At 41.0% G+C, this 64,125-nt stretch overlaps 2 protein-coding genes, 1 long non-coding RNA gene, 1 other non-coding gene and 1 pseudogene across 6 annotated transcripts; 4 read left to right on the top strand and 1 right to left on the bottom strand.

The window, feature by feature from the left end:
• Nucleotides 1-7,395: 7,395 nt before the first annotated feature.
• On the top strand, nt 7,396-8,193 carry LOC116545838 (annotated as a pseudogene).
• A 19,324-nt stretch (nt 8,194-27,517) lies between these two features.
• Nucleotides 27,518-27,625, top strand: LOC116545841. The gene has a single exon (XR_004266474.1). It is a non-coding gene; the product is annotated as a U6 spliceosomal RNA (small nuclear RNA).
• A 4,470-nt stretch (nt 27,626-32,095) lies between these two features.
• LOC116545839 (baculoviral IAP repeat-containing protein 3) lies at nt 32,096-51,906 on the top strand. 3 transcript variants are annotated; one of them, XM_032272279.1, is made up of 9 exons: nt 32,096-32,223; nt 36,239-39,790; nt 39,893-39,992; nt 42,419-42,497; nt 43,610-43,658; nt 45,568-45,810; nt 48,238-48,492; nt 49,349-49,390; nt 49,498-51,906. In XM_032272279.1, exons 2-9 carry the CDS (start codon nt 38,938-38,940, stop codon nt 49,689-49,691), a joined length of 1,815 nt encoding a protein of 604 aa, XP_032128170.1. In that variant the 5' UTR covers nt 32,096-32,223; nt 36,239-38,937; the 3' UTR covers nt 49,692-51,906. The 3 variants fall into 3 exon arrangements, with proteins under 3 accessions (XP_032128170.1, XP_032128172.1, XP_032128171.1); XM_032272280.1 differs by lacking the exon at nt 32,096-32,223 and adding an exon at nt 32,225-32,242 and having other exon boundaries at nt 49,498-51,904; XM_032272281.1 differs by lacking the exon at nt 48,238-48,492.
• A 5,394-nt stretch (nt 51,907-57,300) lies between these two features.
• On the bottom strand, nt 57,301-59,166 carry LOC116545840. The gene is made up of 2 exons (XR_004266473.1): nt 58,386-59,166; nt 57,301-58,001 (listed from the first exon to the last, which is right to left on the bottom strand). It is a non-coding gene; the product is annotated as an uncharacterized LOC116545840 (long non-coding RNA).
• A 2,937-nt stretch (nt 59,167-62,103) lies between these two features.
• LOC116545837 lies at nt 62,104-64,119 on the top strand. Its single transcript, XM_032272276.1, has 3 exons — nt 62,104-62,188; nt 62,309-62,943; nt 63,795-64,119. The coding sequence occupies exons 1-3, from the start codon at nt 62,104-62,106 to the stop codon at nt 63,861-63,863; spliced, it is 789 nt and encodes a 262-aa protein (XP_032128167.1). The 3' UTR covers nt 63,864-64,119.
• Nucleotides 64,120-64,125: the final 6 nt, after the last annotated feature.

The following is a 64,125-nucleotide window of genomic DNA, read 5'->3' as shown; positions in this document are numbered from 1 at the left end:
TCTGTGTGTGTGTGTGTGTGTGTGTGTGTGTATAAAAAATATATATATTCTATATATATTTGCATACATATTTATATATTCTATATATCTCTATATATTCTATATGTAGAGAGAGAGTGTCTCTCTGTCGCCCAGGCTGGAGCACAGTGACACACTCTCGGCTCACTGCAACCTCTGCCTCCCGGGTTCAAGCGATTTTCCTGCCTCAGTCTGCTGAGTAGCTGGGGCTACAGGCAAGCACCACAACGCCCGGGTAATTTTTGGACTTTCAGTAGAGATGGGGTTCCCTCATATTGGCCTGGCTGGTGTCAAACTCCTGATCTCATGATCCGCCCGCTTCGGCCTCCCAAAGTGCTGGGATTACAGCGTGAGCCACTGCACCCGGCCCCTGTTACAAACACTGAGTGGATAAATGGATGGATGAGTTCAAGTGAGTTGCCACTAGATGGCACTGTTTATTCGGATCTGTGTGCACATTTTCGCAAGCATCTGATCAGTCCAGGGGAAGGTGGCGGCTTCACATCAGGATCACATCAGCCGCGTATGCCCGAACTCCCCTGATCCAGCCCCGTTATGGCTGCTCCTTCATCCCCTGCCAGCCCTCTAAGGGACTGAGAATCATGAACATTTCTCCTTGGAAATAATCTCACATATTATCTGTTCTATTGCAACTCCCCAGATTTTCATGCCAACAAAATGGAGGACAAGCCATGAAGCATTGCAGTGGGAGTGTAGCTGTCAGCAATTTAGTTCAGATGTCTCAAACTTGGGAGCCAAAAATAACGATAATATGCTAAGCTATTTGTTCCTTCAGAAAAGACAAAAACCAAAAAACAAGAATTTCCTGCAGCAGACTTAACACCTGCACCCTGCACCCACCACGAGCCAGCCCCTGCAGTTACCACGCCCCCCCCCCCCCCAACTCCCCCCACCCCCCTCTGTTGTAGCAGACCCAGAATCTCCTTCCCTAGACTTACATCTAACATTTACGTTTCACCCCGAGAAGCTGTAAGGATCCCTCGCTTTCTGCAAATCAACTAGGTCTGCCGTTTTCATTCTTAAACCTGATCTCCTTCCCCATTTGGCCTCAGGCCTAGCTGACCTGGCCTTGTTTTCCTCATCATAAGTGACAGGTTTTTAAAATCTGAAACATCCTAGCTGCAAATCCCATTATTGCCTCCACAGAATCCAGTGGTTTTAATTTTATCTAATCCCAGCATTGAATAGCAACTGGGTAGCTCTGCTCTATCTGGGCCTGTGGTTGTCTCATTATTATGCATTTTAGCAATTATTCAAAATGCACCTTTTCACACAGAAGAAGAGTAAGTCCAATCCAGCCACAATTCGTTCATTCATATGGTAAGCATTTACTAAATGTATATGACATAGAACCAGGTTCTATTATTATTTATAAAAACAAGTAGGGCGTTTCCATTCCCTAAAACTAGACATGCAATCAGATAAAGTGCAATCAAGTACATTAAATGCTTAGTAGTATAATGAAATTAAATATCCTGGTCCTTTGTCAGACTGAAATGAAATGTTATTCTGGAATACAGGCCACTGCAACTCTGAATTTTTATCTACAAAATAAGAATGCTAAGCCTTATCTCCCAGGCTAGTAAGAAAACTCGGAGTGAATGTAGATACATAAACATGAAATTTTCTCAGTACAACTCTTGGCCTAAAACAGGTGTTCCATAAATACTGTTCCCTTCTGCTTCTTTGTATTACAGATATAAACAAAATTTTGTGGGAACACAGAGGAGGAAGCATGTAATTGTAAGAGGTTCCTGAAAACTCTGCAAAGAAAGTAACATTGGAGTTGAAACTAGGAGGATGAACAGGAATCTGGAAACACAGAAGGAGAAGAAAGATGCCAGCAGAGGGCAAAGTAAATAGAGAGAGGCATCAGTTGGGTCCTCTGGGAAGCAGATCTGAGACAGAGTTAGTGCAAGAGGATTAGTGGGAAGTAATGCCCATGAAAAGTGAATGAGACTGGAGAAGCAGTATTGGGTGGGAAAGCTCAGACAGCATTGCAGATCTGAGTCTCCACCCACCCAGCAGAGAGCTCTGGAGCAATATTGCCTGTTAGAGGGAGTCTTGCATTTGGCAGAAATATCTAGGCCCTGGTGCCCCTCCAGGAAGAACACGACTTTAGCCAAAATGTGGCAGATTCTGGAGGTGGTAACAGCTGGAAGCTGTCAGCTCAATGCATTCTTGGCAGCTGAGCAGCAAAATTTTTTCTTGAAAGGAGATCTGAGGGGCACACCTCTGTGTCTGCCACAAGAGGTATTTTGTTCTATTTCCTTCTAAGATTTATAGAATGCCATTATGTCCAGATGCTGTGCCAGGCACTTATTTTTCACTTATTCTTGCAACAGCTCTTTGAGACAGATAAGATACCCATATTTCAGAGAAGCAAAGTGTGTTTCAGTCCATACCCTTCCCCAGTTGCCTGCTTAAAACAACATCAGTGGTGGTGGTTGTCTGAACCAGCAGAAGTTACTCCAGGGAATGAACCTAGCACAAGATTTGGATGTAGGAGACACAAGCTGAGGCTAAACTGGAAGTGGCAGGTTCAAAATTGTAGTGACCATGGTGGTTCAATAGTCTTGAAAGGGAACTTTCAAAGATAGTAATACAAGGTTCAATTACCTATGGTGTAATTGTGATCAAGTATTTCTCTTACTTGGAATTGTTCATGGCTTTCTATTTGTCTCAGTCGCATCAGATTGCTCTAAAACTTACCATAGATTGGGAGGCTTAAACAACGAATATCTGTTTCTCACAGCTTTGCAGGCCGGGAAGTCCAAGATTGAGGTGCTGGTAGGTCTGGAACCTGGTGAGGGCCAGCTTTCTGATTTACAGATGTCTATCTGATTGCATCCTCACATTGCAGAAAAGCAAACTCTCTCCTGTCTTTTCTTATTGGGGCACTAATTCCCATTCATGAGGGCTCCACCCTCAAGACCTAATCACCCCCCAGAGGCCCCACCTCCTAATACCATCACACTGGGGTTTAGGCCTTCAACATAGGAATTTTGGGGAGTATAACATTATCACACCACTGGACTCAGAAAGAATAAAGTGACTTATCATGGCCTTCAAGGCTGTGCTTAACCTGGCCTTGCCTGAGCCTCCAGCTCAGTGCTTCTCTTGCCTCCCAGGGGACATCTGGTGATGTCTGGGACCTTTTTTGGTAGTCACAGGTTGGGGTGGAGCAGAGGAAGGTGTTGCTGGCATCTAGTGTGGTACAGGCCAGGGATGCTGCTTAACATCCTGCAAGGCACAGGTCAGCCCTCAACAAAGAATTGACCAGCCCAAAATGTCAGGAAACCTGACTCTCTCCTCTCCTACTGCCTGTCTCTCCTCATTCACTTCATTCCAGCTGCACTTGCTCAGCGGAGGCCTTGGCACATGTTCCCTCTCTCTAGAAGCTTGTCTTCCCGCTGCATCTCTCGTGCTCACTCAGGTCTCAGCTGAGATGCGACTTCCCCAGTCAGGAGGCTGGCAACCTGTTCAAGGCATGTTCCTCCCAATCTCTCCTGTTCTCTTTGCTCCCATCCCCCTGTTATCTTTCTCCATGACACTCATCAATGGTTCACAAAGCCAGATTTAATGGAACTTTGTTGTGCTTCTTTCTTGCTATACTATGAACTCTAAACACTGTACTCCCATTCACTAGTAGGTCCTAAGCATATTCTGTGTGCTCAAAACATACTTGAGTGAACTAATAATGTTTTCCAGATTATGCCTTGGTTTGGGGAAGCTAAATCCCAGATGCATTTTTTCATTGCAGTTTAGTTACAGTGTGGCATTTGTCATTTATTTTGTTACTGATTGTCCAGATTTTTGGCCAGCAACATTTTTTCAGAGACTGTCTTACAATATTTGCTTTGTGGTGGAGAACACCTCATTATTTTGATGGCCTTTCTTGCCCACCTGCCCACCGGCCTCCTGTACTCCCCCGGCTATCTTGGAAGTCCTCCTCCTGGTCCTCACGAGTACTAAGCTCCGTCCCCTCCAGGGCTCTGCATTTGCTATTCTCTCTGCCCCTCGACCTTCCCACATGGCTCACTTATTTCAGGTCTCGGCTGAAATACAAAATCTCCCCAGATGGGCTTTCCTGAGCATCTCTGTAGAATCATCACTTCCTATCCCACTGTCTTTGCTTTTGGAGAATAGTCACTACTCACTTGTGTACCATCTCCCCAATGTCCGCTTACTGAAACTTTGCCTGTCTTGTTCATGGCCTTCCCAGCCCCTAGAATTGGACCTCTGGTAAAGACTGTTGAGTGAAGGGTGAAATAGACGAGCTCTGAAGCACACAGAAAGGCACACAGCAACAGTAATAAGGATGAGCAACCTCTGTGCAGCAATAACTGTCTACCCTCTAAAAAACTGCCTTCCAGAAAGGAAGGGGCAGACTGTCCAATTTTCTCCAGTAAATGCTGCTACCATCTTCTCTATTAGGAAGAGCGTATTTATTTATTTATTTTTATTTATTTATTTTTTTGAGATGGAGTCTTGCTCTGTCGCCCAGGCTGGAGTGCAGTGGCAAGATCTCAGTTCATTGCAGCCTCTCTCCCAGGTTCAAGTGATTCTTCTGCCTCAGCTTCACGAGTAGCTGGGATTACAGGCACATGCCACCATGCCTGGCTAATTATTATATTTTTAGTAGAGATAGGGTTTCATCGTGATGGCCAGGCTGGTCCCAAACTCTTGATCTCACGTGATCTGCCTGCCTCAGCCTCCAAAAGTGCTGGGATTGCAAGTGTGAGCCACCACGCAAGGCCAGGAAGGGCTTATTTTGGGCCCAACTTGGATGAACTTCTCACGTGTCCGCTAGTATCTCACTGCCTCCCCAGCACACCACCTAGTTATTCTTACAGAAGATGTGGTGCCAACAGCAGTGAGTGAGGCTACCCGAGCTTCCCGAGGGGAGGAATATTCTGGAAACAGAAGGACACAGCTAGAAGAAGTTATAACTGATCTTATACTCAAATCCCCTCTTGGTCATAATCCGATTATAGTCTTAGGTCTAAGTCTCAGAACTATGAAATACTCTCAGGGCATTCTTAGGGTCCTAAGTGACTAGAAGATTTGTCATACAAGGGAAGAGACAAATTAATGATGTTCACAGTTCTGAATCATGCCAAACAGATACTCTTCGTAGTGGCATTTTAAATTATCTCACCATAATATGAGGCCAGAGATCAGCTGTTTCAGTGCAGGGAATGTCATTGACAGAAACGGGAGGATAATTCTTCTTCAGTACTCTCTGGTCTGAATAGGGCCACATTTTCTTTCTTTTGTTACTAAATATCTAATGTCACATCTTCTATTCTTGTTGCCAGATGAATGCGATTTAGCACAATACCATCCTGTTAGCATTTCTGTATAACTGCAAGTCAGTGGTAGTATGCTGAGCTGGAGGTTATATAAAAAGTAATTAACTGCATGGTGGTTCATGTCTGTCATCCCAGGACTTTGGGAGGACACCGTGTCTCACACCTGTAATCCCAGCACTTTGGGAGGCCGAGGTGAGTGGATCACCTGAGATCAGGAGTTTGAGACCAGCCTGGCCAACATGGCGAAACCCTGTTTCTACTAAAAACAGAAAAATTAGCAGGGTGTGGTGGGCTAATCTCTGCTACTCAGAAGGCTAAGGCAAGAGAATTTTGAACCCAGGAGGCGGAGGCTGCAGTGAGGCAGAGGTTAAAGTGAGCCAAGATCGGGCCACCGTACTCCAGCCTGGGTGGCAGAGTGAGACTTTGTCTCAAAAAAAAAAAAATCTTAATTAACCACAAAGACAAATACAGTTTAAGTAGGTGTTTACAAGTCTGAGACAGTGGGAAAGGTTGACCTTTTTTTTTTTTTTTAAAAAAAACACCTAACATTCCTTGAATGTTTTAGAGCTGACCTTTTAGAGCTTTTAGAGCTGAACTACATTCCCTGATCTTTTAGAGTTGAACTACAATACCTGGTTTCATACTTAAGATGAAATTATGCTCATATTAACATCAAAATATCTGGTTTATTTTTTGGAGTTTCCTAGTCCTTGTGGTTGTATTACCAAAACAAAAGAAAAAATATGATTAAGCTATGCTATGTTTGGATTTTTTTTGTTGTTGTTTGCATTTTTTTTTAATTTTGCTTCAAGTTCTGGGATACATGAGCAGAACGTGCAGGTTTATTACATAGGTTTACATGTGCCATGGTGGTTTGCTGTACCCGTCAACCCTCATCTAGGTTTTAATCCCTGCATGGACTAGGTATTTGTCCTAATGCTCTCCCTCCCCTAGCTCCCCATGTCCCGACAGGCCCCGGTGTGTGATGCTCCCCTCCCTGTGTCCATGTGTTTTCATTGTTCAACTTCCACTTATGAATGAGGACATGTGGCATTTGGTTTTCTGTTCTTGTTTGGGGTTTTTACTTTAAAACAACCCCTACAAACCTGAACCATCATGGTCAGATTTTGCTTTCTTACCGCTGGAAGGTGCTAACAGCACCATCAAACAAAAGTTCACTGTCTACTGTTTCAAATGTGACGAACTATGAGAAGCCCAGTGAGCTCATGGGGAATTATATTCGTCTGCTTATTTTTGCCAAATTTACTGATAGTAGTTTGATTTGAAAAAATAACACATAGCGGCCTGTTTCCTCTGTAATGGGAAGGCACCTAATTATCCATTTTGTTGTTAATATTCAATCTAGAAAAGTGATGAAAAGAAACAATGCTTACAAAAAATACAATTATCTCTAGTCTCAAGTATGTAAAATAAACTGATGTGTTCTCTTGGATTTAATATCAATGCTTCCTGAAATTTGTATCCAGATAAAATATCAGACAGGTGAACAAAAAAATGAATGGATAAGATATTAATCTCAACATTATTTAAAGTACTGTAAAATGGCTATATTACATATCTCCGTATAGTGGAACACTGTGGCCATAAAAATGATGGTGAAGATTATGTTTATTGGCATGGAAAGCTATCCATGCAATATTATCATTATTATTATTTTAAATAGAGATGTGATCTTGCTCTGTTGCCCAGGCTAGAGCATAGCAATGTGATCATAGCTCACTACAGCCTTTAACTCCTGGGCTCAAGCAATCCCCTACCTCAGCCTCCTGAGTAGCTGGGACTACAGGCATGCCCCACCATGCCCTGATAATTACAAAAATTGTTTAGTGACAGGATCTCACTGTGTTGCCCAGGCTGGTCTCAAACTCCTGGGCTCAAGTGACCCTCCTGCCTCAGCCTCCTGGGTAGCTGAGACTACAGGAGTGTGCTACCACATCTGGCTGATGCAATATTATTAGGTTATAAATGCAGGGTTACAGCTGTTTTTCGTGGTGCCTCAGAGGCGATCAGCTGCTTCAAGATGAAGCTGAACATCTTCCCAGCCACTGGCTGCCAGAAACTCATTAAAGCAGACAATGAACACAAGCTTCATACTTTTTATGAGAAGTGTATGGCCACAGAAGTTGCTGCTGATGCTATAGATAAAGAATGGAAGGGTTACATGTTCTGAATCAGCAATGGGATTGACAAGCGAGGTTTCCCCATGAAGCAGGGTGTCTTGACCCATGGCCGTGTCCATCTGCTACTGTGTAAAAGGCATTCCTGTTATAGGACTGGAAAAAGATAAGCAAAAATCTGCTTGTGGTTGCATTGTGGATGCCAACCTGAGCATTCTCAACTTGGTTATTGTAAAAAAAAAAAAACGGAGAGAAGGATATTTCTGGACTGACTGACACTACCGTGCCTCATCACTTGGGGCCCAAAAGAGCTAGCAGAACCTGCATGCGTTTCAGTCTCTCTAAAGAAGGGGATGTCTACCAGTATGTTGTAAGAAAGCCCTTAAACAAAGAAGGTGAGACACCTAGGACGAAAGCACCCAAGATTCAGTATTTTGTTCCTCCACGTGTCCTACAGCACAAATGGCAGCTTATTGCTCTGAAGAAACAGAACACTAAGAAAAATAAGGAGGAGGCTGCAGAATATGCTAAACTTTTGGCAAGAGGATGAAGGAAGCTAAAGAAAAGCATCAAGAACAGATTACCAAGAGACACAGACTGTCCTGTCTGTGAGTTTCTACTTCTAAGTCTGAATCCATTCAAAAAGAAGATTTTTTTGAGTAACAAATAAGACAGACTAAAAAAAATAAATGCAGGTTACAAAATTGTCATTTAACATCTCATTTAAATAAAGATATGATAAAGAAAAGCATGGAAAATAGTCACTGAAATGATGATTGTCTCTAGATAATGTGATTATTTGTGATCCTTATTTTCTGGTTGTTTGACCTTGAGGAAAAAACTTACCCTCCCTGTACCTCTCAGTTTTATCATGGGCAAAATGGAGGCAATAATATTTCCTACCTCATGGGCAATCTGAGGAATTCAACATATTTGTATATGTAAAGCATAACCATTTAGAAGAGTGCTGAACATATACATACTAAAAGCTATTAGCTATCATACTGATCATCCTAATTGTCTGTATTTTCTAATCTTATGATTGTGTTTGTGTTAATTTCATAACCAGAAAAGACAATAAACTACTTTTTTTTCAAAAAGATAGTTCTCATGGAGGAGGAGGGAATTAAATTCATTCCTATCTATAAGAATAGTAAGTAGCTTAATTCCCATTTACCCCAAAAGTTAAAATAGATGTTTTTAATGTCTAATTTTCTAACTATTCTAAATGAGAATTCACTTAACATGTATGTTAGTCCATTCTTGCATTGCTATAAAGAAATACCTGAGGCTAGGTGATTCATAAAGAAAAGAGATTTAATTGTCTCATGGTTTGGCAGGTTTTAAGGAAGAATAGTGCTGGCATCCGCTTCTGGTGAGGCCTCAGGAAGGTTACAATCATGTTGGAAGGCATTTGGGATCCACAATGTCACATGGAGAGCACAGGAGCAAGACAGAGAGGGAGGAAATGCTGCACTCTTTTAAAAATAACCAGATGTCAGGTGAACTAACAGAGTGAGACCCACTCATCATGAAGGTGATGGTGCTGAGTCATTCAGGAAAGATCTGCCCCCCCATGATTTAATATCGCCCACTGGGCCCCACCTTTATGATTGAAGATTATATTTCAACATGAGACTAGGAGGAGTCAAACACATAAGCCATATCATTCCGTTTCTGGCCTCTCAAATCTCATGTCCTTCTCACATTATAAAATACAGTCATCCCTTCCCAACAGTTTCCCACAGTCTTAACTCATTCCAGCATTAATCCAATCAAAAGTCCAAAGTCTCATCTGAGACTTGAGTCAAGCTCCTTCTACCTAGAAGCCTGTGAAATCAAAACAAGTTTCTTACGCTCAAGATACACTGGTAGTACAGGCATTGGGTAGACGTTCCATTCCAAAAGGGAGAAATCAGCCAGAAGAAAGAGGCAGTTGGCCCCACGGAAGTCTGCAACCCAACAGGCTAGGCATTAAACTTTAAATTCTAAAATAATTTCCCTTGCCTCCATGTCCTGTATCCTGGGCACACTGGTGCAAGAAGTGGGTTCCCAAAGCCTTGGGCAGCTTTGACTTTATGGCTTTGCAGAATGCAATCCCCGTGGGTGCTCTAGTGAGCTGCCGTTAACTTCCTGTGGCTTTTCCATGCTCAGATTGCAAGCTGCGGGTGGCTTTTCCATTCTCGGGCTTGGAGGGTAGTGGCCCTCTTCCCACATCTTCACTAGGCAGTTTCCTGCTGGGGACTCTGTGGGGTCTCAAACCCCACATTTCCTCTCAGCACTGCCTGGTAGTGTTTCTCTGCAGGGACTCTGTCCCTACTGCAGGCTTCTGCCTGGGCATGCAGGCTTTCCCATGTATCCTCTGGAATCTAGGTGGGAGTTGCCAAGCCTCCTTACTCTTGCATTCTGTACACCTGCAGGCTTAACACCATGTGGAAGCTGCCAAGGCTTACGGTGGTTTGCACTTTTCAAAGAGACAGCTTGAGCTGTACTTACAGCCCTTTGAGCCGTGGATGGAGCGCAGTGCTGGGATGCAGAGAACAGTGTCCTAAGGCTGAGCAGGGCAGCAATGCCCTGCACCTGGCCCCTGAAATAATTCTTTCCTCCTAGGCCTTTGGCCTTTTGTTGAGAGGGACTGCCTCAAAGATTTCTGAAATGTCTTTAAGGCCTTCTTCCCATTGTCATGTATATTAGCACCTGGCTCCCTTGTAGTTATGCTAGTTTCTTTAGCAAGTGGTTGCTCCACAGCCTGCTTGGATTCTTTCTCCACCACAGAGCCAGGCTGAAAAATCTCCAAACTTTTACGCTCTGCTTCCCTTTTACATATAAGTTCCAACTTATATTTAAGTCTTTTCTTTGCTCCCACATCTGATATAGGCTGTTAGAAGCAGCCATGTTACATCTTGAATAATCTGCTACTTAGAAATTTCTTCTGCCAGATACCCTAGGTCATCATTCTTAAGTTCAAACTTCCACAATTCCCTAGAGTATGGACACAATATAGCCAAGTTTTTTGCTAGGGTTTAACAAGGGTGCCCTTTACCCCAGTTCCCAATAACTTCCTCATTTCCATCTGAGACCTTGTCAGCCTTGCCCTCACTGTCCATATTTCTATCAGCATTTTGGTTACAACCATTTAACCCGTCTCTAAGAAGTTCCAAACTTTCTCTCATCTTCCTGCCTTCTGACTCCTCCAAATTCTTTCAGCCTCTGTTTGTTACCTAGTTGCAAAGCCAGTTTCACGTCTTCAGGTATCTTTATAGCAATGCCTTACTCCTAGGTACCAATTTTCTGTGTTAGTCCATTCTTGCGTTGCTATGTAGAAATACCAGAGGCTGGGTAACTTATAAAGAAAAAAAGTTTTGTGGCTGGGCACGGTGGCTCATGCCTATAATCCCAGCATTTTAGGAGAACGAGGTGGCTGGATCACAAGGTCAGGAGATCAGCTAACACGGTGAAACCCCATCTCTACTAAAAATAAAAAAAAAAAAAAAAGACATTAGCCAGGCATGGTGGTACGCACCTGTAGTTTCAGCTGCTCGGGAGGCTGAGGCAGGAGAATCACTTGAACCTGGGAAACGAAGGTTGTGGTAAGCCCAGATCGCACAATTGCACTCTAGCCTGGGTGACAGAGTGAGACTCCATCTCCAAAAAAGAAGGTTTAATTGGCTTACAATTCTGCAGGCTTTACCAGGAGCATGGTGCTGGCATCTGCTTCTGATGAGGATTCAGGAAGCTTTCGATCATGGCAGAAGTTGATGGGGAGCCAGCATGCCACATGGAGAGAACAGGGGCAAGAGAGAGAGGGAGGAAGTGCCACACTCTTTAACAACCAGATCTCAGGTGAACTGACAGAGTGAGAACTCATGCATTACGAAGGAGATGGTGCTAAGCCATTCATGAAGGATCTGCCCTGTGATCCAATACCTCCCATTAGGTTCCACCTCCAACACTGGGGATTACATTTCAGCATAAGATTTGGAGGCAATGAACATCTAAACCATATCACCATATATGGAATAATTCCAGCATTATGTTCCTTAGTGTTACTTCAGGCTAAAGAGTAAAAATTAAACAAGAGTAAAGACTGGCATATATGTACTGGGCTCAAAATGTGTTGATGTAACAAATGGCAATTGAAAATCATACTGATACTTTACACCACAGTTGTTTGTGGGTAAAGAATAATCTTTGTTTGGAACAGAGGCATTTGATAGGTAAATGTCAGATAAATGGTGGATACCAAAGCCTGGTGTAGATTGGAATAGTGCTTTACAGAGGAAAAAAAAATTGGTGTTCTTCAATGTGAGGGAAAAGATGAGAAGAGAGAGCTGAGGGATGGGAAGGGGAGGAGAAGATGAGAGAGAAAAAGAGGTGGAGGGGATAAAAGGGGACAGCAGAGGAGGTGGGAAGCGGGGGGAAGAGGCAGGAGAAAGAAGTTGGGTGGTGCACTGGAGGAAGAGAGTCTACAAAGGACTTCCTAGAAATGTGCAAGTCATTGTGGGCAGCAAGTGATATGATTGACCCCACTGATTCTGAAGAGTCGACATACCTTAGTTGGTGGAAAATTATGCAAAGGCTGGATTTCACATCTGTCTTGGTGGTGGTTGGTCAGTGATAGCATAGATGAAGATTCTTGAAGCCCAGGGGATTATGGGCCACATAAATTTTCGGTAATTCATAGAAATCTTGGGCATTCCACATCATGCAACTTGAGCTCAAGTCAATCAAGATCTCAAGGGTCAGGATAGCTACCAAGTAGCAGCATCCAGGTTACATAAAGATGTGTGTGTGTGTTGGGGAGAGAGAGAACACATAAGGGGAAGAGAAAGAATTGGAGGATGCAGAGAGACATTAGTTATGCTTATGAAAAATTCAACTACATTTGTACATTTAATCCTATAATAGTCACATTTCATGCAAATAAAATAATATAATCTCTTTTCGTTTCCTCCCTGCTTCTGGTCAGTAGTTGCATGTATTGCTCAATATCCCTGGCAAGTAACATTCAGTCATAGGAAGCTCCGTGCCACTGAGGGAAAGTTTTTTCCAATTGTGAACACCTCTGTGGTTAGAAAAGTCTTCATATTGAACTAAAATTTTCATTAAATATGTATTAAGTGTCTACTAAGTGGCAGGCACTATTCTATGTTCTGAGGATACAAAGTCCTTGCTCTCATCAGACTTATCTTCTAGTGGGTACAAATTCTAGATGAATAAAAGATAACTATGAAGCCAGGTGGTTACACTGAAATACGCCTAGATATACTATACCAGCAGATACTAAAAAAGCAAATAAATAAATCTCAGTGTAGAAATATAGACTATAGATATAAATTTATAAGCATTCAGCTTACAATTTTCTTCAGATGATGAGTGTAAGTGGCAGTGAGAAAAACCCCAGCGCCTCCACTATCAATATTTGGGGCAATGTGGAGGGACTAGAAAAGAGGCCATACAGCTGCAAATTCCAGCTTCATTTTCCGTCCTCTCGAGTAGAAATGCTTCGTCAGCAAAAAATCAGTTTTCAACTTTGAAGATCACCATTCTGCATTGCATAGTGGAAAATGAACACTTCTTAACTGTGGTGGGATCAGTTAAGCACTTCCTTCTCACCATCTAAGTGTGGTAAAGTGGCAGCGGAACCGAGGATTGGCTGGAGCTTGCCCAGGTAGAAGTGGCAGCAACAGCAACAACCTGCACCCACTGTCAGGACAGAGGCTACAAGGCAGCAAGGCCAGATCAGTGCTAGCAGCACATGAGACCAGAAACACACACCTCATTGCTGTCACAAATACTGTCATGCGGTACTAGTTACTGGGGCTAGTTTCTATATCGCTGTGTGGATATAAACGGCAACAGAAGTTGGAAGAGAATGGTACCTGCCACCTGTTGGCTCAGTCCCACCCCAAATGAATTGTGAGATTAGTAATCATCCCAGCTGGTGTAATACTGAATTGTTTGAATGCTGAAACAATTGTTTCAATACCACAATTGTTTCAAAACCAACTCAAACTGTTCACTGAGAGCCATTCAGTGTGCTGTTGGTGGGTGGGGTGAGCCGGGAGGGCAGGGGGAAAAGGTAGATGGCCAGTAATTATAGTAATCATGGGGCTAGATGTCTAGTAACCATGAGCTAGTAACCATGGAGCTAAATGTGCAGTAATTATAGTAATCAGAGACTACTGACATCATGACCCACAATTCACTTTCCCACTTTCCTGGAACTGTATGTACATACTCCCCACCCCACCCCACCCCAAGCTGGTATAACTTCAGGTAAACACAAATTATACTAAGAATCACATCTCTGCAATTTTATTCTTGAGCTATTTGATGCCCTGGTGAGATACATTTAAACCACAAATTACAACTCTTGAGAGCTGCTTGAATTCTGAGACTATTATCCAATTTACCAGTTATCAAGCCTAGATTTCTACTAGCTATAAATATGATGCCCAGTGTCCTCAGCCGATCTATTATTAATCATGTTCACTAACTATTAAGGACAGATTTGATATGAGATCCTGAGGCATCATCTCTCTAGAGACTGTCCAAATCTTCTGCAGGGAGAAAAGAGTCTGTTTAACAAATATCAAGTTGGATTGAACATCAGATACAATGTGATACTATCATTCAACCTGTTCGTGTCCATTTTGCTACAAAAATATTGTGAGAAACTTGCCAAGTGTTTTAATGAAATTCAGGCATCTGCAGCCTTACCGCCAGTTTCATCGACTTATCAAAACAGGAAGTGGGTGTATTGGGCCCAGATCCTTTCATATGCATGGAGGTTATCACCTGGCAATCACTGCTTCGTTACCTAAAAGTTCACATGCCAATTTTTGACAAATTCATACTAGGATCTTGCTTAAGATGGTTATTAAATGCATTCAGTCTGAATTGTCTGCAGAATCTTCTTCTCCTTTTTGAAAATTAGAATGTTGGCTAATTTTCAGTTCTTCCACTATTTTGTGTGATTTTCAAAAATAATTACATCTGTGCTTAAGTAACATCTTCTGCAATTTTTTTGAAAGCTTTTGTCCAAGATAAGAAAGAAGAATTATTTAGGGCTGCCGTTTGCTTTGTAATAGCCTCCTCCTTCATCTTGACCTGTTTCCTTCTTACTGTTTGCCCCATCCTACTCCCCCAACCTTGCAGAGGAGTCAGGCTGGTCCAGGAGAAGCCCTAACCAAGCAGGTGCTGCTAGAGGAAGGGACCAAAAAAGCTGAAACTAGAACACCATAGTCTGATTTAATTAAGAACAGTGAGGGGCAATGAGTGAGTCCATCAGAAGGGTTAAGAGTCCAATGCACAGCAAACAGTGAGAAGATCAAAGTCAGGATTCAAAAGCAAGCCAGGAACAGTCATATATGGTACAAAGCTGTCATGTTAAATATGATGGCTACTAGCCACGTGGGTGTTTGAGCACTTGAAATGTGGCTAGCACCACTGAGGAAATAAATGTTTAATTTCAGTTTTTTTTTTTTTGAGAGAGTAATTTTTATTTATAATTAAAATTGAACCAATGTAAGATATTTTTGCATTAATACAACTCCATTGGTTTGATAGGGCTACATTTCACTTTAACTGTTGCATCATGTAAGATGTCATTGTGACATTGTTTGGTGCACTGTGCACATGTGTATCATGTTATATGAACACATTACCAGTCTAGTTGGTGTCCACAAAATTATTTAAGTGATTTTTCCTATATACCCATGTAACATTGTAACATGATTATTTGAATGTTTTATGCAGGTTGCACAAGTTAAAGTGATATCTATATAAATTGTAATTGGTAATTAAATGAAAATGCTTATTATTATAACAGAATAATATTTTTGTTCTAATTTTTTTTTTTTTTTTTGAGATGGAATCTTGCTCCCTCACCAGGCTGGAGTGCAGTGGCGTAATCTCAGCTCACTGTAACCTCCGCCTCCCTCATTCAAGCAATTCTCCTGCCTCAGTCTCCCAAGTGGCTGGGACTACAGGCACATGCCACCACGCCCAGCTAATTTTTTGTATTTTTAGTAGAGACAGAGTTTCGTCACATTGGCCAGGATGGTCTCAATCACCTGACTTTTGATCTGCCTACCTCGGCCTCCCAAAGTGCTGGGATTACAGGCATAAGCCACTGCACCCAGCCTGTTCTAATTTTAAAAGCAAGTATGGGAAAAAATTTAAGTTTAAAGCTAAGACATACTACTGATGTAGAATCAAATGGTGGTAGCCTACCAGTACTACAACCAGAACAATAAAGAAAAAAAAGCCTGGAAGAAGTTATATCTTAAAGTTCACAATGAATGGCAATTGCAATTTGTTGAGGCAGGGCAAAACAAAAAAGCTGTTTTCTTGTTGTATACAAATATATATATATATATATATATATATATATATATATATATATATATATATATATATATATATATATCTCACTTTAAGTTCTGGAGTACATGTGCAGAACGTGCAGGTTTGTTACGTAGGAATACAAAACTTGCCCTGGTGGTTTGCTGTATCCATCACCCCGTCATCTACATTAGGTATTTCCCCTAATGCTATCCCTCCCCTATCCTCCACCCCCTGTTATCCCTCCCCTAGCCCCCCACCGCCCGATAGGCCCCAGTGTGTAATGTTGCCCTCCCTGTGTCCATGTGTTCTCATTGTTTAACATCCATTTATGAGTGAGAACATGCGGTGTTTGGTTTTCTGTTCTTGTGTCAGTTTGCTGAGAATGATGGTTTCCAGCTTCATCCATAACCCTGCAAAGGACACAAACTCATCCTTTTTTATGGCTGCATAGCATTCCTTGTTGTATATGTGTCACATTTTCTTTGTCCAGGCTATCACTGATGAGCATTTGGGTTGGTTCCAAGTTCTTGCTATTGTGAACAGTGCCGCAATAAACATACGTGTGCATGTGTCTTTATAATAGAATGATTTATAATACTTTGAATATATACCCAGTAATGGGATTGCTGGGTCAAATGCTATTTCCATTTCTAGATCCTTAAGGAATGGCCACACTGTCTTCCACAATGTTTGAACTAATTTACACTCCCACCAAGAGTGTAAAAGCATGCCTATTTCTCCACATCCTCTCCAGCATCTGTTGTCTCCAGATTTTTTAATGATTGCCATTCTTACTGGCATGAGATAATATTTCAATGTGGTTTTGATTTGCATTTCTGTAATGACCAATAATGATGAGCTTTTTTTCATGTTTGTTGGCTGCATAAATGTCTTCTTTTGAAAAGTGTCTGCTCATATGCTTCACACACTTTTGGATGGGGTTGTTTGTTTTTTTCTTGTAAATTTATTTAAGTTCTTTGTAGATTCTAGATATTGGCCCTTTGTCAGATGGGTAGATTGCAAAAATTTCTTCACATTCTGTTGGTTGCCAGTTCACTCTAATGATTGTTTCTTTTGCTGTGCAGAAGCTCTTAAGTTTAATTAGATCCCATTTGTCAATTTTGGCTTCTGTTGCCATTGCTTTAGGTGTTTTAGTCATGAAGTCCTTGCCCATGCCTGTGTCCTGAATGGTATTGCCTGGGTTTTCTTCTAGGGTTTTATGGTGTTAGGTCTTATGTTTAAATTTTTAATCCATCTGGAGTTAATTTTTGTATAAGGTGTAAGGAAGGGATCCAGTTTCAGCTTTCTGCACATGGCTAGCCAGTTTTCCCAACACCATATATTAAATAGGGAATCCTTTCCCCATTGCTTGTTTTTGTCAGGTTTGTCAAATATCTAATGGCTGTAGATGTGTGGTGTTATTTCTGAGGCCTCTGTTCTGTTCCATTGGTCTATCTCTCTGTTTTGGTACCAGTACCATGCTGTTTTAATTACTGTAGCCTTGTAGTATAGTTTGAGGTCAGGTAGTGTGATGCCTCCAGTTTTTTTTTTTTTTTTTTTTCGCTTAGGATTATCTTGGCTATGTGGGCTATTTTTTGGTTCCATATGAAGTTTAAAGTTTTTTTTTTTTTCTCCAATTCTGTGAGGAATTGTTGGCTGCATAAATATCTTCTTTTGAAAAGTGTCTGCTCATATCCTTCACACACTTTTGGATGGGGTTGTTTGTTTTTTTCTTGTAAATTTATTTAAGTTCTTTGTAGATTCTAGATATAGAATAGGTAATATATAATATATAATATAGGTAGCTTGATGAAGATGGCATTGAATCTATAAATTACTTCAGGCAATATGGCCATTTTCACAATATTGATTCTTCCTAACCATGGACATGGAATCCTTTTCCATATATTTGTGTCCTCTCTTATTTCCTTGAGCAGTGGTTTGTAGTTCTCCTACAAGAGGTCCTTCACATTCCTTGTTAGTTGTATTCCTAGGTATTTTATTCTCTTTGTAGCAATTGTGAATGGGAGTTCACTCATGATTTGGCTCTCTGTTTGTCTGTTACTTGTGTATAGGAATGCTTGTGATTTTTGCACATTGATTTTGTATCCTGAGACTTTGCCAAAGTTGCTTATCAGCTTAAGAAGATTTTGGGCTGAGATGATGGGGTGTTCTAAATGTACAATCATGTCATCTGCAAATAGAGACATTTGACTTCCTCTTTTCCAAATTGAATACCATTTATTTCTTTTTCTTGCCTGATTGCCCTGGCCAGAACTTCCAATAGTATGATGAATAGGAGGAGTGAGAGAGGGCTTCCTTTCTTGTGCCAGTTTTCAAAGGGAATGCTTCCTGTTTTTGCCCATTCAGTATGACATTGGCTGTGAGTTTGTCATAAATAGCTCTTATTTTGAAATATGTTCCATTAATATCTAGTTTATTGAGAGTTTTAGCATAAAGGGCTGTTGAATTTTGTCGAAGGCCTTCTCTGCATCTATTGAGATAATCATGTGGTTTTTGTCTTTGATTCTGTTTATGTGATGGATTACATTTATAAATTTGCATATGTTGAACCAGCCTTGCATCCCAGGGATGAAGCTGATTTGATCGTGATGGGTAAGCTTTTTGATATGATGTTGGATTTGGTTTGCCAGTATTTTATTATTTTTGCATCAATGTTCATCATGGATATTGGCCTGAAATTTTCTTTTTCACTTGTCTCTCTGACAGGTTTTGGTATCAGGATGACAGTGGTCTCAGAAAATGAGTTAGTGAGGATTCCTTCTTTTTGTATTGTTTGGAATAGTTTCAGAATGAATGGTACCAGCTCCTCTTTGTACCTCTGGTAGAACTCAGCTGTGAACCTGTCTGGTCCTAGACTTTTTTCAGTTGGTAAGCTATTAATTGCTGCCTCAATTTCAGACCGTGTTATTGGTCTATTCAGGAATTCAGCTTCTTCCTGGTTTAGTCTTGGGAAGGTGTAAGGTGGTTCATTGGTAGAATTCTCATCTGCCATGTGGGAGGCCCAGGTTTGTTTCCCAGTCAATGCACCAACTTTTAAAAGATATTAAAGTAATATTAGAGATATTTTCAGATACTACATAGCAAATTTGACGTTTTCTCTCAACAGTCAAAAAATAATTGAAAAGAATAGGTTAAGTTAGTCACCTGAAATCTAAAGTAAATATGTAACAAAAAATATTTTTTAAGGTTTCAAATATACTTTATTTTTTCGATACTGCCATATTTTAATGGGTTCACAGTGTTTTTACCTCGCATCAATTATAAGTTGGTTTTGAAACAATTCAGTATTATACCAGCAGGGATGATTACTTATCTCCCTATTCATTTGGGGTGAGATTCTGCCAACAGAGGGCAGGTTCCATTGTCTTCCAATTTATGTTGCTGTTATGTTCACATAGTAATACAGAAATTAGCTCCACTAGCTAACACAGCAATGCCATATTTATCATGGCAATCAGGTGTATGTTTCTGGTGGCTCTGCTTTGCTATTATTTGCTAAATGCTTCAAACTTGAAAATGACTTAGTGTGGTTTTGGCCAAGGGAAACATCGTGAAACTGAAGCTAGAACAGTAGCAATGGCAGTTGCGGGTCTGCTGCAACTTCGCTTCACATACCCTTGTTTCAAAAAAAATTTTTTCCCCTTGAGACAGAGTCTTGCTCTATGGCCCAGGCTGAAGAGCAGTGGTACGATCTCGGCTCACTGCAACCTCCGCCTCCTCAGTTAAAGCGATTCTCCTGCCTCAGCCTCTCGAGTAGCTGGGATTCCAGGCACATGCCACCACACCTGGCTAATTTTTGTATTTTTAGTAGAGATGGGGTTTCACCATGTTGGCCAGGCTGGTCTCGAATGCCTGACATCATGATGCACATGCTTTGGCCTCCCAAAGTGCTGGGAGCCACTGTGCCCATCTCCCCAGAATTTTTCAAACATTATGCTTAACAGGATCTGGGCTTGTAACTTTAGGCAGTGATTAAACGTCTTGGATTCTGGCATAAAAAAGAAAACCATTTTTAGATGGTGACATGGCAAAATACACTATTATTATAGTTATGAAAATTTAGTTAGAAAACTATTAGGAAAAGAGTAAAAATGATTATTTTACAAAAAGTAAAATATTTTAAATTATGCCACCAAACAATTGCCCATAGCCTACAAGCCCTTTTTAAGAATATCAAAGATAATTGATTAAAATTTTGAAAAATTGCAAGTACTTTCCTTTACCTTTAGATAAGTCATGCCCAGTTAATATTTCAGGTATGTTTCACCTCAAAGAACTTCCAAATATATGAAATGTTGCCAACTTGTAAACTAAAAGGTTGAACTCATGGTATAGAAATATTTGAAACTTTAATATTATCAAAGAAGAATTTCTTCTAGATATGAATTTATGAAAGTTTAAAACAAGAGGTTACTGTGTCCCTTTATTTCTGTCTTTCATCATAAATACATACTGAAAGTATTTGTGCTCAGTGTTCTGAATCAGGCTCATGGAAAGCTTAGTGGATACAGTTATGTAAGTTGTGTGATACATACATGCAAATGCTACAAATCGGTGCCAGCTTACGGAATTGTGGAAAGAAGTGGAAGACATTGACTCGAATGATCTTGTGTTTTCCAATGTTCATTGGTTGAGTTGTAAAAAAGCCTTACTCTTTTGTTAACTCCAATTTAAGATTTTCTTGAAGCAAAAGAATATTTGCAGAATTTTCACTAATCAAAAACGAAAGCTGGCAGCATAATTTATGTTTTCTCACTCGTATCACTTTTTTTTTTTTTGAAACGGAATTTTGATCTGTTATCCAGGCTAGAGTGCAGTGGCACAATCTTGCCTCACTGCAACCTCTGCCTCCCAGGTTCAAGAAAGTCTCCCTGCCTGAGCCTCCCGAGTAGCTGGGACTACAGGCACCTGTTACCATGCCCAGCTTTGTATTTTTAGTAGAGATGGGGTTTCACCATATTGGCCAGGGCCAGGCTGGTCTCGAACTCCTAACCTCAGGTGATCCACCCGCTTCAGCCTCCCAAAGTGCTGGGATTACAGGCGTGAGCCACCATGCCCTATTGTGCCCAGCCTCACTCATATCACAATTATAACCCCAGCTGCTGGGAGTGTTGGCTGTGATGGCTCTCAGCTGACACTATCCTAAGGCATCATACTGAGCTTAAAGCAGCTGCTTCACATACGGTTTCTCAAGCAGCATCCTAAGATGCTAACCAACAGTTCGATATGGGAGTATAAAGCCCGGCCACTTCAATTACACATTTTTCAAGTGCCATCCCAGTTTCAGAGTTTCCCATCAGAACTGCTGAGACCTCTGTTGCAACTGTGTTATGATTTAACTTATACCTCTGCTCAAATTTGCTTTCTACATTCTTTTACAGATGTTGTCTCTAAAAGCACCCCACTATAATCCAGGTCATGCTTGCAATCTTCTGTGTTCCTTTTTCCCTTTCTTTCTTTCTCTCTTCTTTTTTTGAGACATAGTCTTCACATTGTCACCCAGGCTGGGATGTAATGGCACAATCTCGGCTCACTGCAGCCTCCACCTCCCAGGTTCAAGAAATTCTCCTGCCTTGGCCTCCAAGTAGTTGGAATTATAGGCACCTGCTAAGTTTTGTAATTTATGGCTAATTTTTGTATTTTTATTAAAGATGGGGTTTCATCATGTTGGTCAGGCTGGTCTCAAGCTCCTGACCTCAGGTGATCTGCCCGCCTCAGCCTCTCATAGTACTGGGATTACAGGCATGAACCACCATGCCCAGCCAATCTCCCATGTTTCTGAGTCCCTGTACCAATTTCTGCTTCTAGAGAGCCTACCACAGTGGTGACTTGGCAAGTTATCCATTGTGCAGCAATTTGGACCTCAGCTGTAAAATGAGGTTAATAATAATGGTACACATCTTTTAAGAATGTTGTGAGGATTAAATGAGTTAATATTTCTGAGGTACTTAGAAAAGTGTCCGATGTATGGAAAGTTTAGTTCTTATTCTGAGATATTGATGCCATCTGAGATAAAGATTATGGCAGTTCTTTATGTTTAGACCATCAAACATTTTGTAGCTATTTTAAAAAATTAACTTGATTAGTTAAGAAGTGATTGAGTAAATTGTATGTTTAGACTATGGAACATTTTGCAGCTATTTTTAAAAATTAGCTTGCTTGACAGAAGCAAATTCAATTTCTCTCTGGAGGAATGCATCCGAAAATTGGGTCTCAAAAATCCACTGGTAGAGACCCAATGACTATGAGCTTTCACATAAAGTCACAACGCATACTAGAATCATAATAAAATGTAAGAGAAGTACCTTTATTATGTTTAAAAAAATAAAAGCAGATTTGTTTGTTGTTTTTTCCCCTACTGAAACAGGATCTCACTTTGTTGTCCAGTCTGGGGTGCAGTGGCACAATCATAATGCACTGTAGCCTCAAATTCCTGGGCTCAAGCCATCCTTCTGCCTCAGCCTCCTGAGTATATTTGTCTAATTTGAGATCCAGAAAGCAGAAATAAAAAGACTGGGGAAAATCTAATATAAGGACACAGTGGCTGAGACTTTCCAGAAATATTGAAAGACACCAAGCCCACATTCAACAATTTAAGGTGACAATTGCTTTATTAAGCTATAACCAACCAGGAATTGCCAGAGAATATTCACGAACAGATTGTCACTTAGATATATTTGAAAAGTCATTTACAACTACTAATAAAGAGAACTTTGATTTTTCTAGAAGCATATTATGAAATGAGAGTAAATGTCAGATTTTAAGCTATTTTGTTGATAAAATGAGTTTATGGAGAACATTTTGACATATTTTACTCAACTGTATTTTCATACCCTCTATTTATGAGTAGAATAAAAAACTCATAGCAAACTAGGAATAGAAAAAAATTCCTTAATTGATAAATTAATTTGATAAAGAGTAAGAGAAAGTACAATTAAGATCACTTTTCCCCTCAGGTAAGGATATCGATTCTAATCACATCTATTTAACATTGTATTTGAGGTCCTAATCCTAACTAGTGCAATAAAGCAAGGAAAAGAAACAGAATACAGATGTGAAAGGAGGAATATAATTGTTTTTATCTCTAGATGACATCATCATTCACCTAGAACACCCAGAAGAATCCAAGAAACAAGTACAATAAGTGAATTTACCAAGGTAACAGAATACAAGGTCCTTTTACAAAAGATCAATTTTATTACTACACACTAGCTGTAAATATCTGAGAATATACTGTAAAATATTATCAACCGCTGAAAAGCTAAATTTTTAAAAAGTATTTATAAATAGCATAAAAAGAATGAAATACTTAGGAATAAACCTAACAAAAATTGTGAAAGATCTTTGCACTGAAAAGAAAGAAATTAGAGATAAAGTGTTCGGGGATAAAAGAAGTTAAAGAGAACAAACAGGGTAGACATACACTATGTATATGGATTAGAAGATTCAATAACATTAAAATGTCAAAACTTCTGAAATTCCCAGGAGAAAAATAAATCTTTTTTAAAAAGATATTTACAATTCTGAGATACATGAAAAATTAGAGGACCCCAAATAGCCAAGACGATTTTAAAAAACAAAGTTAGAGAATGTACACCCTCTGATATCAATATTTACTATAAAGATACAGTAATCAATACATTATGATATTAGCATAAGGATAGACAAATAGATTAACAAGACAGAGTCCACAAACAGACCTTCATGTATATATTCAGTTGATTTTTGAGAAAGTCACTAAAGCAATTCAAGGGGAAATGAATCTTTTTAATAAATTGTGTTAGGACAATTTTAGAGAAAAAATAAACTTTGACCCTCATCTGATACCACATGCAAAAAATTAATTTGAGATACATGATAGTGAAGTGGAAGGGAAGTGCTAGGGAGGGCATGATCCCTGGCCAGGGCTCCATCCCCTGGCCTGTGCCCACAGACCTAGGTGAGGACAGGCATTTTTGTTTTTCTGCCCAAATGTTGCATTTCCCAAGACCACCCTGGCCTGCCATGTCCCCATCCTGTGCCTATAAAACGGCCGCCCTCCCCTACCAAGACTCTAGCAGGCAGACATACAGGTGGCTGGACATGGAGAGGGGCACAGAGGAGCGCACTGGCATAGGAGCACACCAGCAGGCTGTCAGGCCACTGACCACAGAACAACGCAAAGTTTGGCTGGGGCAGTCAGAGGAAAGCCCAGGCTGGCGCGGGGCTGTCTGACTCCAGGGGAAAACCATCTCCCTTCTGGCTCCCCCATCTGCTGACAGCTACTTCTACTCAATAAAACCTTGCACTCATTCTCCAAGCCCATGTGTGATCCGATTGTTTTGGTACACCAAGGCAAGAATCCTTGGGGTACAGAAAGCCCTCTTTCCTGGAGATAAGGCAGGGGTCTAATTGAGCTAACACAAGCTGCCTACAGACAGCTAAATTAAAAGAGCACCCTGTAACACACACTCATTGGGGCTTCAGCTGTAAACATTCACCCCTAGACACGCTGTGGGATCAAAGCCCCACAACCTGCCTATCTGTATGCTCCCCAAGAGGTTGGAGCAGGGGACACTGAAGAAGTGAGCCATTCCCCCATTGCATGCCCTGCGAGACGGACAAGGGAACTTTTCCAGTTCAATAGTCCTAAATATAAAAGTCAGTATCACAAAGCTACAAGAAAATATAGAAGAAAATATTTGTGATCTTAGGGTAGGCAAAGGGTTCTTAAACAGGATATAAAACACACTGTGCATAAAAAATTATAAGTTGGACTTCATAGAATTAAAATATTCTACTCATCAAAAGAAACTTAATAAAGGGTAGGCAAGCCACAAATGGGGAGAAAATATTCACAATGCACGTGTCAATGACAAGACTCATATCCAGAGTATATAAAGAATTCCCTTAAGTCCAGCAATTCAATTTAAAAATTGAAGGAAGATTTGGACAGGCACCGCACAAAAGATGATATCTAAATTGTTAAGAAACATATGAAATATAGTCAACATCATTAATCACTAGGGACAGAAAAATTAAAAACATAATGGGGTGCTACCATATATCCAAAAGAAGAGCTAAACTTAAAAAGGCTCATATTTCCTTGGGAAAGATGTGTAGCAGCTAGAACTCTTATACACGGCTGGTGGGAGTGTAAAATGGCGCAAAGACTTTGTAAAACTTTTGGCAGTTTCTAATAAATTAAAACATACACTTACCCAATGGCAATTCCATATCCAGGTATTTATCCAACAGAAATGAATTCATAGGTTCACCAAAAAAAAAAAAAAAAAAAAAAGGAGAAAGAAAAAAAGAAAGGAACTAAAATGGGCTGGGCACAGTGACTCATACCTGTAATCCCAGCACTTTGGGAGGCTGAGGTGGGAGGACCACTTGAAGGCGAGCTCGGATGTTTGAGACCAGCCTGGAAAACATAGTGAGACCTCATCTACATCATTAAAGAAAAAAAAAACCTAAAATGTTTATAGGTTCTGGGCTGGGCATGGTGGCTCATGTCTGTCATCCTAGCATATTGGGAGACCAAGGTGGGCAGATCACTTGAGCTCAGAATTTCAAGACCAGCCTGGGCAACATGGTGAAACCCCATCTCTACTAAAAATACAAAAAATTAGCTGGGCGTGGTGGCATGTGCCTGTACTCCCAGATACTCAGGAGGCTCAGGCAGGAGAATCACTTGAACCTGGGAGGTGGAGGTTACAGTGAGCTGAAATGGCGCCACTGCACTCCACCCTGGGCAACAAAGTGAGACTCTGTCTCAAAAAAAGAAAAAAGTTTATAGGTTCTTTTCACAAGAGATTGAACCAGATAATAACCCAAATGTATAACAGTAGGAAAACGGATGAAGAAACTATGGTAGGCCCGGCACAGTGGCTCACGTCTGTAATCCCTGCACTTTGGGAGGCCAAGGCGGGTGGATCACCTGAGGTCAGGAGTTCAAGACCAGCCTGGCCAACATAATGAAACCGCGTCTCTGCTAAAAAATGCAAAAATTAGCCGGGCATGGTGTTGTACACTTGTAATCCCAGCTACTCAGGAGGCTGAGGCAGGAGAATCGCTTGAACCCAGGAGGTAGAGGTTGCAGTGAGCAAAGGCAGGAGAATCGCTTGAACCTGGGAGGTAGAGGTTGCAGTGAGCTGAGATCATGCCACTGCACTCCAGCCTGGGCAACAAGAACAAAACTCCGTCTCAGAAAAAAAGAAAGAAACAAACAAAATATGGTATATTTGTACAGTGGAATACTACTATGTAATAAAAAGAACAAATTACTGATACACACTACAATGTCGATGAAACTAAGAAATATGTTGAGTAAAGGAAGCTAGTATGAGTCATATGATTCCATTTGTATGAAGTTCAAGGACAGACAAATCAGATCTAGGGTGATAAATCATAATAGTGATTGTGGGGGTGGGTGGCTGGGGCATTATAACTTGGTACGGACTGAAAAAGGTCATGAAAGAATTTTCTGACGTAATGGAACATGTCCTTGATCTTGATCTCGTTGATGGTTAACTGAGTGCGTTTGTCAAAAATCATAAAGCTATAAACTTTTAAGATCTGTGTACTTTACATGTTATAAATTATATTTTATTAGAGTACTATCATATAAAATAAAGTAAGCCACCATTTATGAGGGGTAAACCTCATCATATTGACTAAAAGTTAACATTTAAGAAGGTTTCTTTGTAAATTTGATCATCTTTAGCACTTATTCAAGACTGGTCTAATTTTATTTGCAAGATATTATAAAGTTTTCAACAGACCAGGAAATCCTCAGCATTTACAAGGACTCTCAGATGTACAATCAGAACACTGTGTTCTGTTAGATTTCACTTTCACTTTCAGTTCTAGATTCCTGGGTTTCTTTATACATAAAAACCTAAAAACTTACAGTGAAAAAGCGTTAGGCTAGAACTACAGTTGTTGCAACATTATGTGAAATTCCCTCCAGAGAAAAAATATTTTTAATAATAATTCCCCCAAAGGAAAAATACCTCTAAGTTGATTATTAATAATAGGATATGAGAGCATACTGCTATCAGGAATTGTCAGAGTTCTGAGCCAGGAATGGAGTGAAAAACCCTCTCACTCATCCCTTGCTCATACACTGACAGTAGAAGAAAACTGGAAAGCCAAGAGGACAAGTGTGGAGGCTCACGTCTGTAATCCCAGCACTTTGGGAGGTCAAGGCAGACAGATCACTTGAGCCCAGAAGTTTAAGACCAGCTGGGACAACATAGCGAGACTGTGTCTCTATAAAAGATACAAAAATTAGCCAAGTGTGGTAGCTTGTGACTGTAGTCCCAGCAACTCAGGAGGCTGAGGTGGAAGGATCAATTGAGCCCAGTTGGTTGAGGTTGCAGGGAGCTGAGATCATGACACTGCATTTCAGCCTGCGTGACAGAACAAGGATCGGTCTCAAAAAAAAAAAAAAAAAATTAAAATAAACAAAACAAACAAACAAAAAAACCCACAAACAAACCTAGAAAACTGAAGATAGTAACGGCTATACAGTGTATCTCTACCTTGTCACTTTTTTCAAAGGTTTCCTGATGTATTTCTGTCATGATAAGAGTATGTGGAGCTTGGAATCCACTGGCTTGGAAGAAAATAAAAGATAATTTGGAAAGAAAATATATTTAGGCCGTGCTTGCCTTGCCAGCACATATACTAAAATTGGAACCATACTGAGAAGATTAGCATGGCCCCTGCTCAAGGATAACAGCTGGATGCTGAAAGGAAAAGAGGAGCTTTTGTTATATAGTAGGTGAGATATACAAAGGGTTAGAAAGAGAATTCAAGGTACGTTACACCATTAAAAATGTGGATGCACATTTAGAATAGAGAAAGCCCAAGTGGATAGTTTGGATAGATTGGCTCCATTTTTGTTAGTCAGTAAACACAGGTTTACTGAGCATCTACTATGAGCAGACACTTTACTAGTACTAGAATAATGCAGTGAACAAATACATACACATTTATCTAGGGAAATAATTTTTTTAATTGTGCAAAATATTGCAAAGGAGACATGCTAATTTGCTTTCAGCCTAGTAGGTCTGACCCTAGTTCTCATAACCAGTTTGAAGAACATGGGACTCAGTCAGTTCAGGGATTTCTTAAGCCATGGTCTTTATTTTTATTTTTTTGAGATGGAGTCTTGCTCTGTCTCCCAAGCTGGAGTGCAGTAGCAAAATCTCAGCTCACTGCAACCTCCACCTCCTGGGTTCAAGTGATTCTCCTGCCTCAACCTCCAGAGTAGCTGGGATTACAGACGCCCGACACCACACTCAGCTAATTTTTGTATTTTTAATAGAGACAGGGTTTTGCCATGCTGACCAGGCTGGTCTCAAACTCCTGACCTCAAGTGATCCTCCTGCCTCAACCTCCCAAAGTGCTGGGATTATAGGTGTGAGCCACTGTGCCTGGCCAGCCATGGTCTTTAAATTGGGGCAAGTGTGCCCCTGGGTGTTTACAAAGACCTACCAACAGGTCGGTGGGAGCTCAAATAGTTTGAAGGAATTAATAGCCTGACTCTCAACTTCATGTGTAGTTTCTCCTAAAACTGATCTGCTTGAAAACAAGAGCTGTCAAAGTTGCCAGGCTTGTTTTGTCTTCTTACCTCCCTTTTTTACGATGGTTCTCTGTCTTCCCTTAAAAGACAGGCTCACCTCTCACCTATCATGAGTTTTAAAATGTTGTGTTTCTCTGGGTGTTGAAACCTGGATGATTTGGAATAATCGATCAGCATTAGTGTTGAGAAAATGAATGACTCTAATATCTGAGGATAGGGTTGCTAGGTAAAATACAGGACACCAAATTGAATCTAAATTTCAGATAACTAATGAATAATTTATTAGTATAGGTAGGTACCAAATATTGTATATTCTTATACTAGAAATATATTCATTGTTTATATTAAATAGAAATTTAACTAGATGTTCTCTGTTTTAATTTGCTAACTCTGTTGATCTTATCTGGGTATCAAAAGCTCAATGGTTTCTAAATCACCAATTTCAGCAAAATGGAGTTGTCTACTGATAATTACAAATTTTGATTCAAGATCACTAAATGACTTTTGGAATATAAAACATATTTTTAAAATTGTGAAAAAATTGCCATAATAATATTTCTTCTGGGCCTATCTACTTATTTCTGTGAAATAGGGTTTACAGCATTTATAATCTGTAGAAAAGAAAAAAAGGAACAGAATCTGTGCTGAACCCTAACATACTATAGCCATAAGTAATATTCATGAATGTACACTTGAAAAACTTGCTTAAAATCTAAGCTGCAACCCCTTAAAACTGTATTTGTAATAACATTATTAACATTTACAATATTTTTATATTGTTTTGACCAATTATGTTTTAAAAGTAATAAAAACAATTTCAATGATAATGTAATCAAAGAGGAATTCTTTTTTTTTAAGATGGAGTCTCACTCTGTCACCCAGGCTTGAGTGCAGTGGCATAATCTTGACTCACTGCAACCTGTCTCCCAGGTTCAAGCGATTCTTGTGCCTCAGCCTCCCAAGTAGCTGGGACTGCAGGCGTGTACTGCCACACCTGGCTCATTTTTGTATTTTTAGGAGAGATGGGATTTCACCATGTTGGCCAGGCTGGTCTCAAACTCCTGACTTCAGATGATCCACCTGCCTTGGCCTCCCAAAGTGCTGGTATTACAGGTGTGAGCTGCTGCGCCTGGCCAAAGAGGAATTTTTTTTGTTTGTTTTTTTAACACTTAGAGCCTTATGATCCCAGAGAAAAAAATAGATTTCAATTTATAATATGTGTTTGTTTCAGATATATGACAGATCATAAAAGATGCCCAGTATAAACATGTATTAACATTCTCTAGGGGAATTATGTTTTAAAAGTAATAAATGTTCAATGACAAAAGGCAATGATAAAATATTTTCAGTTATTAAAGATGGCCTGACATTAATTACTTCATGGATGGTCATGTATTTCAAATGACTATGGTATTAGGATCCATCAAATACATTCAAAAGAGTGCTCTATCAATTTTTCCCCAAAATATCTATGTTTATATTTTGTAGATTCTTGACATGTACAAAAGCTTTTTTTTTTTTTAATTGTACTTTAAGTTCTGGGGTACATGTGCAGATCTTGCAGGATTTTTGCATAGGTACACTCATGCCATGGTGGTTTGCTGTTTCCATCCCCCTGTCACCTACATCAGGCATTTCTCCCAGTGTTATCCCTCCCCAATCTCCCTGCCTCCTTCCCTCCCCTAGCTCCCCACCCCTCAATATACTCCAGTGTGTGATGTTCCCCTCCCTGTGTTCATGTGTTCTCATTGTTCAACACCCGCCTATGAGTGAGAACATGCGGTGTTTGGTTTTCTGTTCTTGTGTCAGTTTGCTGAGAATGATTGTTTCCAGATTCATCCACGTCCCTACAAAGGACACAAACTCATCATTTTTTATGGCTGCACAGTATTCCATGGTGTATGTGTGCCATATTTTCTTTGTCCAGTCTATCATTGATGGGCATTTGGGTTGGTTGCAGGTCTTTGGTATTGTAAACAGTGCCACAATGAACACACATGTGCAGGTGTCTTTACAATAGGACGATTTATAATCCTTTGGATATATACCCAGTAATGGAATTGCTGGGTCAAATGGAATTTCTATTTCTAGATGCTTGAAAAATCGCCATGCTGTCTTCCACAATGGTAAACTAATTTACACTCCCACCAACAGTGTAAAAGTGTTCCTATTTCTCCACATCCTCTCCAGGATCTGTTGTCTCCAGGTTTTTTTAATGATCGCCATTCTAACTGGCTTGAGATGGTATCTCAATGTGGTTTTGATTTGCATTTCTTTAATGACCAGTAATGATGAGCATTTTTTCATATGTTTGTTGGCGTCATATATGTTTTCTTTTGAAAAGTGTCTATCCATGTCCTTTGCCCGCTTTTGAATGAGTTTTTTTGTTGTAAATCTGCAAAAGCTTTATGTTTTAATGTTAAGTTAAAAATGGGCAAGGGAATACAGAGCTTTTCAAAATTCTTCTGGTGAGTACATAATTGAAAAAGTGTAAGGCCCACAAATTGTTTGCAATAATCTCAGTAGTGAGTTGAAAATGGCTTAGAAAGTCTTGAATGAAGCAGACTCAAATGTGGATTAAAATCTCCATGTGATAAATACACTTAGTATTCTGAAATAATTCCAACTGGAACTTCAGCTGCTGTGGACAGCCAAGTCCACCTAAACCAGAAGATGCCTTGCTCAGTCCAAGTGTGTGCAGAATGCACTGGATGCCGTTTCCACAGCATGATGAATTCCCAAACAATCCCAAATAATCTCTGCCTCCGGTTGGTAATTGTCTTTGATCTACTGGAAAACAGAAAATCAGATGAACTCACCCAATCCATCTGTTACCCTGGTAGGGACCGCTCTCAGGTGAAGTTGCTTAAATTTACTGCTTAGAGAACATTGAGGAAAATATGGCAGTGCAGTGTGACTCAAAGATGTCAGGTTTTCCTGAGAAAGGCACTGCAACTCAGAAACCTGCCCTGCGAGAGGCTAAAAGGAGGGATTTTTTAAAATAGCCAACTCCACCCTTATTAAAAACAAAACAAAACAAAACAAAAAAACAAAAAACAAACCTCACCAAAACAAAACAAAGTATTTCACTACAGAAAATTAACAAAGCAATTTCAATCTTTAAACTAGTAAAAAATAAACTGCAATAACTGCTTGATTTTTTTCACATACCGCCGCATTTGCTTTCAACTGTTACTTTCTTGATCAGAACAAAAAGTAAAAATAAATAGAAGGATTTCATAAAGTTTCGATTTTTTTAAAATGCTGGACTTTTGCAGCTATAGTAGATTGAAAAACCTAAACTTTTTACGTGTAAAGTGCATGGCGGTTGGAGGATGGGAACCAGGGCACATTGACCTTTTCCAGGCAGGCTGAGCAATGATCGTCCTCTCTATGTGGGTTATCAAGATTTCCTCTGACCCGAGAGCAATGAAGCAAATGTCTTTCAGTAAATGCCGCGCAGATATGCCACGGTAAAGAGTCATGCTTTTGGGTCATGGAAATCCCCGAGTGGATTTGCCAGGCCACTGAGTAAGAGGAAGTGTGTGTGTGGTTACTACCGCTGGAGTTCCCCTAATTTCTAAAAGAAAAGCCCATGCAAACCACTGGGAGGGGTGCGGAACGCCTAGTGCGGCTAGGGGTGGGGATTCGATGACGCATTTAAAAGGCAGCGTGAGACTCGTGCCCTCCCGCGCGGAGCAGGCCGGGCGACAGGTGTTACTTGAAAAGACTGGGCTCGTCCTTGCTGGAGCGTGCGTCGTCGGCCTTGGGCAGCAGGCGGGTGAGGAAGGAAGGCGAGTGTGAGTGTGAGTGTGTGTGTGTGTGTGTGTGTGTGTGTGTGTGTGTGTGTGTACGCGCGCGCGTACCCTTGCGCCTCCCCAGGGGTAAGAGGTGCGCCGGCGGCTGGCCCAGGGGCGCTCAGGGCTAGAGACCAGGGCGCTGCACAGGTTGAGAATCAGTGGGTGGGGCGCAGTCATCAAACACGGCTCTAAATCCCAAAGTAGGCTCTAGATAGGTTCCAGGTGCTCAATTTCTGTTTTACTTTTGGAGTGAGCCAGTGGAATTGTGAACCTGTGGCATTTTTGATTTGGTTGCCAAGAGTTATCACTGGTTCTTTGCAGGTGCCAAATACATTTCAGGACAGAGCCTAACGCAGAGCTCTGGCACAGGAAGGACTCAGTAAAATGTTTAATGAACAAATGGAGGCATGTTTCCAAGCGGCGGTAGGAAGACAGCAGTTTTTGGTTGTCTTCCTGGGGATCAGCATGGAAACCCAGCATGCTCTTACTCTGGTCAATACATTGTCGAAGGCATTTACCTGGTGCTAACATAAAATAATATTAAATACTGACTTTATTTGCCATTATTTATTACTAACATTAAGTACTGCTACCTGCTATACGCTAGGTTTCTCTGAAGACTTTACATGCATTTTTCACATTTAATTATCATGATCGTAAGAAGCAGTTACCATAATTATCTCCATTTGACAATGAGGCAACTGAGACTCTTGGACATTTACTTGCCAAGGTCACATTTCTGGATACTGGACTGCTTGGTATTGGACACCCCAGATGTCTTGATTCCGAAGCCTGATATTAATCGATCACTGAACAGACTCTGTGGTCATTAATGTAAAATTGATAGAAGTGCTGTGGTCACTCAGGGTTCAGTCACATTTGCTAACATTTACTTCTTCAATGGGAAGTCTTAGTGTCTACCCTATATGCCAAGCTCTGCAGATGCTGTGAGTGGGAAGGCAGGTACAGAGATGAAACATATTAATAGTTGCCATTATAAAAGATCTTACTGTCCCGGGGGAGGCAGAAAGAAAAGGCACACTTGCTCTCCAGTGTCAAAGAAACGGATGTGCTGCGTGGCCAGCAGGGTATGGATGCCCAACAACCCTGGGATGGGGGAGGTTGCCTGCTTGGTAGGTTAAATGAAAGAGTCAGGACAGGAGAGTCTGGGGACTGAGCCAGTCTGAGAAGGAACCCCTAGAAATGAAAGAGGAATTGCAAGAGCTTGGTGCCAGAGAAACCCAGGGAGTGGGACATTTCTAAGAGGAAGTGTGCCCCAGTGTCAGATGCAAAAATTTTCATTAGTTTTGGCAAAGAAGCCATTGGTGTTATCAATACTGAGAGCAGTTTTGAGTGATGCTGATTTAATGAGTAAATGGCAGAGGGAAAACAGAAACATTAACCATACACACATGTTCAGTTTGCTTGGTTGTGATGGGAAGGTGCAATACAGGGTAGGTTGGTAGAATAGAAAGGGATTGAAAGAGTATTTTAAAAACTGCTTTTATTTGAAAGTTGAGATAGATTTAAGCATGAGTGTTATGTGGAAGGAAAAGGGCCAGTCAAGAGTGAGATGAATGAGCTGAAGAAATGAGGGGAATGGGATTAAGAAGAAGATTTCTGAGGCAGTAGGAGAGGGTAGGATCCCATAAGGGGACAAATCTTTGAGGCAGCAAGTAGGTTGTGAGCAAAAAAGGTTTGGATATGAGAATGTGAAAGGGTTCCTACTCAGTGATGCCTCTTTTCTTCGAGAAATAGAAGGCAAAGCAATTGACTGAAAATGGAGTGTAGTGGAGAAATTTGAGGAAGAAGTTAAAGATTTAAAAGAGGTGCATAGGGCAGTGGGCTAGGGAGCTGAGCGGGGCTAAAAGGAATTGCTAAGGATTGGTGAAGAGTCTGAAGTGATGCTGGTCCCAGTCTGCAGGGTTGCATCTAAGTGTTGGAAATGTTTAGGACAAGTGATCTAGGGTTGACATCTTGGCATATTTTTGTATTGTTATTGTATAGTTGTTGCCTAAATTTCCACAAATATATGCCTTGCTGGAGTGCAGTGGTGTGATCTCGGCTCACTGCAACCTTTACCTTCCAGGTTCAAGTGATTCTCCTGCCTCAGCTTCCTGAGTAGCTGGGACTACAAGTGCGTGCCACCACGCCAGGCTAATTTTTTTGTATATTTAGTAGAGATAGGGTTTCACGGTGTTGGCAAAGCTGGTCTTGAGCTCCTCATCTCAAGTGATCTGCATGCCTTGACCTCCCAAAGTGCTGGGATTACAGGTGTCAGCCACTGCACCTGACCTAAATCTTCTTTAGGGTAAGATTTGTGTAAGGGATTTGCAAACTCAAATGCTGGTGATATAAATGAGAAAACCTCTGAGTGTCTCTCTTTTTCTTTTCTTTTTTTTTTTTTTTTTTTTGAGACAGGGTCTTGCTCTGTCACCCAGGCTGGAATGCAGTGATGCAGTCTCATACTCACTGTAACCTCTGTCTCATGGGCTCAAGTGAACCTCCTGCCTCAGCCTCCCAAGTAGCTGGGACCACAGGCATGCACCACCATGTCTAGCTAATTTTTGAGTTTTTCTGTAGAGATGGAGTTTTGCCAAGTCACCCATTTTGAGCAATCAAGCAATCCATCTACCTCGGCCTCCCGAACTGCTGGGTTAAAGGTGTGTGCCATGGCATGAGGCCTTGTGGGTGTCTCTTTTAATAAACTTTCATTTATTTTAAATGAAAGCATACTCTGTTTACATATTTGACATGAAGGAATATTCTTCCTTTCCACAAAGACACATGGTTCTCCTATTTTTCTCAAAAGGTATGTCCTTCTTCCTCTACTTTTCATTTTTGTTACTTTTGATAGACACATGTGTTACACTGATTTCACTTTCCTCATAATTCTGCTGTAAGAAAAACAGTAGTGCCAGTTCAATGACAAATAGCAACAGTCTGTTATTGCTAGACTGTTATTATTAGCAGAGACTACCAGAACAGTCTCAGTATCAGGGAGTCAAAGATAACACGTTCCCTCTCTAAAGGGCACAGTTGCTGCTTAGCTCTGGCTGATTGCTGCCCTGCAGAACTATAGGCCCAGCATTGCTAGATATTTTGATTTTTCAAGAGAAGCTTGGAATCTAGAATGTGATGGGAAGGCTCTTACATTTAAAAATGTTGGCAAATAATGGTAAGATTTAAAAATACTGTGGTCCAAGAAAAAAATATATTTGGAAACTGTATTAAATTCAAATAAGGCATGCAGATTAATCCACAGCGTGGTACAGTGTGAATTTTCTGGTTTCTTTAATTGCACTATGACTATGTAAGATGTTGGCTTTGGTGAAGCTAAGCGCAGAGTATGCAGAAACTGTATTATTTTTGTAAGTTTTCTCTACGTATAAATTTCAAAATAAAAACTTAAAAAACTAGTGAAGTACTATAATGCAATTTTATGTAAGCCAAACATGATATGCCTACCACTTTGAGACCTCTGGTTTTTTGTTTTTGTTTTTTGTTTTTTTGAGATGGAGTCTTGCTGTGTCACCCAGGCTGGATGGAGTGCAGTGGCGCAGTCTCAGGTCACTGCAACCTCTGCCTCCTGGTCTCAAGTGATTCACCTGCCTCAGCCTTCTGAGTAGCTGGGAATACAGGTGCACGCCACCGCACCCAGCTAATAATTGTATTTTTAGTAGCGATGGGGTTTCACCATGTTGGCCAGGTTGGTCTTGAACTCCTGACTCCTGATCTCCTCAAGTGATCTGCCTGCCTTGGCCTCCCAAAGTGCTGGGATTACAGGCCTGAGCCACTGTACCAGAGACCTCTGTTTTTTTGTTTTGTTTTAAATCTCTTTTTGGCCTCTACAGTGCCTAGTAAAGAACCTGATATGTGGTAGACAATCGTAATTACTATTGCTCTACTTTGGAGAAAATGATTTTTTAAAAAAGATCATTGTGCCCTATGTATGAATTGACTTTTAAAACTGTCTTTTTGTTTGTTTTTGAACAGGTTTACAAAGGAGGAAGACTGCTTCTTCTAGATTTTTCTTTTCCAGTTTCTTCTATAAATCAAAACATCTTAAGATGGAGACCTAAAATCCTTAAAGGGACCTAGTCTAATCTTGGGAGGTAGTTTTGTGCATGGGTAAACAAATTAAGTAGTTAACTGGTGTTTTACTATCCAAAGAATGCTAATTTTATAAAGATGATCTATTTATATAAGGTATAACTATAATGAGTTTGATTTTGAATTTGATTTGTGAAAATAAAGGAGAAGTGATTCTAGCTAGGGCATATGGTTAAAGCATTTTTTTTTTTTTAAGAGTTGGCCAGGCAATCTCCTACTGGAGTATTCTCCCATTTTGTAGAACAGAAACAGCACCTGTGATTGGGAAAGATTTTAAAATCAGTTATTTAGAACAAAGAGCTAGTACTCAACCCACTGCAAAATTAAAGAAACATGCAGGTGAAAGCTTTGACATGTTACAATACATCTACAGTGACAAAGAAAAATCAAGAACAAAGATTTTTGATAGGTGCAGCAAATTTAGAGGAAGTAAAAAGATAAATGTGATGATGGGTGAAGAAATTATCTAGTTATCTACAAGGCTACTGATATTTTAAAAATCCAAAAGTTTGTTTAAATGGGCTGTTGTCACTGAGAATGATGAGGATGAGAATGATGGTTGAAGGTTACATTTTTGGAAATGAAGGAGCTTACTCAGAAAATTTATGTAAAGACAGTGATGAATACAAAGAAGACTTTTATGACAGTGTGTAAAGTTTTCATTCAGGGAAAGGAATATTGAAGTTAGGTACAATTACTTACCTTTGAGGGAAGTAATCATTGGTAATGAGATGTGATGTCTCTCCTGCCACCTGGAAACAAAGCATTGAAGTCTGCAGTAGAAATCCCAGTATCTGTGAGATCCAAGAAACCATGCTTGCAAATCGCTGGTAAAAAAGTAAATAAAGAAAAAGCCACAATGACTTGCTTATTGGTCATTGCTAATATTATTGACTCAGAACCTCTTTACTAATGGCTAGTAAGTCATAATTGAGATATTCTGAGTTTTGACAAGGTCTCTGCTGTTGAAATGGTAAATTTATTATTTTTTTTGGTCATGATAAATTCTGGTTCAAGGTATGCTATCCATGAAATAATTTCTAACCAAAACCACATTTATGCAATTGGATTATCCATATTAGCCTATGCATGGCACTTCGTAATTTTTGACTGTTTTAAAAAATAAAACCACTATCAGAGTAGATTTAATGTTGGCTTCAGAAACAATTAGAAAAACAAAAGTTCAAAAATGTTTTCAGTAGGTGATAAGTTGAATAACTACAATGTTAGTTTTTTTGAGGGGGACAAACATTTTTAAAAAAATCTTTGAAAGGTCTGTTATTTTATAGTCATATCTAAATTGTCTTAAGAAATTTTTTAATCAAGGGAATGCAGTATCTATCATGATTCTGTTTTTCCAAAAGTAACCTGAATATAGCAATGAAGTTCAGTTTTGTTATTGGTAGTTTGTGACAGAGTCTCTTTTTGTAGTACCCAGTGTCTACCATAATTACAGAGGACATTTCCGTGTTGTAGCCAAGTATACTATTAGAATTAAAAAAAAAAAAAAAAAAACACTGAGTTGCTTCAGCAGCATGAGGCTGAGTCCAAAAGACCAAATGAACAAATACGTTAATCTCTGATGATTTATTTTAAATAGAATATTTAATTGTATAAGATCTAATTGTATCACTATGCTTAAGCAATCATATTCCTGATGATCTATGGGAAATAACTGTTATTTAATAAATATTGAAACCAAGTTTTAAGATGTGTCAGTCAGTCCTGTTATTAGTTAAGCTCTTGATTTGAAGAGAAATTTTAGATTGTTTTGTTCTCTTTATTAGAATGATTGTACAAAGAAAAAATGACTAATTGGAGAAAAACTTTGGAATATACCATATTTCATTGAATTTAAAATGTCTTCAACTGTAAATCATACCATTATTTTATGTACCTCTAAGAAATAAAAGTGCTGCTAATTAAAATATGATATGCCATTAATTACAAATTACTTCTTGATATCAGAATTTTTAATATAGCCATCTTAGAATCAGTGAAATATGGTAATGTATTCTTTTCCTCCTTTGAGGTAGGTCTTATGCTTTTTTTTCTTGGCTACCAAATTTCAAAATTTCCAAAAGTAAAAATAAACATAATCTGAATATTTTTGCTGTGAGACACTTGAGAGCATGGCTTTCTGCCATGAAAAGAAGCCAGCTTCATGAGTCACACATTTCATCTTCAGGTGGATTGAATGCCACTGAAACACCCTAGTAGCCTGGAGAAGTTGACCTACTTGTGGAGATGCTTGGCATTAAATGGGATCCTGATGTCCTAACGCACTTTACTCTTCTTTGAAGGGTTTTAATTTTCAACACAGTTTACTCTGTAGCATCATGTTTACATTGTATGTATAAAGATTATACAAAGGTGCAATTGTGTATTTCTTCCTTAAAATGTATCAGTATAGGATTTAGAATCTTTCCATGTTGAAATTCTAAATGCATAGAAATAAAAAGAATGAAAAATTTCTAATTTTAGCTTTTTAGCCTGGTATTAAAACTTATAAAAGCAAAGCCATGCACAAAACTACCTCCCCAGAGAAAGGCTAGTCCCTTTTCTTCCCCATTGATTTCATTATGAACATAGTAGAAAATAGCATATTCTTATCAAATTCGATGAAAAGCACCAACATGTTTGAATTGAAATATGACTTCTCATGTGAACTGTACCGAATGTCTACATTTTCCACTTTTCCCGCCGGGGTTCCTGTCTCGGAAAGGAGTCTTGCTCGTGCTGGTTTCTATTACACTGGTGTGAATGACAAGGTCAAATGCTTCTGTTGTGGCCTGATGCTGGATAACTGGAAAAGAGGAGACAGTCCTATTGAAAAGCATAAAAAGTTGTATCCTAGCTGCAGATTTGTTCAGAGTCTAAATTCAGTTAACAACTTGGAAGCTACCTCTCAGCCTACTTTTCCTTCTTCAGTAACAAATTCCACACACTCATTACTTCCAGGTACAGAAAACAGTGAATATTTCATTGGCTCTTATTCAAGCTTTCCATCAAATCTTCTAAACTCCAGAGCAAATCAAGATTTTTCTGCCTTGATGAGAAGTTCTTACCACTGTGCAATGAATAATGAAAAAGCCAGATTACTTACTTTTCAGACGTGGCCATTGACTTTTCTGTCGCCAGCAGATCTGGCAAAAGCAGGCTTTTACTACATAGGACCTGGAGACAGAGTGGCTTGCTTTGCCTGTGGTGGAAAATTGAGCAATTGGGAACCAAAGGATGATGCTATGTCAGAACACCTGAGACATTTTCCCAAATGCCCGTTTATAGGAAAACAGCTTCAAGACACTTCAAGAATCACAGTTTCTAATCTGAGCATGCAGACACATGCAGCCCGCTTTAAAACATTCTTTAACTGGCCCTCCAGTGTTCTAGTTAATCCTGAGCAGCTTGCAAGTGCGGGTTTTTATTATGTGGGTAAGAAACTTAATCTGCTAATTTAAAAGGTACATTTTATTTTATACATTTTAGTGAGCAAATTATGTTTATTCATAAGTTCTGGTCCAAAATTAATTTTAGGTAACAGTGATGATGTCAAATGCTTTTGCTGTGATGGTGGACTCAGGTGTTGGGAATCTGGAGATGATCCATGGGTGGAACATGCCAAGTGGTTTCCAAGGTAATTGTTTTGAAATTCTCTTAGAAAATTTTTGTGATTATCATGAGATTGCTTATATGTGTTTACCTTAAATCAGCTGTTACTCTGTTTTAAATATGTATTTGTGAATAAGTTTAGGATGGATTACTTAGAAAAATACTTAAAAAGTTTTGATGGACTTAAGACAATGAAGAAATAGTTTTGGGGATTTTTGTTTAATTTTTAAAGAAATACATGTATTTAAATAATACATGCTCATTATAAAAACAAAGTCACATGTTGTAGAAAAGCACAGAAAAAGAAAATTAATATGTCCAGAAATCTTACCACCTAAGGAAAGCATGGTTACCATTTTAGTGAATATCCCTGCAGATATCTCTTTATGCATATATACATATAGAAATAAATGTACATGATTTTACATAAATTAAATATTATATTTAGTTTTGAAGCTTTTTCAGTCAACATATGTCTTGGACATATTTCCATTCATTCATTATTCAATAATATTCATTGATCACCTATTGCTAGGCATTGGTTGTGGTTGCATAAAATCAGTTGAGCAAAACAAAGACCCCTGGTCTCCTAAATTTGTATTATAGCCAGAGAGGACAGACAATTAATAAAAACTTGAATAAGTTACAGAGAATGTTGGAAAATAAGTACAGTCAATAAAAAGAACAGAGGAATTTAGAAAAGCCGGGGAGGTTACAATATTAAATTGGGTGGTCAGGGTAAGTATAGACTCATCTCATCTGTTTTAATCACCACACAGCATCTTAATGTGATGTGTGACCCTTTTGATTGTTTAGCTGGCCCTCTAGTGTTCTAGTTAATCCTGATCAGCTTGCAAGTGTGGGTTTTCATTATGTTGGTAAGAAACTTCATGTACTAACTAAAACGTCAGCTTCAAAAAGACATTCTTTTATATTCTCCTTTTTCATCTAAATCATGTGGCCTACAATTACATTTTTTTATGGTCAAAACTTTTGCTATTATTCAACTCATTTCCCTTTTGCCCTGAGAATACTGCATAGGCAACGAGCTGCACTGTGCTTTTCCAAATGGGAAATGGGTTAATATTGATAAATAAGCTTGGCATCTTAACTTATTTTGGTTATTTTTGTTGTCTTGAGTTGGAGTCTGGCTTTGTCTCCCAGGTTGAAATGCAGTGATGGGATCTCAGCTCACTTCAACATCCGCCTCCCGGGTTCAAGCAATTCTCATGCCTCAGCCTTGTCAGTAGATGGGACTACAGGCACATGCTACCATGCCCGGCTAATTTTTGTATTTTTAGTGGAGATGGGGTTTCACCATGTTGTTGTCCAGGCTGCTCGCAAACTCCTGACCTCAGGTGATCCAACCGCCTTGGCCTCCCAAAGTTCTTCAATTATAGGTGTGAGCCACCATGCCCGGCCAACATCAGTGTGTTTTTAAGAATCTCAGAAGAGTTGAAGAGAGCAGCTAAGAGCTGAGACGGCCTCACTTGACCTCAGTAGACTGAGAGGCTCTGACTCTTGTCCACTTGAGCTTTGGCAGATTACTTGGCAGAATAGCCTTCCTCTTGCTTATATCAACCTGCCTTTCACTGTAATATCTCTGACCATTCTCTATATGCTAAATGAATAGTAAAGTGATTATATGTATGTTTATACTCATTTAAAATATTTACCAGTCTACAAATGGCTGAATTAGTCTTGTGCAAATTAAGATAACCATTTAGTACTTTTCAAAATTAGCTGAAGTGGCCGGGTGCGGTGGCTCCCGCCTGTAATCCCAGCACTTTGGGAGGCTGAGGCAGGAGGATCACTTGAGGTCAGGAATTCAAGACCAGCCTGGCCATCATCGTGAAATCCCATCTCCACTAAAAATACAAAATTAGCTGGGTGTGGTGGCGGGCGCCTGCAATCCCAGTTACTCGGGAGGCCGAGGCATGAGAATTGCTTGAACCTGAGAGGCGGAGGTTACAGTGAACCAAGATCATGCCACTGTACTCCAACCTGGGTGACAGAGCGAGCCTCTGTCTAAAAGAAAAAAAGAAAATTTTTAGTGGAAGCATAACATGTCTTGGTAAATACAAAAAAATATTAATTTTGTAAAACATTCAAACGGTATGAAAAATGTTAACCTTCATGAGAAGCACCTTAAAAAACAATTTAAAATTCACACAAGAAAATCTAAATCCTATCATAGGATACTTATGGGATAGTTTTACAAAAATAATGTTTTTTGAAAGCAATACAATAGAATCAGTTCCCACTGGGCTAGGCTTTATTTATTCTTCTAACATTAAGTTTAGAATAAATGATCTTAAATGATTCTGTGATTTGGGGGAAACAACCATATTTGAGATGGAATAAACACCTAGAGATGAGAAATTTGTGTTATTACATTTTCATTTCACTTTTATAAATAACTCCCCAAACTTTATTTTCTTTACATTTTAGGTGTGAGTACTTGATAAGAATTAAAGGACAGGAGTTCATCCATCAAGTTCAAGCCAGTTGCCCTAATCTACTTGAAGAGGTAGGTACGGAAAGTTCTTTTTTAAAATATTGGTTGCCATCAGATAAATTACTTTCTAATAATTACAGAGAGTGCAATTTTAATGAAAAGACAAGAGTTGTTTTAGAAATACATTTTATTTTTCTTACCAAATCTGACATGATCGTAGAAAGTATTATTCTTTGGAGAAAAATATATCCATAAATGGTTGTCTCCTGATAATGACACTTGTGATGTTTCTCTGTAAGCATTTTTTCAATCAAGTTGCAAAAAATTAAACCATTTGAGAAAAAAATGACTGGGATAGTAGTTTTTAATAGTTTTACTATATACATTTTCCTTCAAAAGATCTGAGAAAGAGCATGGTGGCTCACGCCTGTAATCCCAGCACTTTGGGAGGCTGAAGCGGGTGGATCACGAGGTCAGGAGTTCAAGACCAGCCTGACCAACATGGCGAAACCTCATCTCTACTAAAAATAAAAAAATTAGCTGGGCATGGTGGCACACGCCTGTAATCCCAGCTACTCAGGAGGCTGAGGCAGGAGAATTGCCTGAACCTGGGAGACGGAGGTTGCAGTGAGCCAAGATTGTGCCACTGCCACTGCACTCCAGCCTGGGTGACAGAGTGAGACTTTGTCTCAAAAAAAAAAAAAAAAAAGGAAAAAAAGACCTTAGAAAGAGAATTTTACTGCTTTTTCTAATCTTCTTGGAAAAGCAAATAACTTACATAATAGTTTGATGGTCAAACCCATCCTAGCCATGAGCAAAACTGATACAGCGTCCAACTTATCCCAAAGGGTGACCCAGGGAAGGTAAAACCTGTGGATGAAAGGAAAATTAATTGTCTCATAGATTACTGAAAAGGTATAGTCTTTTTCCTGCCTTAATGAAAATAGATTTTATTTGTTAATATATATACACACACACAGAAACTCTATTAGTTTGTGGCCTAGGGAATAACTATCAAATATAAATGAAATATTGTTTTTGGTTAAAAAATTATTTTGCCAGTAAGAAAGTAGTTTTCAATAAATTGAGTAAAAGATGTCTGTTGAGTCATTTTTATTGAAATGGGTAAGATAAGATTTATATTTTAATTTTTATATATATATATATATATTTTTTTCCTGCAGTTGCTATCCACATCAGACACCCCAGAAGATGAAAATCCAGAGTCGTCAAGTAAGTACAGTAGACAATAATGAATGCATTTAAACAGAGTCATTTGGTACTGTTAAGATTGAAAGTTGGCTGGGCATGGTGGCTCACGTTTATAATCCCAGCACTTTTGGAGGCTGAGGCGGGTGGATCGCGAGGTCAGGAGTTTGAGACCAGCCTGGCCAACATGGTGAAACCCTGTCTCTACTAAATACACAAATATTAGCTGGTTGTGGTGGCAGGCACCTGTAATCCCAGCTACTTGGGAGGCTGAGGCAAGAAAATCACTTGAACCCGGAAGGCAGAGGTTAGAGTGAGCTGAGATCATGCCATTGTACTCTAGCCCAGGCGACAGTGTGACACTATCTCAAAAAAAAAAAAAAAAAAAGAAAGATGATTGAAAGTTGATAATCGTAATGTACCTTCATATTGATTTATAATTTACAATGAATGCATTTTCAAATATACTGTGTTGGTATTTCCCAAACTTCAGTGCCTATCAGAGTTGTCTGGAGAACTTAAAAAATAAGACAGATTTCCAGTTTCTACTTTAGACCTACTGAATTAAATCTGAGTGTTTAAGGGTGGGACTCAGACATGTATAGTTTTAACAGACTACATACATCCAACCTAACCTTTGTCTTGGGCCAGTGTGGGAACAGATGTACTATGACGTTCGATTGCTCACATATTCTTTCTGTGAAAGGGAAAGGATAGAACATGTTAGTCTTCTTCTTCAACAGGTACCCTGAATGACTTGTTCTTCACCTTAAACCTAAATGTGATAGAGCTAATATTTGTACAGGCTCTTTGATTCCATTATCTCATGTTCAATTCAGTAAATATTTATTGCGTACCTCCTATTCTGAGGTAAGAATAGAGAACAGGATAAACATAACTCCTGGTCACATGTATCTACAGGATACAGACAAATACACAGACAGGAGAAAGGGATATGGCAGTGAAAGTAAAGTATGATATGAGAGTGCATGTGGGGCAATTAACCCAGACTTTGGAGGGCCAGAAAAGGATTTCCAGAGGATGTATTTGTCTTAGCAGAGAATCCAAGGGAAGAGTAGGAGTTAACCAAGCGACAAATGGAAGAAGTGTATTCCAGGCAGAGATAACAGCATATGAAAGACCAAAGTGACAAAGAATAGAGACCTTTGAAGAACTGAACAGAATTCTATATAATCCGAAGTAGGAGTTGCTAATAGATAAATGAGTGAAGCAGGCCAGTGGTACGAGTGGTCAGCACTACAGGCAGAATTTGACACCAGAGCCATCAGTTTGTGACTTCTGGGCTAGAGTGCAGGATACAAATGACTCAGTGGCAAGGGATGAAGCTGAAGAGGTAAACAGGGTTGAGATTGTATGAGACTTTGTAAGCCAATTATATTTTGGATTTTATCCTAAGATAAAATGGAATTGTTGGTAGAATTTAAGAAGTGTGACACAAACAGCTTTGTGTTTTTAAAAAGTCAATCTGATTGTACTGTTGAGAATGAACTGCAAGGAAGCAATATTCTATGATAATAACCTCTCTGAAAATATGTGAAATGTTCTTGATTTAGAAAGCTCATTTGTTCATTCAACATAGGGAAAAAGAATCTGAATTCTGGTGGGAGGTAATCCCTGCCACCTCTGTTTCACAAAGCTGATTGTGTCACACTTCTGTTCACATATGTATATCCAGTTATGACAGGTAATATGTATTTTGCATCTAAGTACAATATTCCATGTTATTATTTTGATGACTGAACATATATATAATTTTAAATTTAACAGTGTTCATACAAAATGATGCCTACACATTTTGTTGGTTTTATGTTTTTAATATTGTAAAAACTTTCAATTTTGATTTCAATGCAAATTTCAATTTTTCAGAAATATACAGGTTTGTTAAATTTGTTAAATTATTTTTTCCTTATAGTTATGCGTTTCGAACCTGGAGAAGATCATGCAGAAGATGCAATCATGATGAATACTCCTGTGGTTAAAGCTGCCCTGGAAATGGGCTTTAGTAGAAGCCTGGTAAAACAGACAGTTCAGAGAAAAATCCTAGCAACTGGAGAGAATTATAGACTCGTCAGTGATCTTGTGTTAGACCTACTCAATGCAGAAGATGAAATAAGGGAAGAAGAGAAAGAAAGAGCAACTGAGGAAAGAGAATCAAGTATGTAGATTTATTAATACAGTCTCTATTTTCATAAGGATTTGTTACTACTCTATCTGTTATGGAAAGTATACTCATCTAGTATATATACTAAAAATGTACTCAATCCAGTCAGATTTTTTTCATGTTTAGTATTCTGAATTCAAACACCGAAAAATTTCTTTATATTCAAATATATTTGAGTTGCTCATAAATTGAAAATGTATGATGTGCAAAAGTATTATTTTCTGTTTTCCATATTTTTTTCTCTGGATAGTTGGCTTTGTGTGCAATTATGCATTCATGGCACATTTTTTTTTTTCTTAAGACCTTGAAAATGGAATTCTTGTTGCATCTTGGCACATTTTCAATCCTAGGCCAGTTGTTCACTTCCCTTTGGAGTAAATCAGGGTGGGATCAGGGATAATTATTAGATTTATTCTGAGACAGTCTCACTCTGTCACTTAGACTGGAGTGCAGTGGCATGATCTTGATTCACTGCAACTTCTGCCTCCTGCGTTCAAGCTATTTTCCTGCCTCAGCCTCCTGAGTAGCTAGGACTACAGGCTCACGCCACCACGCCGAGATAATTTTTGTATTTTCAGAAGAGACAGGGTTTCACCATGTTGGCCAGGCTGGTCCCAAACTCCTGACCTCAAGTGATCCTCCCGCTTTGGCCTCCCAAAGTGCTGGGATTACAGGTGTGAGCAACTATGTCCAGCCTATAACATTTCTTTAAAATTCCATTTTAAGTTGAAATTTTAATTATTTTCCCCAGTTATACTGATTGCCTTTTCCTAAATATTTTACAGTAAGCAGGGAAAGGCAGTAACAGCATTTTGAATAATAAACCCTATTTTTCAGTAAACTACCGTCTTGTCCTACAAGATCATCTTATTCTCCTTCAAGATCTAGATTTTTTTATCCACTGGTAAAACATTTTATATTTTAAAACTGCAATTTTATTATCTCTTTGGAATATAACTTATGAATCTAAGTTTATTAATTGTCATATAGCTTACCATAATTCATAAAGCTATTTCTGTAAAATAACTAATGATAGAGGCTGACCTATCTGAAGAACTGTTTTGGTAGAGACGATTGTTAGGTTTTAGATACACTGACTTTGTCAAGTAATAGGATGCATAAAAAGAACCATTTAAGGCTGGCGCAGTGGCTCAAGCTGGTAACCCCAGCACTTTGGGAGGCTGAGGCAGGCACATCACAAGGTCAGGAGGTTGAGACCAGCCTGGCCAACATAGTGAAACCCCATCTCTACTAAAAATACAAAAAATTAGCTGGGTGTAGTGGCAGGTGCCTGTAATCCCAGTTACTCGGGAGGCTGAGGCACGAGAATAGCTTGAACCCTGGAGACAGAGGTTGCCGTGAGCTGAGATCATGCCACTGCACTCCACTGCGCTCCAGCCTGGATGACAGGACAAGACGCTGCTTTAAAAATAAATAAATAAATAATAATAAAAGAAATTTTGTGGAAGAATGATACTTTAAGAAAAAATTATTTAATGTTCTTTATTTTCTCTTTCCTTAATTTGACTAGATCAAATTGAAATGTCAATTTTAATGGGCTCTAAGTTTCATTTGGTTAAAGACTTAACAGTACTACAAAATGATTGAAAGTACAGTACATGACACCAGACTACCCAGTTTGATTTTTGCTAGTTGTGTGTACTTTGGCAACTTACTTGCCTCACTGTGGCTTCATTTTCTCATCTTTTAAATGAGGCTATTAGGACCTACCTTAAAGAGCTGTTGTGAAGATGAAATGAATCAATACATGTAAAGTTCTTTTTTTTTTGAGACAGAGTCTCACTCTGTCGCCAGGCTCCAGGCTGGAGTGCAGTGGCACAATCTCAGCTCACTGCAACATTTGCCTCCTGAGTAGCTGGGACTATAGGCATGTGACCACCACACCCAGCTAATTTTTGTATTTTTAGTAGAGATGGGGTTTCACCATGTTGGCCAGGATGGTCTCGATCTCTTGACCTTGTGATCCACCTGCCTCGGCCTCCCAAAGTGCTGGGATTACAGGCTTGAGCCACTGCACCCGGCACATGTAAAGTTCTTAACACAGGGCTCACTAAATGTTAGTCTTTACTATAATTAGCATTATTATCATTATTTTTTTTGAGACAGGGTATTGCTATGTTGCCTAGTCTGGTCTCTAACCTCAGGGCTTGAGTGATCCTCCTACTTCAGGCTCCTGATTAGCTGGTGTTACAGGCATGTGCCACTGCACCCTGCATTATAATTATAACAACATTTATTATTAAGCACAGGAGATGAGACACACCTAAACCTAGCAATTAACATCAATGCCTTATTGATTATGAATTAAAGATAGTTTTTATTTTGTTGTATGTATAGGACTGGAAGGAAGTTTGTGAGCAGAGTTTGAACATGTTTATCCTTGTTTTTGTTTTTACAAAGATGATTTATTATTAATCCGGAAGAATAGAATGGCACTTTTTCAACATTTGACTTGTGTGATTCCAATCCTGGATAGTCTACTAACTGCCAGAATTATTAATCAGCAAGAACATGATGTTATTAAACGGAAGACACAGACATCTTTACAAGCAAGAGAACTGATTGATACTATTTTAGTAAAAGGAAATTTTGCAGCCACTGTATTCAGAAACTCTCTGCAAGAAGCTGACGCTGTGTTATATGAGCATTTATTTGGTGAGTGGTAGAAAACTATTTTTTAAAATTTTCTAAGTCAATTAAAAATATGCTCTTATTTGTAATTTATGATTATTGAAAATTATTCAGGCTGAATGTGGTCACTCATGCCTGTAATCCTAACACCTTGGGAGGCTGAGGCAGGTGGATACCTTGAGCCCAGGAGTTTCAGACCAGACTGGACAACATGGCGAGACCCCGTCACTATAAAAATTTTTTTTTTTTTTTTTTTTTTGAGACGGAGTTTCGCTCTTGTTGCCCAGGCTGGAGTGCAATGGCGCGATCTCGGCTCACCGCAACCTCCGCCTCCTGGGTTCAGGCAATTCTCCTGCCTCAGCCTCCTGAGTAGCTGGGATTACAGGCACGCGCCACCATGCCCAGCTAATTTTTTGTATTTTTAGTAGAGACGGGGTTTCACCATGTTGACCAGGATGGTCTCGATCTCTTGACCTCGTGATCCACCTGCCTCGGCCTCCCAAAGTGCTGGGATTACAGGCGTGAGCCACCGCGCCCGGCTAAAAATTTTTTAAAAAATTAGCTGTGATGGTGTATGCCTGGTAATCTCAGCTACTCAGGAGAATAAGGTGGGAGGATGGCTTGAGCCTGAGAGGTAGAGGCTGTCATGAGCTGTGATTGTGCTACTGCACTCCAGCCTGGGGGCATAGCCGAGACCCTGTTTCAAAAAAAAAAATTCAATCTAATTTATAGATATTAATTGCATAAAAAAATTAAAGATTTTTGTTGTCTTGACATGAGTATTTGGCCCAAGTCTAAACTGCTCATTTTTAAAATATATTCTGTAGCTCAATATTAACCTTATTTGTCAGTAGTAATGCTTTTTCTTTTCCTCCCTTAGTGCAACAGGATATAGAGTATATTCCCACAGAAGATATTTCAGGTATTAGTATTAATATTTTAAAGCAATAGAAAACATTGTTTGTATTTTCTTGGTTTTTCATTGAAGAAGTAAATTGCCTTTTATTAAAATTTTTTTCCTCTTTCTAGATCTATCAGTGGAAGAACAATTGCGGAAACTACAAGAAGAAAGAACATGTAAAGTGTGTATGGACAAAGAAGTGTCCATAGTGTTTATTCCTTGTGGTCATCTAGTAGTATGCAAAGATTGCGCTCCTTCTTTAAGAAAGTGTCCTATTTGCAGGAGTATAATCAAGGGTACAGTTCGTACATTTCTTTCATGAAGAACCAAAACTTTGTCTAAACTTTAGAATTAATTTATTAAATGTATTCTAACTTTAACTTTTATTCTGATTTGGTTTCCTTAACATTTTTATTTACAACTCAAAAATATTGTTTTGTGTAACATATTTATATAACTATATGTATCTAAACCATATGAACATACCTATTTTAGAAACCAAGAGAATGAGAGACTTTTGTTCTTATAAACAAAAAAGAGATAGCACTACGAACACAACATTCAATCAAAATGTCATCAGTATTGAAATTGTAAGTCAAGTAAAATTTAAGATATTTGAGTTTACCTTTCAGAATTTTAAATATTTTGGCATTATTAATACCGGGAACACAAAGCCAGGTGTGGTGGTGTGTGCCTGTAGTCCCAGGCTGAGGCAGGAGGATTACTTGAGCCCAGGAGTTTGACTCTAGCCTGGGCAACGTAGTGAGACCCTGCCTTTAAAAACAAACAGAACAAAAACACAATGGAAGGGACACATTTCTGTCCTTTTTGATCAGTGTCTTATACATCAAAGGTGTGCATATATGTTGAATGACATTTTAGGGACATAGTGTTTTTATAAAGAATTCTGTGAGAAAAAAATTTAATAAAGCAAAAAATATTACTCTTATTCTTCATGTCTTTATTTCTATGATATTGTATAGTTTAGTCACTCCCAGACACTTTCCACACCTCCTTAAAAAGCCTCTTAAATATTGAACTACAGTTTATATTCCTTCCTATAACATGCTTCTTCATTGACACTTGTAGAGCACAGGGTCAACACATCATAAAATTTATAAGATTTTATGGAATGCCTGAGACAAAAATTAAACAGTCCCTTTAGTAAGTTTGTTTATTCATTTGTCTATTGATTTATTCAAGAAGTCTCATGCTAGCCCCACCTACTGGGAGAAGGTCTGAGTTTTATTCTTACCTCTTTGGTATTAATTTTGATACTTAGAAAGTACACTGGTTAGCAACCCTTGGGACCAACAGGTTGTTCTGGTAAATAAATCTGTTTCATATTGTCATTGCAACAAAATGTCACCCTCTTCATTACGTTTTTGGTACTCAACATGTCCAATTCATAACTCTCTCTTTTGTTTCTTATAGAAGTATTAGGTCTTTAAGACCAGAAGTAAGACTGTAATAGGGAATACTTAGGGGAAGACAGGCAAAGGCCAGTCATCTAAACCGATTCTAGATGGCTGTATAGCGGCAGATGGCTCTGTAAGGGCAGAAGGGAGAGACCCCTTCATAAGGGTCACAGCTGACAATCCTATCACAAAAGACAGGTTAACAAGAGAAAAGCTTAACAAATTTAATCACAGTTTTACATAACCAGGAGCCTTCAGAATGAAGACCCAAAGATACTGTGGAAACTATGCATTTCTATGCATAGGTTTGATGAAGAATGGACTGCCCTGAAAAACAGTGATTGGAAGAAAAAGGTATGATCTAATGGGAATAGACTCATGTGGGGGACCCAGCGAGGCCTGTCTGTTCAGAATCTTGTTGGTCTCTACGCAGCATTTTTTCCTCATGGGTATAGGGCAGGACCTGTCTGGAATGGGATCTTATAACCTACTATCAAAGAAGGTAGGTCAGAAAATTTATTTTTGCCCAGCTCTTACGTAACGAGGTGAGGAAAGATTAGAGTACTATCTTTATGTTTTAAGGCTGGCATTATGGAAAGGTGGTTCTGGTTTTTATGACCTAACTTGGGGAAGAGGAATTGAGGTTTCTATGGCTTGCTTTTGTGGAGAATGAGGTTGAGACAGGATGGCAGGACAATGTCAGAGGACAGCTTTGCTTCTGAGGCCTTCACTTTGGGTTTTCTGAGCCCCAACATCTGCTAGAGTTGTAAAGAGAAAAATTAGGGACCAAGCCAGGGGAGGAAGGAATCCATCTCTTCATTCTGATGCTGGAAGACTATTTCCTTGAGATGCAATTGATTTTGCCGCTGCTAAAAGGCTCTGCTGGCGAGCCACATGCTAGCCAGTGTCCTGCATAGGTGCTAGGCTGAATTATTTGTAATTGTGCTTAGGTGATTTGTAACTCAGCTATAGGATATTGAAATAGTAGGTACCCTTTTTGCAACACTTTTTAAAATCTAGTTCTTGTATTCTACAGACAATATTTGAACTTACCTTGTCATATCACTGTGAAACTCTTGTTCATTTCTCATTTTGATAATAAATAGCTATTATAACCAACCCATTTTTTCAAATATGTTATTTCCCTAAGTGTTATTTTGAAATTTTGTTTTGGAAAAAATAAATCACCATAGATAATAACAGTAGCTCCATTTGCTCACGAAATGTCAGATGTTTTCAGGTGCTTGACATGCATTAATCCATTTGATTACCTTCAACCCCACCCACAAGCTAACCTGTTCTTCAGTCATTGGGTAGATGATTTAAACCTCAATATATAGTAAGTGCAATCATACAGGACTTTGCAGCAGGTTTAATTTCATACTTCAGCCATGCTCATTATAGTTTCCATCCATCCTGTCTCTGAATTTTCTTATATTGCTTGATACTATTAGCCATTAAGTTCCTTTGTGGTCACAGGCAATGTGATTTAACCATCTTCAGCTTCTGTTGGTGAAGATGTCACCTCCTTTTGGTGTCTTGCACATCATAGTAGACACTATGGGTGTTACTAAGAAAATTCCAGAACAGATGCAGTGGTTCGCACCTGTATCCCAGCACTTGGGGAGGCCAAGGCAGGTGGATCGTTTGAGTCCTGGTGTTCGAGACCAGTCTGGGCAACATAGTAAGACCATGTCTTAATAACTAAATAAAAAGAAATTTCCAGACAAAACAGAAGCGATGTTTAAGAGATTCACTATTTTAAAAGCAATACAAGTATCCTTGAAACAAAAAGGATCAATGGATCAGTATTACTCAATCTTTTAAAAACTATGCCCACTCCTACAACTTGAGTCAAGAAGATTTAGGCAAGGTCTCATTTGCAGAGTTTGTACTGTACAAATAACAGGTATTTTTTCAAGTTGTACAGTATCCCTGCTCCTCCTCAGGTCAGCATGGCCCTTTATAGTCTTCAACTTCATTTTCTGCCACCCTACCCATTGCTCAGTATTTCCCGGCCACCTTGGTTTTCATCAGTTTCTAAATCCGACAAACTCTTTTTTGCTTCAGGTTCTTTGATTGGAATCTTTTTTCATTCACTCTTTCCCTGGCAAATTCCTACTCATTCTTCAGGTGTCAGCCTCCATGTTACTTTCTCAGAGTGTCTTTCTTTGACTTCTCCCATCTAAAGTATATTTCTTTGACAGTCTCTCTAGTAGGACCCTTTCTTCTTTTTCTTCATAACACTTAACCCAATTTATATTTACAGTTTTTAATGTCACAGTCTATTGCCAAAATTTCCATAAGGACAATAATCATGTGTTTTGTTCACCACTGTATGTGTAGTACTGAGCACAGGGCCAGACAGAACAGACCCTTATTGAGTAAATGAATGAATGAATGAATGAATGGCATCCTGAGAGTGAACACGGAATATAAGAGGGGATTTCTTCCTCTTTAAATACCACTGCTGATAAAGTACTAAGGCAGAATCATTGACAAAGTAGAAGTTCATGGGCCAAATTCTGCACTCCTTTAGATACCAAAAGGAATCTTTATAAAGGAAAGATCAAGCTAGTTAAAATGCATTCATGTAGGAGATGGGAATTGGAGCTGATTTCAGATGAGGTGGCATGGCATTTCAGCTCTGGAAAGAACATAAGGTACAGATATAGGCATTAGAGTCTTAACAACAATTAACTGACATTTATTTATTTTTGGTATTCTGTTTTGTTTTTGTTTTTGAGACAGAGACTAACTCTGTTGCCCAGGCTGGAGTGCAATGGCATGATCTCGGCTCACTGCAACCTCCTGTTCCCAGGCTCAAGCAATTCTCATGCCTCAGCCTCCCAAGTATCTGGGATTACAGGTATGTGTCACCACACCTGGATAATTTTTGTATTTTTAGTAGACATGGGGTTTTGCCATGTTGGCTAGGCTGGTTTCAAACTCCTGGCCTCGTGATCCACACACGTCAGCCTCCCAAAGTGCTGGGATTACAGGCGTAAGCCACTGTGTACATTTGAACTCAAATGTACTAAGTGTCTATATGCATTATCTGATCTGAGACACTGTAATTTAGGAGATGCAGTAGCACAGGAATTGAAAGTTCAGACTGGATTCCAATCACAGCAGAGTAAGCTTGGGCAATTATTTAACATCTCTGTGCCTCTATGCACTTAATCCCTACATGATTGCCTTCTGGAAATCGGTAAGAAAGGCTTTTCCTGGAATACCATCGGCTTTTGGGGTCCTAGAATTCTTTTTTCCTTCCTTGACAGGAAATATGTATGGAAAGAACGGTCCTGTCTGCCTTGTATTTGTCAATATGATTTCTTGTGACTATTCTCTAAACGTGAGGTTTTTCTTTTGAGTTCGTTTTTGGGGCTGATTAAAGAAGAGATGTGACCACAAGGTGGCAGCAGCATGCAACAAGCTTTATTTGGGTGGTGCTTGACAGACTATACAAGTAAGGGAGATATCCCTCACAGCTGGAGACCTTCCGGAGGCAGAGATGTGTGGCAACCACCCGGAAGGGGAAGAAGGCAAGGGAACTACTCCTGGCGTAGAGGAGAAGCAGAAATGGGGCTTATCTGTCTAGGTGATGTTGTATAATTGCAAGATGGGGAGTCTGAGTCACAGAACTGCAGAGAAGGACAGCAGAAGTTTGGGGTCTTTTATAGTCCTAAACTTTGTCTTATCTTTGGTTAACAGATGCCACATACAGTTTATCTTTGGCTAGCAGGCAGACTCTAAATGGCTAAAAACATGGCCACCTGAGATACACACACACACACACACACACACACACACGCACACACACACGCACACACACACACACATATGGCATATATGGCACAATCTCAGCTGACTGCAGCCTTTGCCTCGTGGGTTCAAGCAATTCTCCTGCCTCGGTCTCCCAAGTAGCTGGGACAACAGGCATGCACCACCATGCCCTGCTATTTTTTTTATTTTTTAGTAGAGACGGGGTTTTACCATGTTGGGCAGGCTGGTCTCAAATTCCTGAAATCGGGTGATCTGCTTGCCTTGGGTTTCCCAAATGCTGGGATTACAGGTGTGAGCTGGCCCATCTGAGCTATATTTAAGTGATTAAATGGATAAAATTTTGAGCTTAGAGAAGGTAAGCTTTTGAACTAATGGTCCCAGTCTGCTGTGAAGAAGCAAACAATCTGTGGCTAATATACCCAGGCCATCTTTAACATCTTTATTTCCCTAACTTTTCATTGATTTTTGCAACTAGAGTTGCTAAAATTCTAATTTACATTAAATGATTAAGGTTTAGTAATTAAGCCTTTAAATAATATTTCTGTAAATTTTTAAAACCTGACTTTTGATACAGATACCAACATTTTAAAGCTGTCATGGATTTTCAGATTATTATCTATAAAAATCTTTTCGGCAATTACCTCGGCTGAGTGCTCATATACAAAATAAACTGATTAAATCAAGTAGCAATTGGATCCTTTCTAGTTCCAAAATCCTAATGAAGGGTTTTATGAAATTAAAATACAAAGTCTTAGCACAGAAATATAAAGTGTTTTTTTTAACAGATGTAAAGGTCATGCTTGGGATGCCTGTAAGTGACTAAAAGTTGGAAAGGGAAGTTCTGATGTGACCACAATTTATAAGTTCTTAATGTCCTCTTTGAATTTTTTTTCTAATTCAAAAATTCAGGAACGTATGCATGTCATCTGTGTACATACTAACAAAGACTATCTCCTTGACCACTTTACTCAGGCTCTTCTGAGCCCTCTTCTTGATTAGGCCTTGACTTTGGGCCCAATCCCCACCCGACCTATAACTGTTGGCCTACCTCAGTCTTAACAAGAATCCTGTCAGTTTAGTGAGGATCCCTGCCACTCTGGATATCTGATCAACCTATATATCTGATCAAGTTCCTCATTCTCCACTTCTGAAGTACAACCCATTAGCCTACCTTCAGCAAGAATCCTACCACCCTTGATGTCTCATCTTAGTACTTTTCCATCCGCTGACCCTCCTTACTCTGGCTGTTGGTTATAAATACCCCAACTGTCTTTGCTGTATCCCCAACTGAACCTAATCTTGCTTGCCTATTACAATGTTTGATTGCATAGTCCTGAATAAAGTCTTCCTTACCATTTTAATGTCAGAATATTTTTTTCTTTAACAATACCACATAACTAATCCCAACATTCTTTTATACTCACCTAACTTTAAAAAATAAAAACATCACATATACAATCAATGAATAGGAAAAGTTTTTCAATCCCATTCGTAATACAACAATAAAAAATCTGAACTGAAATACTATTTATTGTTTAACAGGTTGGCAACAATCCAAAAGTCTGACAACTTACTCCACTGATGAAGCTGTGGGAAAAACAGGTACTCACATACATTGTTGGTTGGACTGCAAAATGCTACATACCCATGGGTGGGTATGTGGTCATCTCAGACAAAATTACATTTGGATTTACCATTTGAACTAACTTCTGGGAATATATCCTAAAATAAGATGTGTTCCCATGACTATTCATTACAGCACTACTTTTAATAGCAAAAGGCTGGAAACCACCCAGATGTCCATCCATAGGGAAGTAGCTGAATATATTATGGTACTAATTTTATATATGGCTGGGGAGTTTATTCAAGTTGGCTCCTTAGTCTCTGACATGGCCCTAGCAGTTTTTGGCTGCTTTCTGAATTACATTGTTTAAGTGGAATATATTATGGTCCATCTACACAATGGAATACTATATAGAAATGAGGAACATCTCAATATGCTAGTACTACATAATGTCTGGAATTTATTATAAAGTGAAAAAAGTGAAGAAAAGTATGCTATTATTTAAGAAAAGGGTAGGTATAAATATGCATAATTACATTTTTAAAATCAAAAAAATGAATCATATTTAAGTCATTACTTATGGGACAGGAAGGAAAAAGTAGAGAGGAGACCAAGGATTTTCAAAATAAAAGGAATTACAGATATACAATCAAAGAGGTTAAATAAAACCTTGACTTCCTGAATTTGAATTGGCAGTATCAATGAATTCATGATATATTTGATTTTAAAAACAAAATCCAAACCAAAACAAACCCATACTAACCAGCTCTGTCCATTGAATAGGTACAGAAACAACCAAACTCATTAACAATTAGCACGACAAACATTTTTTGTTTGTTGTTCCTTGCAGTTCTAGCTCAAAGGAGACAAACATTCAGATTATGCTCTTTAAATACCATTACCCCCTAAAAGATCCAGGGCAATTAGGAGTAATGCCTTATTACGGGTATGGAGTAAGAAATACTTAAAATGAGCCTGGAAAGCAAAGACTACTAGGAAAGTTATCAAAAAGACTCAGGAGCCAGCGTGAGTAAATTCCCACTGGCCTAAAATAAAACAACTTGAGCACCAATACTGATAATAACTGCAGTGGATTACAACTCACCAAACTTGTTTAAATCCCTAGATTCATGATGATGGCTGTTTAAGGATTTTTGTTGTATTTTTTAAAATCCAGCAGGGATTTTAAAATAGTATATGGTAGTGATCTAATTTTATTTCCCATTAGAATGGCTATTCATTCAGCATTACTTATTGACTAATTAATCCTTTTCTCATTAATACATAATACCAGTATATCAAATTCCCAAATACATAGATATGGGTCTCTTTTTGGGGCTCTGTTATCTCCTTCAATTGTCCATCCTATTGCATTTAATAATATATTAAATCACACCTGTAATCCCAGCACTTTGGGAGGCTGAGGCAGGCAGATCACAAGGTGAAGAGATCGAGACCATCCTGGCCAACATGGTGAAACCTCTTCTCTACTATAATACAAAAAAATTGGCCGGGCATGGTGGTGCACATCTGTAGTCTGAGCTACTTGGGAAGCTGAGGCAGGAGAATTGCTTTAACCCGGGTGGCGGAGGATGCTGTGAACCGAGATCCTGTCAATGCGCTACAGCCTGTGTGACAGAGCAAGACTTCATCTCAAAAAAAAAACAAACAAACAAACAAAAAATATAGTGCAGCAGACACTGTTCGTGCTGTCCCCATGGCCCTTGGCATTACCAGCCACATACATGCCAGGGGCTCATGCCTTCAAGAGCACCCTCAGTGTATTCATCATGTCTTTTCATTTCCTGTATTTCCTGATGTGTTGACAGCTGGGGCCTTGCTGTTCCTGGAGAGGCTGCTCCACCTAGGGCAAGCCAGTTCCTAGAGACAGTAAAGGGCTCACCTGCAAGTGCACCTTCCATCTGCAAACCAGCCAATCCAAAGCCCATACCCTCAACTACTTCCTTCATCGACAGTGGCAGAGGCCACTGTCCATCTGCCCTCACCACCCTAGGGCCATGAACCAGACAACTAGGGACAGCCCTATACCCCAGAGCTGAGTGAAATTACTCAAACTATTAATAGCTAATCCTGTGCCTGTTTACCCTGCCTTGCCTTGCCTTTCCCTTGGATGCCACAAATAAAGCTCTTGGCCATGTTTTCCCCTAGCTCCTTTGACTTCTTGACTGACCCTGGTACCTCTCCATGTATCCCTGCATAGAATGGATTGGCACTTGTTTCCAGAGACCTCCGAGTATCAAAAACTCCTTCCTTCAGGACAGTCATTTCCATATCTGTGTGTCTTAGTATATCTGATTAACGTAAATCTTGTGTCCATTTTAAAACAGCCATGAGGAATGACGGTGGATAAATACTGCAGCTCCCCCGCCCCTCAGCTGCAGTATCTTTGAAGGGCCTAGTGAGTTTGAGCCCCAGTTACCCTTTGTGGCAACCTGCTCATAAATGCACCATCTGTTGGCTTTCTTCCCTTCCCTATCTCACTTCCCACCCTCTTACCTGTGCTTCTTGAAAGCACCTTCTTAACAAATGCTTGTACCTGAATCCTTGACTCAGGCTCTGCTTCTAGTAGAACTTAAATGAAGATATTTTCAAAGAATAAGAATGGCATAGAGGTCAGTGGATAATGGAAGGTTGAAGATTTGTGTGCATGCTATTATGGTAAAGGAATTAGGACAGTGAAGTGTTCAGGGGATGCACAAATCAGCCACTGGAAGAGAAGAGGAACCCAGCAAAAGACCCATGACACTTGGAAATTTGAGACAGAAGTTGCCTTGTAGATTATTTGGGAAAGGATGAAATATTCTACAAATGGTGTTTGCACAATTGATTATCCATATGCAAAGCAAATATGGCTAGATCCCTAGTTCACATCATATCAAAAATAAAAGCCAGTTGATTAAAGATCTAGTTGTGAAAGGCAAAACTTTGAAAGTGGACTGGGCGCAGTGGCTCACGCCTGTAATCCCAGCACTTGGGGAGGCCGAGGTGGGCCGATCACGAGGTCAGGAGTTGAGACAGCCTGTCCAATATGGTGATACCCCACCTCTGCTAAAAGTACAAAAATTAGCCGGGCATGGTGGCTTGCACCTGTAGTCCCAGCTACTTGGGAGGGTGAGGAGGGAGAATCTCTTGAAGCTGGGAGCGGAGGTTGCAGTGACCCAAGATCATGCCACTGCACTGCATCCTGGGTTACAGAGCGAGACTCTGTCTCAAAAACAAACAAACAAACAAACAAACTTTGAAAGTATTTAGAAGGAAACGTAGGGGGATCATTAAGATTGGAGCAGTGTCTTAGTTTGGGCTGCTCTAACAAAATGTCATAGACTGAGTGGTTTAAACAACAAACACTGATTTTTCCTAGTTCTGGAGGCTAGATGTCCAAGATCAGGGTGTCAGCATGGTTGGCTCCTGTGGCGGGCCCACCTCCTGGTTCACAGAGGGCCATTTTCTTGTATCCTCACATGGCAGAGAGGAAGAAAGACAGGAAGCAATTGTTTTGTATCCCCCCGCTTGTTTTTTTCCAAGGTTTAGTCTCACTCTGCTGCCCAGGTTGGAGAGCAGTGTAGCGAACCCAGCTCACTGCAACCTCCACCTCCCAGGTTCAAGCAGTTCTCCTTCCTCAGCCTCCTGGGTAGTTGGGATTACAAGCACCTGCCACCACGCATAGCTTATTTTCGTATTTTAGTAGAGACGGGGTTTCACCATGTTGGCCAGATTGGTCTCGAATTCCTGATCTTGTGATCTGCCTGCCTCGGCCTCCCAAAGTGCTGGGATTACAGGCGTGAGCCACCTTGCCCAGCCTGATTCTTTTTATTTAAAAATTTACTTTAAGTTCCTGGATACAAGTATAGAATGTGTAGGTTGGTTACATGAGGAATATGTGTGCCATGGCGCTTTGCTGCACCTATCAACCCGCCATCTAGGTTTTAAGTCCTGCCTGCATTAGCTGTTTGGCCTAATGATTCTTGAAAAATTCTCTGAATACTGGCAGTTGGCTCAAGCCTACCAGATTTAGGTCCTGAGTGAGGCTGGAGGCAGGTCTGTACCTTTATTTTAAAATTTATTTATTTCATTTTTTAAAGTGATAGGGTCTTGTTCTGTCACCAAGGCTGGAGTGCAAGCTGCATGATCATAGCTCACTGCAGACTTGAACTGCTGGGCTCAAGTGAGCCTCCCGCTTCAGCTTTCAAAACATTGGGATTACAGGTGGGAGCCACTCTTCCTGGCCCTAGGCTTATATCTTTCATCCTGTGGACTGTGGACATCAGCCACTCACTGCTGGGTGCTGGGATGGGGTTTAATTTCCAGTGACTGGCCCAGAGCCTGCCCAAGGGAAGATCTCAAGGGAGGCTGTTGAAGGAACAAGCATGCAACTTGCCCGACCGAACACATTCACACAGATGGGGGTGGGGGTTGGAGGAGGTGGGAGAGTTGTGTTGATCAGCTTCAGGCACAGCTGTCTGGTTTCCTACAGGATGTGACCACATAACGGTCAGGCAAGATGACTGAATTCTTGGAATCATTGCTTCCTAATTGTTGCTTCCCACCACTGCCATTGAAGAAAGGCTGGGCCACAGGAGGCTGGATGAACTTTGTGTTGGCCAAGTAAGCAGAATATCTATCCAGGTGGAAAGTAAGCAGTGAAGGTATGCTCACCTGAGCGGGGAGGGGGTCACGAACCTCGCTGGCCTGCCCCAGCTCTGCCTTTGCCCCTTTGTTTGGCCCTGTGGCTACAAAGCTGCCCTACCAGGAGCAGCCCCCACTGGCAGCTCTGGCCCTTGGGGATTTGTGAGTGTTTGGTGGGGGCAGAGTGAGGAGAGGCCAATTCCACACTGTATCTAACCCTAGTGCAGCTCAGGATTTGGCTTCCCCAGCCCCTTCTTCTCAGGGTCTCAGCTCGGGCCCTCAAGGCAGCAGGAAGATGGGCTCTCCTCACCCCCTAGGTCTCCTGTCCTTCTTTACCCCCCCCACTTCGGACACAGCTTCACCTAATCCAGCCTCAAGGAGAAAAGAGGGCAAATCACTCAGAGAGGTAGGCACCTGAGCCCCCACTCTGCCCAGACAGGGCACCCTGTGCGTCTCCCACAGCTTACCACGTCTGCCTGGGACTCGATGAAAGGGCCAGAGGCCGAAGGTGACACCGGAGTCTCCGGCACGACCTTCCAGGGCCTCCAGGGAATTCCTCACGCTGTGGGGGCGAAGACTGGCTCCCCTGGGGATGTGTGTGTGCACCCCAGAGCGCCACGTAGGTCAGGGTCCTCTCCATTCAGGACACGGAGGAGAGAATGGCCTGGAGTGAGGCCCTAGGGTTGGGGACGAAAGCAGCACAGGGTATCTGAAACGGGGTGCTGGGGTACTTAGAGGGGATCGTAGGGAAGACTTCGTCTTGCATGCGCCCAGGGGAGCTGCCGTGGGGGGACAGCCTCTCCTGCCGGATGGGGCCTTCGGAGGTGGCGATCCCTGAGGGTTCCTTGCTCTAGGGTCGTCTTACAACGGCGGTGGTGGTGGGGAAGAGTGAGCAGGGCGCAGTGCGGCAGCTGTGGCACGGTGGGAGCCTCGTTTTCACCGGCTCTACCCGCAGGACCGGATCCCTGCAGCTCCCCTGCCAGCAGGGCCAGGACGTGCCTCAGGAATCTGCGTGCTCCCCAGGTCCCCGGGCATTCTGGGGCCGCTGCTTCCAGCGTCTGAGCTCCAGCACCGTGTGAGCTCCGAGAGACCAGCCCCGCGCACGACGGTCAGGGTGCACCCTCCCGCCCTGCCGACTGTCCCAGCGCCGGGGCCAGGGTGCGCAGGGCCTTGTGCACGCCCGGCTCGGACACATCATCTTTGTATTCCATCTCTTTCCGCCGCGCCGTGTCTCCGGGAAGCGTTTACCGCCCTAGTGACCCAAGAGAGGGTGAGGGAAAGGGAGCGGTTCCGGGCGGGTGTCACGCAGGCTCGGGTGAATGCGCATGCGCCCGGTAGAGGCGGCCCTGCGCGCTTGCCGTACGCGGCTTCCGGGACGCGCCCGGGGCTGCTCCGCTGTAGAAGGTGTGTACTGCTCCGCGCGGGCTCGCTGAGGAGCTCGGCTTCGCGGACGGAGCGGGCGGCGACTCGGCAGAACCGCAGCGCGCTGCAGCCCTCCCCACCAGCCCGCCCTGGCCAGGTAAGCTCTAGGACCCGGGCTGCCTGACTCGCAGGTGGCAGCTTGCGGCGCCGCAGGGACCTCGAGGAGTGTGGGGCGGCGCGGAGATTGCGGCACTACGAGCGCTGCACGCTGGGCTTCGCAGGGCCGCGGGGTTGCGGGGTGGCTGTTGCTGGGATCTGGGGGTGCAGCCCGGCGGCTCCACTCCTCTCCTACGGCCTCTTCCTCCTCCCACGACCGGCAGGCGGGTGTAGCAGGGACCAGACGGCGGCTCTCGCATCCTGCGCGGGGTCACCGCAGCGACAGGCCACTTGGCGCCGGCTACAGGCGCTGCCTGACGGGGGCGAGGTTGGGGGTGGAGGGTAGTGGTGACGGAGGGAGGGCGCCTGCTCGGGTTCCACCGGGCTGGCCGGGGCGCTGGTACCTTCCGTGGCTGGAGAACCCGAGCCCGGATCTTGTCCCATTTCCTTTTCCTTTTATAGTAAGGCCCAGAGGGAAAACCTCAATTGAAAATCCTACACCGTTGCCCCTGGGCCGCAGGCGCTGGGTTGGGTGTGTGCGGCTGGGCGCGGGCTCTCTGAGGAGCTCGGCTTCGCGGACCGAGCGGGTGGCGGCGGGGTGGGGACGGCAGCTCGCTGAAGCAGCCCCGAGCCTTGGACACGTAAGCTGGGGGACCCGGGCTGCCTGACTCGCCGGCTGTGGCAGCCTGGGGCCTCCCGCGGCGCTGCAGGGACCCGGCTGCGTCGGGGCGTCCGGAGGTTTCAGTCCTAGTGCTCCCGAGCGCTGCCCTGTGGACTTGGCGGGGCTGCAGGGCGGCTGTTTCTGGGATCTGGGGGTGCAGCCCAGTGGTACCACTCCCCTCCTACTGGCCACTTCCCTTTCCCACGACCGGTGGGTGAGTGCAGCGGGTACTAGGCGGCGCTGTCGCATCCCCGGGTTGGGTGGGAGAACCTCGCTGCGAATGGCCACCCGGCGCTGGCTAGAGGCGCTGTCTGGGGGTTGGGGAGGAGGCACTCGGGTCCCGCTGCTGGGCTGGGCCAGCCGCTGGTGCGTTCCCCCGTCTCCTCTTGGCGCTGGCATCAACTCCCGGTGCCTGAGGGCAACGGGGTTGGGGTTGCCTCTGGGTTCGCTGTCCGCTGTGAACCTGAGCCCCCTTCCCTTTCCCTTTATAATAAGGCCCAGAGGGAAAAACTTGTCAGTTAAAGATCCCACACCCTGTTGCCCCTGGACTGCAGGCACAAGGTTGGGGGCACGGCGGGGACCTGCCCCTGGGCCGGGCCCCTTCCTCAAGGCAGGCACTGCCTGGCAAGGCTGCTGGTGGTAGAACTGGCCGCAGATGGTGAAGCAGGACATTGAGGACAGTTTCCCTGCCTTGGCTGTGCTGAGCCCATCCGGAGTGTTTCTGGTTCTAATCACAAGTGGAACAGTTTCAGTGCAGCTTATACGTTCATGTTAGTGATGAACTTGGGTGCTGGTGGTGACACAGCTTGTTCTCTCCTCCTAGGCTCTTAGTGCATCCAGGATCCTGAGCTGCTAGGAGTCTGGCCACTCCCGCCCGGAGCCCTGCCTTGGCTGAGCTAGTCACCGCTGCATGTCCTGGGCTGCCAGCCTGCCTGTCATCTGCAGTGCACAGGTATGCATGTGTTTGCATATGTATATGCACCACACACATACTATGCCCACCTTACACTGCACACGTACCATGCCCACCTCACACACCCTGCATACTGAACCCATATACATCAGACACACTACACACATATCTGCCTCACACACCACACACATACCATGCCCACCTCACACACACCACAGACGTACCCTATGCCCACCACACAGAACATAC

This window comes from Sapajus apella, unplaced genomic scaffold, assembly GCF_009761245.1.
Source record: "Sapajus apella isolate SASKATOON/1434 unplaced genomic scaffold, GSC_monkey_1.0 scaffold394, whole genome shotgun sequence".
NCBI lineage: Eukaryota > Metazoa > Chordata > Mammalia > Primates > Cebidae > Sapajus > Sapajus apella.
This window is presented reverse-complemented; position numbering and strand designations above follow the sequence as displayed.

Coding starts and splice junctions, on each gene's coding strand:
- LOC116545839 (XM_032272279.1), top strand. CDS start 38,938: ATGAACATAGTAGAAAATAGCATATTCTTATCAAATTCGATGAAAAGC. Junction 39,993..42,418: donor CATGCCAAGTGGTTTCCAAG/GTAATTGTTTTG, acceptor TTTACATTTTAG/GTGTGAGTACTTGATAAGAA. Junction 48,493..49,348: donor GTTATATGAGCATTTATTTG/GTGAGTGGTAGA, acceptor TTCCTCCCTTAG/TGCAACAGGATATAGAGTAT.
- LOC116545837 (XM_032272276.1), top strand. CDS start 62,104: ATGCGCATGCGCCCGGTAGAGGCGGCCCTGCGCGCTTGCCGTACGCGG. Junction 62,189..62,308: donor GGGCTGCTCCGCTGTAGAAG/GTGTGTACTGCT, acceptor TGGCCAGGTAAG/CTCTAGGACCCGGGCTGCCT. Junction 62,944..63,794: donor CAGCCCCGAGCCTTGGACAC/GTAAGCTGGGGG, acceptor CTAGGCTCTTAG/TGCATCCAGGATCCTGAGCT.